The sequence below is a fragment of the Ananas comosus genome, linkage group 21, assembly GCF_001540865.1.
Source record: "Ananas comosus cultivar F153 linkage group 21, ASM154086v1, whole genome shotgun sequence".
Classification (NCBI taxonomy): domain Eukaryota; kingdom Viridiplantae; phylum Streptophyta; class Magnoliopsida; order Poales; family Bromeliaceae; genus Ananas; species Ananas comosus.
The window spans coordinates 8,701,318-8,773,406 of NC_033641.1; the positions used below are offsets into that span (position 1 = coordinate 8,701,318).

General features: G+C 34.4%; 4 protein-coding genes and 2 long non-coding RNA genes across 7 annotated transcripts; 4 read left to right on the top strand and 2 right to left on the bottom strand.

Annotated features, from left to right (window-relative positions):
- LOC109726687 lies at positions 13,338-15,077 on the top strand. The gene is made up of 5 exons (XR_002220583.1): positions 13,338-13,536; positions 13,640-13,743; positions 13,816-13,947; positions 14,040-14,121; positions 15,042-15,077. It is a non-coding gene; the product is annotated as an uncharacterized LOC109726687 (long non-coding RNA).
- On the top strand, positions 21,148-24,935 carry LOC109726551. The gene is made up of 6 exons (XM_020256193.1): positions 21,148-21,490; positions 22,661-22,855; positions 23,499-23,615; positions 23,710-23,859; positions 24,257-24,315; positions 24,501-24,935. Exons 1-6 carry the CDS (start codon positions 21,272-21,274, stop codon positions 24,634-24,636), a joined length of 876 nt encoding a protein of 291 aa, XP_020111782.1. The 5' UTR covers positions 21,148-21,271; the 3' UTR covers positions 24,637-24,935.
- LOC109726550 (endoglucanase 12-like) lies at positions 25,146-29,305 on the bottom strand. Its single transcript, XM_020256191.1, has 5 exons — positions 28,933-29,305; positions 27,918-28,225; positions 26,156-26,753; positions 25,897-26,069; positions 25,146-25,796 (listed from the first exon to the last, which is right to left on the bottom strand). The coding sequence occupies exons 1-5, from the start codon at positions 29,303-29,305 to the stop codon at positions 25,395-25,397; spliced, it is 1,854 nt and encodes a 617-aa protein (XP_020111780.1). The 3' UTR covers positions 25,146-25,394.
- On the top strand, positions 41,317-47,058 carry LOC109726121 (6,7-dimethyl-8-ribityllumazine synthase, chloroplastic). Its single transcript, XM_020255558.1, has 8 exons — positions 41,317-41,477; positions 41,571-41,728; positions 43,449-43,544; positions 44,046-44,141; positions 44,892-44,970; positions 45,326-45,372; positions 46,556-46,615; positions 46,708-47,058. Exons 1-8 carry the CDS (start codon positions 41,351-41,353, stop codon positions 46,744-46,746), a joined length of 702 nt encoding a protein of 233 aa, XP_020111147.1. The 5' UTR covers positions 41,317-41,350; the 3' UTR covers positions 46,747-47,058.
- LOC109726253 lies at positions 49,398-57,932 on the top strand. The gene is made up of 3 exons (XR_002220468.1): positions 49,398-49,427; positions 57,053-57,330; positions 57,771-57,932. It is a non-coding gene; the product is annotated as an uncharacterized LOC109726253 (long non-coding RNA).
- LOC109726408 (ankyrin repeat protein SKIP35-like) lies at positions 60,279-64,425 on the bottom strand. 2 transcript variants are annotated; one of them, XM_020255981.1, is made up of 4 exons: positions 64,362-64,425; positions 63,166-64,113; positions 62,399-62,837; positions 60,279-61,412 (listed from the first exon to the last, which is right to left on the bottom strand). In XM_020255981.1, the coding sequence occupies exons 2-4, from the start codon at positions 63,837-63,839 to the stop codon at positions 60,606-60,608; spliced, it is 1,920 nt and encodes a 639-aa protein (XP_020111570.1). In that variant the 5' UTR covers positions 63,840-64,113; positions 64,362-64,425; the 3' UTR covers positions 60,279-60,605. The 2 variants fall into 2 exon arrangements, with proteins under 2 accessions (XP_020111570.1, XP_020111571.1); XM_020255982.1 differs by lacking the exon at positions 64,362-64,425 and adding an exon at positions 64,221-64,239.

A 72,089-nucleotide genomic window follows, 5' to 3' on the forward strand; every position in this document is an offset into this window, starting at 1 on the left:
GTCGAATATTATTGATAATTTAGCTTCTATAGATCTAACAATTGTGATATTATATCTTCGTCCTTCCTTCCAAGTTCCGATTGGCAATCGGATTATGTCTATCTCATCAAAATAATTTAAAAACTATGAGATGTTTCATACTTTCGAAAGATATAAATTAGTTCCTGTCTGTCCTATATATATATATATAGATGAGGGAGAGAGAGAAGTCATCTACAATGGTAAAATGTAAATTTCAACTATTATTTCATTTTTTATACACATAGAACTGTTATAAGAAATGGCTAAAGAGTAGTTGTTATATAATATTTGTATTTTAGCCCTTTTTTTTTATTAATATAAATAGTTTTTTTTTTTTTTTTTTTTTTTTTCTTAAACAGCTTTTACCGTTATATTATTTTCGTGGAGATCCGGAGACACTAACTAATGGCTTCAAAAGCCTCCTTCACTTTTTCATCACCGCTCCGGCATATGTTTCTGGTCCCGTCAAGTCGCATTAGAATTGTCTACAGGTTCTACCTTTCAATTATCCAAAGAAATCAGATGCGCGACTTCTGATGGGACGCAGCGCGACGTCAAGATTCCGCAAAATTCACTTATCTTCTCACTCTTCGACTTTTCACATTCCCAACATTTCTAAATACTTTTTGGGCCAAATGGTTTTCTGATCTCAAAAGCATGAATTCCTGAACCTCAAATATTGCTTGTCCTTCATAGTTCTATATATAAAAGATACTTCTTAATATTACGATGTTTCAGGAACACATTGTATTTATTATTATCATTTGCTTCATCTTACCTTTTTCATCTCTGTTCGTTTAATCTACTTTAGATACTTTTACTACTTTTTCCTTCAGCAATATCAATCCTAAAATTATTAGTTAATATAATGGCTATTGGTTCCTCAATATATTGTTACAGAGTTGTGGAAACCAAAATTTGAACCTAAACTTGTTAATTAGCTTAAAATGGGATTGTACAGTATACGCTATATAATATATAATATATATATATATATATATATATATATATATATATATATATATTACGACCTAATGCCACCTATAGAGAGAGATAAAGTGAAAAACAAGCGAGAAGTTAAGAGAGAAATAGGAAAGAGATAATATATATTAATTTTTAAAAATAAGCATAAATATTAAAATATTACGCTAAAGAAACGATTAATTTCAGACAGCTCCCTACAAATATAGTGAATGACAAATATATTTCTACAAAGTTCAACTTTCATATATTGTCCCTATAAATTTAAGTCGTGATGTTTTTAAATATATTCCTACCATTAGAATCCATTAAAAAAATTTAGTTAATCATAGGTTAAATAGTTAACTCTGATTAGTTTTTGATATTTTTACCCCTCTTATATTATACTATTATGATTTTTTAAGGGATATATTTGTGATGGCAAAATTGAAAATATAAACAGTTTTCTAATGGTTCTCTAACAGTTCTCTGACCATGACAAATCAGAGGGATATATTTGAAAATATTAAAACTTTTACAGGGACAACATATATATATAAAATTTAAACTTTATAGAAATAAATTTGTCATTTACTATATTTGCAGGGATCTGTATGAAATTAACCCTATAATTAAATATGCATAGTTGCACTTACATATCTCACTTGCATTGCGTTTTGTGGTTGAGAAATATGCAATTCCAAATTTTTATTTGGCTGAGTGCAGTTGGAAGTTGTATTTGCATATTTTATTATTTCACATCTGAGATGGTGAGATTATTTTCAAAGATTTTCTTTTTTTTTAGTACTAAAGAGGGGAGATGGTTGGTAAAATTACTCTTCTGCTGTATTTTGAACTACGTCCAATTTAATGGTGCTTTTACTTACAGAGTCAACTACAGCATGAAGATGCAACTACAGCAGGTAAAATAAAACTTTTGAGCTCATCAGAAGCCACACTTGCAATGAAGATTTAAATGCAAGACAACCCCTAATACTAAGAACGTTTGAAATCTCTTCATAATTATTGAAGTATATACGTGAAGAACTCAAAGCACTGTAGTATTAATTTATAGGGTTAATTTCATATAGGTCCCTATAAATATAGTAAATGACAAATATAATTCTATAAAGTTCAACTTTTATATGTTGTCCCTATAAAAGTCTTGATATTTACAAATATGTTCATTTGGTTTGTTACCGTTAGAGAACTATTAGAGAACTGTTTATATTTTCAATTTTGCCATCACAAATATATCACCCCAAAAATTATAACAATATAATATAAGAGGGGTAAAAATATCAAAAACTAATCATAGTTAAGTATTTAACGTATGGTTAACTAAATTTTGCTAACAGATTCTAACGGCAGAATATATATATTTGAAAATATTAGAACTTTTGTAGGAACAACATATGAAAATTAAACTTTGTAGGGATATATTTGTCATTCAGTATATTTGCAGAAATATGTATGAAATTAATCCTAATTTATAACATTTTGAATAGTTTAGATAACATTTTTGATTGAGAATAATTTCATGTCATCAATCGTTTCTAGTGTAAGTCGTAAAGAGCATAGTTACTTCACATTACTGGCTGATGAGTTTATTATTATTTTTTTTTGAGAGATATGTCGTCCGCTGCCCATTTCGTTTATTTTATTTAGAAATAAATTTAGCTGGAAATGTAAATAAACTAGGATTCGAACTTGGGACCTCGGGTACCAACTACTGATGAGTTTATTTCTAAAAGAAATGAACGAAGAGGATGGTATGCAATTTTAGATTTTTGGAATGCTTTGCTTCAAACAAAAAAAGAAGGAAAAAAAAAGAAAGAAAAGAAAAAAGAACTCCTTTCAAACAACCAATCTAATCCATCAAAATAATGCATGCATGTTTTTCCAACCCTAATAAATGAACTAATTTTGAACCACTTTGGGCCCAGCCCAAAGCAATCAAACCAAACCCAACCCAACCCAACCCAACCCAAGTAATGTAATAATTCATCAGCATTCCTTTTTGAGAGAGATTGCACTTGTGAGGGAGTTGTCCGACCGTTGGTACTGCTAACTATTAATCTCAAAAATTTGAACTGTCAGAATAATCAATTTATTTAAAGTGTACAAATATAACACCTATGGATCTTGATTATAACTTGCCTCAATCCGACGATCTGTCACAAGACAAGATGCTGACTCCTTTAAGCCAGCAGCTTCGTTGTAGCTCTAGAGTTAATCCCATAGCCACCATGAGTTCTTGTAAGGTTTGTAAGACTTGCAACCGAAATCGGTGAGTGCGAGAATTGCAGAGTACTACATCGATGGTATGTCGGATGAAAATAAGCCAACTGTCGATGGTTTTGTAATGACCCAACCCGCTAGTAATAATAATTCGTCGGGTCTAAATCACCAATCCAAAATACTTAAGCCTAGTTATTAATAGTAGAGTGCGTGGTCTCTTATATTTTCAATCAAAATTTCTTTTCTCATCCGATGTAGAACTTCAAACCTAATCATATGTATAGATTATAATTATCAGGCAATCCAATCACACGTATAGATCAGAATTATTAAACAATGTAAGATTCTAGAGGTAGCTCTTGGGGGTTTAAGAGATGACTGTCATCAAACCCGTAATGTAGCGCTTTGCCCTATATATATAGCACTTAGGTGTTATGGTTCTAACTGGTATTCGTCTCTAATACCAAATCTAACGATCCGATCTGCTATCAATAATAGCTCGTTGGGTCCAAAACATCGGTCCTGTTAGAACAAAATACCATACAAAAATCTGATTGTGACTAATTTTAAATAAAGACAATATCATACTTACAAATAATCACTAAATTCCAAATAAAGATTTTGATTGATCCGAAAGCGTGCTAGGTTCTGCACTAAGGCGTATTCCCGTCCTTACGTGCGGGATTAATCGGGAATAACACCCCAAGGTACGACCGGAATTTCTCCTCCTGCGAGCACGATCGTGAAGAAGGTTGACGGTGACTCTTTTAACACCCGGTGATAAGTAGATCAAGAGAAATAGAATAGAATTGAAATTAAAAATGAAATACAATGCTTTTCTTCTACCGTGTTCTACCACGGATGAACAGTGCAATTTATATAAAGAGAGAGGAGGATGGAACGTGGGCAAAGTCTACAGCGGAACGTCCGCGACCGTAAGACGCGCGCACTACAACAAAAACGGTCTATAGCGATACTTTTAAATGTAGGTACATGTCAAAAAAATACTGCTAACTAAAATTACCGACACTTTTAAAAAGTGTTGCTATATGGGGGGTCGCTAGGTATATAGTGACAGTTAAAGAGTGTCGCTATAACCTAAAAGAGTGCTGCTAATTTACCAACACTTATTTAAGCATTTAGCAACCGCCGAAACTCTATCTCATTGGCTGCGGTGGCAGAGGAGGACGACAGGAAAGAATCTTCGTCTAGAATTTCAGTGGATTGAGTGAAGAGAGAAGAAAAGATGGTAATTGATTTTTCTTTTTTTTTCCTTTTCTATTTGTAATCGGGCCAAATGGACTGGGTGTGGTGGGTTGAGTAGAGTAATCTTTTATTTTTGGTTGGATTGGGCTTTATATTTAGGCATTAGTAGATATTTTTTTAAGTTTTAGCATAAATAGGACACTTACTCAAAAGTGTTCCAAACATGTGTCCCTATAACATAATTCTGTTGTAGTGGCGTGCGCGTGCAACGCGGAGCCAGCGCGGAGAGAGCACGCGAGCCGTAACGTCCTTATAATAATAAATATAAAAATAAAAATAAAATAATTAATAAATTAAAATAATAAAATAATAATTATTAGGAAATTTTGGATTTTCACCAACAGGTCCCAAGTGTTTTATCCGAGATACTATTAATAGGGTGTGCAATCTCTTATATTTTAATAGTGTTAGTTTTTGTAGGAGTGAGGTTACTATGCTTCTGAAAGCACGGAACCTTTCGTGCTTCCAGGTCACTTTTGATGTTGCGACTTTCGAATCGTCGATCGGCTCTGTTAAACTTGATTTAGAGTATTTGAAGTACCTAGAAAATAAATTTTGCAATTTTTCGATATCATTTGCCTAGTGAACTAAGGGGCTCATAATTAACGGCTGAAAATAAAAATCTTACAAAACGTGATAATATGATATTAAAATTTTAGATCAAAGATATTGATCTTGTTTTATATAGTATAAAGAATTTTCTATCAAAATTTCACGTGATTTGGATATTTCTACACCGTTAAACTTGCAAACGGCTCACAACGGCCATTAAAATTATTGATTTTGAGTCCCTTCGATCACTAGGTAAATGATATCGAAAAATTATAAAATTTATTTTCTAAGTACTTCAAATATTCTAGATCAAGTTTAACGGAGCCGATCGACGATTCAAAAGTCGCAATATCAAAAACGACATGAAAGCACGAAAGGCTCCGTACTTTTAGAAGCATAGTAGCCTCACTCGTTTTTGTAGTTACCTAAAACAATAGATTCATGGCATAGTAACGACACTCAGGATAAAATGCGTATCTAGTACTGTTACGCGGAGCTAGTGATTAATTTGGGTGCGAGAATGATTGCATTAGGAGTTATTTTTATAAACATGCATCTAATGCACCACTTTCAATATTTGATGAATAATTTTTTTTTAATTAAAGACAAAGTTTACAGAATTAATTAAACTCTGATTTTGATGCACTTGCATTTAAATTTGTAGTGTTCCAGAGGTTTGGATAGGATTGGCTACTGTATTAGTGACTGGTCGACACATTTGGAAAGTGTCGGACTGAGTCGGAATTGTTTCTGCACGAAATGGATGCAGAAATGGACTCGACGCACTCGAATAAGCAAAACTGAAGTTTTGCCAGATTCTGGCGCTCAGAACAGGATTTGGGTCGCCCAGAATTTGAGTGCAGAATTGAGCAAAACTGGAAACCAATTCGGATCCTAATTTCGGGTGCCCAGAAGTGGGTCCGAAAATTCACCTCGTGAATATCGTTTGAGCTGACACGTGTTTGTGGTAGATGAGATCCACCGGACTAGATTTAGGGCACAGCACACCGCAGGCGGAGGAGTCGAAGTGGGAGCTTTATATGGCCTGGAGGTTTCGGACGCCCAAAATGTTGTTTCGGGCGTCCGAAAGTGCTCGTTTCTGTAGGTGTAGCAGGTTTGTAGTGTTTGTTCATGGGGCTTACTTTATCCTTCCAGCACACTATAAATAGCTGGAGTTCGTCCCCAGTGAACTATTTTCATCCTCTCTTCACAGTGAAGACCAAATTAGCATTTCAACCCCTCAAATTACTCCAAATTTTTCAATTTCCACCATTTCCTCCTTGAAGACTGCAGTTCCAGTAGAATTCCAACAGCGACCTTCAGCGTTTTGACTCGTGTGCGACGTAGGAAGGTCGGATTGCTGTGAAACTTGGTTTGGTGGATTCTAGACTTCAAGAGAAATTCGTGGAGCCCATTTTGATAGAATTTGATTCAGGTTAGTATAGTCAAATTGCTATTCTTCTGGACTGCTGCAGTATTGAAGCTGAATTTTGAGTTTTGTGGGTTTTCTTGATGCAATTTTTGGAGGAAGCTAAGTTTTGGACCAGAGGGTGATGCTCCATCTCAGTTCACAGGATTTGGGACCTTTTCTCACCTGATTTGAAAATTGGAAGGTAAAGTTGACATTGTGAATGAGGTGAATTAAGCTTAGATGCTGAATTTTGAAGTATTGATGGAATTGGTGGTGTTTCATGTTCAGATCTTTGGAGAGGAGTGTGCTGATTGTGACCGAGCTTAGCAGGGTTTTCCGGCGACCTCTCGCTGCCGTAGACTGAGTGCTAGAGGTGGGTTAATCATCGGATTCTCCTCCTAAGGGCCCGTTTGGTTCGAGTTATGTAATATTACAAAGTATCTCGACATATCCAGGTATCTTGGATTTCGGCGTAAGATTACTACTGATGCCGCATTAGCGCGTTTGGTTTAATGCAGTAATGTAATACTAGATTACACTGTTTATAGCATTAATACGTTTGGTTCAGTTTTTAAAATTTAGTAATCTTGACATAAAAGTATAGTTTTTTTCAAAATTGTCCTTGTTGTGGTCATTTGAATATTATTTTTTGCGGAAATGACAAATGGAGGGAAGGAGATCATGATGATTACCTGGGAGGACGACGCAATAGAAGATGATAGGTGTTCGTACGCGTGCGCGAGAGAGAGAGAGAGAGAGAGATAGAGAGAAAGAGAGAGCGAGAGACGTTGAGAGAGAGAGAGAGCGAGAGACGTTGAGAGAGAGAGAGCGAGAGAAAGCGGCGTGCGAGAGAGAGGGGGGAAGGCGAGAGAGAGAGATGAAAATAATACTGTTAATTAGATTTGGGGTTGTTGGAGGGTAAAATTGTCATTTTACATAATATGTAGTATTAACGGGTTTTAGTAATGCAAGATACACGACCCCCCTCCCGTTAATATTTTCGATGTAATCCTGCTCGATTTGTAATGCTACATTAACGACTAGATTACATAGCGGATTAACCAAACACAGTTATCCTGGCAGGATTGCCTGTAATCCTGCCAGGATAACTCGAACCAAACGCACCCTAAGTGTATGAATAGTCAACATGTATATTTTCAACCTTTGTATATCATATTTTTAGCTCGAATTCATCGATTAGCATGTTAAACAAAATATGAATTTGGAGCATGCTGTAGTGAGTTAGATAAATTATAAATATTGGACTTTGAATTGACTTAGCAGAAAACCGGCGATTCTATACTGTCATATGTTAAAACTACTAGATCTAGCTCCAGAAGCCGTAGTTTTTTTGTATCGCCGCAGTTGGTGGGCAGTTGATACCCAGAATAGTATAGAATGTTTTTACGCTCGTACCGAGATGCCGAGCTTATATTTACAGCAGTGTTTTAGGCTGTGTCGGATTGTCGGATGCCGTTGTGGTTGACGGTGGACCCAGATAACGGTTTTTGTATCAGATTGTGCCGAGGGCACGTGAGTTGGATTCTTAGACCCTATTACTTGACTATAGCTTGTGAGAGCCTGATTGAGTTCGACAGAGATACGCTTGCATACTCGGTTGGGTAGCGCCTACGAGTACCACTCCGGAGTCGGGCTTTGTGCGTTTGCGTTGGTGTCGTTGTGTCCTAGTTGGACTTGCTCTTCACAGACGGCTTAGCATGGAGGTAGCTGTATAGCTTCGACAGGCGGGACGGGTGTCTTCACAGTCCCTAGTGAAATTGGGTCAGAGATTGCATTATTCTACAGATAGTTAGTTTTGGATCATGATAGTAGAATGGCATATAGCTGTAGATTGTTTCCAGTTTCTTTACTATTATTTGTGCATACTTTCTGTAGACTTGGTGGATGAACCGATGAGTTTGAGGGTGGTACCCACTGAGGATTACTTCTTTTACAGTAGTTCTCACGCCCAGTTGTTGCCCCTCTGTTTGCAGAGCCTTCTTCTTCGGCTGCTGCTATTGCGGATATCGATCGTGGAAAGGGAGTCGCAAGCTAGATCCCTTCCCGTTTTGCTGCTGATTTAGAGATATATCGGTTACAGGTAGTTGTAGTTTTTTGTTCTTGTACATACTGCTGTTAGATCCTCGCTGGAGCGAGTATTTTTGTACTAGGATGCGATGTATGTATAGTGAACCAGTTTTACTTATATATTATTTTTTTTAGCAGCCCTATACTACTAGTTGTAGTGTTGTATGATTACAGTTATAGGTACAGCGATCGCTTCGTATATGGAAAAAAATTTTATGTATACGGCGAGTCCGTTGGCGTGCCCGGGGAAACGAGTAATCCGGGGCGTGACAATATTAGAAGGTTTTAGCGGTTCATGTGGTGGTGCGCAACAGGTGCACACAAATTTAGATATTTTAGATTATACCTACTTAATTAGAATTTAATTTTAAGATATAAATTGTTATGTGCAAAAGGTGTCGTTATAAACATAGGGACTAAGTGCATAATGCACAAAATTATTACAATTTTTTTTAAAAAAAATATTCTTACATTGTATTTTTTTGTATAGTAATTTATACATAATTAATATATTTTTTTATGAATATTAAAAAATAATTATATTATTCCTCAAGTTGTTTAAACTATAAAACATTATGGTTCTTGACATTATTTCTATCTTGACTTAACTATTTAATTTCCTACCAATTGGAAAGGAAGATGCACAAAACTTTGAGATAAATTAAAGTCACAGTGAAAATTGGAATATAAAAATTTAAGTAAATATTGTAGTAGCTTAAATTATTGATAGAATAATCATTCTTATACATGAAATGTCTAAGATGCTTCACAAAAAAAATTAAGTGTGCTAAAAGATTAGCAAGCATATTTGAGACTTCATACATAAACCCAACCAAAAGCCTTGTTATTATATATATATACTTCAAAGTATAGAAATAGACAAATATAGCATATATAAATTAGATATATAGCATTTTGAAGGATCTATAACACGAGGGAATCATTTGCTTGAATGTAATTGTAGTGCAGTTGAAGATGCATACAATTAAAAATGCAGCAGTTATACTTACATGCATCTTATCTTTAATTAGATGTTGTACGTAAAAAGCGCTACAGCTATAAATAATTTATTTGATTGTATGAGGTTGAGAAGTAGCTACATTTGTAAAATTTTATCACTTTATGTATAAGATAGTGATTTTACTATTTAATCAACAAATGTAATAAATTTAAAACATAAAGAATCACATACTTCAGAGTAAAATCACGTGTAAAAACTTAGATCATGCTACCGACCGTCTCTAAAGCAAGTGGCAAAGGGCTTGGTGGTTAGTACCCGAGACCCAAGTTCGAATACTAGTTGATTCACATTTCCAGCTAAGTTTATTTCTAAATGAAATAAACAAAACGGGTAGCGTGCTACCTATCTCTCAAAAAAAAAAAAAAAAAAAAAAACTTAGATCATGCTATTTCATAGCATTTTAGGGTTTAGAGTTTAGGATTGTAGGGTTAGAGTTCTGGTTTTTAGGGTTTTAAGTTTTTAGAATTATATATTTAGGATCCTATTTGCCTCTATTTCATAGCATCCTTCAACTTTTTTTTATTTATACCCATTTAACTTTCAAATTTTTTTATTTCAATTTTTCTGGTTATTTAGCTTTTTTTTAGAAAAATCACTCACTGCAATAGCTATTAGTTGTTCATAGCTCTAACTCTATTTTCTAAAATATGCTTAAAATATTATATTCAACAAAACCACTAATAAATTTGATAAAATTTTAAAATTTACTTGATAAAAATGACTCCAGTACCCGTACAAAAAATATTAATTAAAAGTTGAAGGATGTGCGAATTAAAACAAAAAAAAAAGGAGTAAATTAAGTTGAGATAGGTGAGTATCTAAATAACATGCATATATAGTTAAGATCAAATTTGTCATTCTATAATTTAACTTATATTAAACTAGCCTCGAACCAGGGTTAATTATCGCCAAATATCGTCAAACACTACAACAAAAACGGTCTGTAGCGACACTTTTAAATATAGGTACATGTCAAAAAAGTGCTGCTAGCTAAAATTACCGACACTTTTAAAAAGTGTTGCTATATGTGGAGTTGCTAGGTATATAGTGACAGTTAAAGAGTGTCGCTATAACCTAAAAGAGTGTTGCTAATTTACCAACACTTATTTAAGCATTTAGCAACCGCCGAAACTCTATCTCGTTGACTGCGGTGGCGGAGGAGGACGACAGGAAAGGCTCTTCGTCTAGAATTTCAGTGGATTGAGTGAAGAGAGAAGAAAAGATGGTAATTGATTTTTTTTTTTTTTCTGATTGTAATCGGGTCAAATGGACTGGGTGTGGTAGGTTGAGTATAGTAACATCATATTTTTTGTTGGATTCGGCTTTATATTTAGGCATTAGTAGATGTATTTTAAAATTTTGACATAAATGGGACACTTAGACAAAAGTGTCCCAAACATGTGTCCCTATAATCTAATTCTGTTGTAGTGTTGGTGTACATTGTGCATGGATGCATACTTGGATTTATAGAAAACGAGAGAAGGGTGGGAGAAATTTAGAAAGAGAGCTCGGGTTAAAGCAACTCTGTATAGAAAAGAAGTCATATGTAATTCTTCTTTTGATTAATGAATCTTATTTCATCCGCTTTTTCTATTTATTTTTTTTCTCTTTTGTGACTGCAATTTAGGGTAAAAATTCGATTTGACGTTTTCGTTGCAGAATCTCAACAATCGGTACTGGATCGAGTATCGGGTCAACAGCAATAGTTATCAAGGCGAGTTGTGGATTCTCAAATTTCAGTATTAGGGCGAGCATCAAATTTCCAACATTTATATGCAAAAAATTAAAAAATTAGAAACTGTCATGCAAAAATACGTGCAATTAAGGTTAACAAATAATGTTATCTATTAGATAGCTGAGCACTAAAGAGAAAATCTTCAGTCCCCATTTCTCAGTTGAACTTTCCCATATACAGTAATTCTAACACCGAACATTATAAAAAGGGAAAATTTCATCACTACCCTTCCAAATAAGTTTAATATCATGAATGCCCCTATAAAAATTGAAATATCATAAATAACCTATTAAAAGAGAGAAACTTTCAAAATAACCTTTATACTAATTTATTATCAATTTTGAATAAACAACAAACAAAATTCCAAATTTGCCCTTATTGTCATTACCATCTTAAAATATTTAATTGACTATAAAATCATTTATACTTTTATAAACACTCTTTTAAATTTATAAATAACCTATATTTAGAGATAAGTTTTTTATCAATTAAAAAAATATATATAATCCTGACAAGTTAAGCTAAAAAATAAAAAAATCAATTGAAAAAAATTTAGCAAAAAATTGTTTAAAGTATTAATTGACTCCTTAAATTAAGGTTAAACAATTTATTCAAAATATAACTTAAATATATATGCATGATGTGAATTAAGTTATTTGAACTAGCACAAATTTCTGTGCTTTGGCATCTCGAATTTTAAAATAAATGATATAAAGTATTTTATTTTATAAACCACACAACAGTAAAATAATATATTTTACTGTTTATTTTAATATATTAAAATAAATATATAATGCTAAAATACTTTTGTAAAAAATTTTAGAAGTTAAGGGCAAAATGGACATTTTGACCATATTTATGATAATCTAAATATTTTATCATTCTATAAAGAGATGAATAGTAAGGGTAAGGGTATATTTGAAACATAATAAGTATTTATAGGGGTAATTGTGATAGAATCAAATTTATCGGCGCATCTATGATATTTTTGAAGTTTAGAGGGGCACAAATGAAATTGACCCTAAATAAATATACCCAAAACACTTCTGTTACTTATCTCAACCTAACATAAATCCCAATAATATGGCCACCATATGACTTAATACACATAACATAATACACATATTGGACAAATCATATAGATTCGAACATCCTTGCATGTGAAATCCATTTATACTGAAGCTACAAAAGGCTAAAATAAGAGCAACTAAACATGACAACTCTAGTTTTTTTTTTTTTTTTTTTTTCCCTGTCACCTGGTCTAAAAAGCTGTTTATTATTATTATTATTATTATTATTATTATTATTATTATTATTATTATTATCTGTATCTCAGATGATCATCTGTTAATGCATAGGATTGACCATTATTTATTACTTAAATTACAAATGCACTCTTTGTACAGCAGCAAAAAAAAAAAAAACAAAAAAAGAACTTGGGAAAAATGTACATCGACTCTCTAAAATTTAGATCTTTTGTAAACATGCATATAATTTTCAACAGGCTCCTCTTCTCAATCAAAGTTACTAATTTTATAGCCGTTTTGATGACATAGCATGAACTTAATCTCATAAAATTTCAAAATAAAGAAATATATTTTCTCTTCTAATTTTGATAATCAATTAAGTATGAGGATTAAAGAAGAGTGAATATATAAGATTTCTATTATTTTTGTGAGATCCTTGGTGTTTGACTGTGTAGGCTTGTCGACAGCTCTGGAGAGTGTCGGGACAAGTCTGAGTCGCGTTGACGTCAAATAGACGTAAAACGGACTCCGTGCGACGTGAGGGCAGCTTATCGCGAAGAATTCTGCAAACAGCAGTTTTTTTTCTGCTTACTGTACCGGTACAAGCTTGGTGGCTGTACCGGTACAACCAGCGCGAAACAGCTCAACTGCTCTCGGGTTGGCTCTTGTACCGGTACAGGATCCCGTGTACCGGTACAAGGGAGTTGGTGGAGGGCTAAATTAGTAAAATTCCACCTCGTTCATGTCACCCACTTTCCCTCTCTCTATTTACCTGTGGATTGAGCTGAGAGAGAGAGAGTTTAGGCTTGTTTTCACCATCTCCTTCCTCTCTCTCTCACTCTAGGCCGGTTGGGTGTACGGTTTGGGGGATTTCGTCGCCGACGTCGCGCCGCGAGCCGTTCGAGCGCGCTTGTTGCCGGAGCTTTGCGAAGAGGACGGGCGAGGGAGCGTCTTCACTGTTCTTGACGTCGCGCCGAGGTTCGACGCTGTCGAGGTGGGTGATTCAGCCTTTTTCTGGATTTTTGCGCTAGTGTTACTACTTCTACTCGGATTGTGATTGCTTTGCTGAAATCCACCGTCGACTGTTTGTATTTCAGCTCGTTCTCTGTGTAGGAGTGTCGAAACGCGACGAAATTTGGCGTGCTAGATTCGCGACTTCGAGACGAAGATTCTGAGCCCAAGATCGCGATTTTTGGAGCAGGTTTGCCCTGTCGAACCCTAGTTTTACTAGGCTGCTGTTTGCCGAGCAGATTTCTGAGATGCTGTTCCGCAGGTTCCAGCGTCGACGTTTCGTATTCTGGCCCGTTCTCTGCGTAGGAGCGTCGGAATTCAGCGAAACCTGGACCATTGGATTCGTGACTCTGAGACGAAGCTTCGGAACCCTTGTTTGCTGAATTTGGATAAGGTTAGCTTGGTCGGATTAAACACTTTCTTCGCTGCTGTTTCTGGGCAGATTTCGTGATTTTAAGTGTAAATGGGTTTACTTCTTCGCGGCAGGAGAACCGGGGACTTCGACGGACCAGCGAGGGATCATTTTGGATCCGGGCCACTTTCTTCGCTGCCAGGAGTTGCTTGAGAGGTGGGTTACATCGGTTTTGACTCCTAAGTTCATAATCGTCGACATGTATAGAACTCAATTTTTGGTATTCTATTCTAGCTCGAATTCATGGATTAATTGATTGATTGCAAATCTGAATTTGGAGCATGTGGTAATAAATTTAGTAGATTATACATGTTGGACTTGGAAAGTGAATTAGGAGAAAACCTGCGATTTGGACCTGTCACCAGATTTAACTACCTGATTTAGCTCTAGGGGCCGTTAGAAAATTGTACTGTCGCAGTTTCTTCGAGACGAGTACTCCAGGTAGTTTAGAATGTATTTACACTCGTGCTGGTTCGCCGAGTGGATTTTTACAGGGTCGTTCAGGTCGTTTCGGACTGTTGGGTGCCGTCAGAGTTGACGGTGGACCCGTATCGCCTTTTTGGCGTCAGATTGTGCCGAGGGCACGTTACATGTTGGTTGATAGACCAGTTTGAGTCAATTATTTGACTTTGGCTAGTTGGAGCCTGATTTGAGCTCGACAGAGATACGCTGCATACTCGGTTGGGTAGCGCCCACGAGTGCCACTCCGGAGTCAGGCTTGTGCTTTTGCGTTGGTGTCGCTCATGCCAGTTGGACTTGCTCTCCACGGACCAGTTAGTGTGGATAGAGCCCGATAGTCGCAACGGGGCAGGGACGGGTGTATTCACAGTCCCGGGGACGGGTATGCTTACAGTCCCGATTGGATTGGGTCAGATTTGACATTTCCTACAGTTGGTTAGTGTAGAGCATGATAGTGTAGTGGATGATAGCGGTAGAGTATGCTTCCTGCTTTCCTTCTATCCTTGCTCCCTTCTGTAGACTTAGTGGGTGACCGATGTTGTTTTGGGCGGTACCCACTGAGGACTACTTGTTTTTACAGTAGTTCTCACGCCCAGTTGTTACCTATATTTTTGCAGAGCCACAGGTTCCGGTTGCTGCACCGTCTGCGGACCAAGATCGAGGTAAGGGCGTCGCGAGCTAGAGCCCTACCCGACGTGCTGAGCTAGAGGTGCCCTACTGCAGGTAGATGTTTTGTTTCGAGTTTATGTACATAGTTGACTTAACTCGCCAGTGCGAGTAGCTCTGTATTTTGGATCTGAACTATGTATATGAAACTCTGTTTTATTTAGCTTCAGTTTTCTCTAGCAGCTCTCTACTACTGTTCGTAGTAGTGTTTGATTTACAGGTACAGCTATCGCTTCGTATACAGGAAAAATTTCTTGTATACGGCGGATTTGTCGGCGTGCCCGGGGAATGTGTAATCCGGGGCGTGACAATTTTTGTATACATTAATTTTTTTTGTTTGTATTTTAAAGCTTTATAAGATTATATATAAGACATAAAATCAAAATTAATGACTGTCTAATTTATAATTCCAGTTGGAAAAAAAGACCCATTCAATGACTTTTTAGGTAAGCATACATAAAACTTACGTCAATTATCGCCCTTTTTGGATTTGCCCAATTTTAAAAATTTTAATTTTACTATCTTATTTTTTAATTTATTTGATATGAGCAAATTGATAACTTTTTAACTTCAAAATTTGAATGCGCTATTTATCTTATACGAATTTTATTAAAATAAGTATAACTAGCTTAACTTTTACATCGGGAGAGCCATCAGATTACTTAAATCCAACAAATTAAAAGATTTGGTACTACAATTAAAATTTTAAAAGGTTTGGTAGCCTAATCAAAAGATTTCTATATTTCTACCTAAAGTTTAAAAAAGGAAAAACTTCAAATATCACCCCTGTGGTTTCACACTTTCTCATTTTAGTACCATGTGGTTTAAAGTGTATTAATTTAGTGTCCTGTGGTTTTATTTTTATCTTTTTATTATTGATTCCACTAATTTTTTCGTTAAATCAATGACAAAATTAAAATTAAAGGGTACTAAAATGAATATTTGATAAACCTAGGTGGGGTATTTGAAGTTTTTTGTATATAATTTAACGAAATATTAACGAAAAAATTGATGAAAAGATAAAAATGAAACCACAGGACACTAACTTGATACACTTTAAATTATAGGGTACTAAAGTGAGAAAGTGCGAAATCACAGGGGTGGTATTTGAAAATTTTTCTTTAAAAAATCTAACTATTAAAATGGGGCGCTTTGGTGGCTGTTTGCAAAACAGCTATAGTTCAGGGAGTCTCTGTACATTTTTCCCTGTATAAAGTGGGGCTGATTTGAAATATATAGTTCCATGTGTGTTGATATGACATGAGATCTGATCACCATTTTGCTTTACTTTTTCCTTTTTAATTTATATTTTTTGCTTAGAAAATTTTTGCATTACACTGTTTAATTCATGGAGTACAAAAATATACTAAAGAGCCGTTTATTTGCATACAGTTATAACTGCACCACAGTTATAATTAGATATAATTTTAAATCTTAAGCTTGTTTGGGCGCAGTTGATTTCAATTTATGCAGTTGGAACTGCATGACGAGAACCAACTACTGCATCGGAGAGGAATTCGCTCACCTCTTTATCTAAAAAATGACAGAATTCATAAATTCACTTATCAACTGTAGGCTAGTAAACATAAAAAATATAACTGCAGCTGTTGCAGTTGCGTAAAACTAATTAATAGACTCGTTGTACTTGTAATTATTGCTGCACTTTCAACTGCATGCATTTTTAACTACATTAGTTTTGTAACTATCCAATCGACAAATCAATAATTGGTAAAGAAAAATAATAGGTTTTTTTGGTCCTTTTTCTGTTCTTTTATTGCTAGGAAAGAATGCATAGAAATATATGAGTTGAGCTAGAATACTCTCAAAAGCACCAAGAGGGTGGTGCTTTTGAGTTTTTACCCTTTGGATGGAGAGATGTAGGGTTGGGATGATGGTGGTAGCTGATGGTAGATGGAATAGTGTTTGATCCAAAGACTATTAGTAATCAAGGGATAGATCCAAGGGTTAGAAACGTAGAAGCACCAATGAGTTGGTGCTTCTAAAAGTATTCTAGCTCAATTACATATATATATATATATATATATATAATAAGAGTGGGCTGATATGTTTATGGAAGCATGGAGCCCTCGTACTTCCAAGTTATTTTCGATGTTCGCTTTCAAATCGACGATCGCTTCGTTAGAGTTGATCTAGAGTATTTGAAGTACCTAGAAAATAAATTTTGTGATTTTTCGATATCATTTGCCTAGTGATCGAAGGTTTCAAAATCGATAAATTTTAATGGCCGTGGTGAGCCGGTTGCAAGTTATACGTGTAGAAATATCCAAATCACAAGAAATTTGATAGAAAATTCTTTATACCATATAAAACAAGATCAATAACTTTGATCTAAAATTTTAATGTCATATCATCATATTTTGTAAGATTTTATTTTCAGGCCGTTGATTTTGAGCCACTTCGATCATAGGCAAATGATATCGAAAATTGCAAAATTTATTTTCTAGATACTTCAAATACTCTAGATCAAGTTTAACGGTGTCGATCGTGATTTCGAAAGTCCGAACATCGAAAACAAAGTGGAAGCACGGAGCCTTCCGTGCTTTCATAAGCATCCTAGCCGCTATAATATATATATATAATATAGAGTAGGGCTACTATACTATTATGAGTATTGAGCCCTTCGTACTCATAAGTTGTTTTCGATGATGGAGCTTCTGAATCGACGATCCACTCCGTTAAATATGATTTAGAGTATTTGAAACTTTTAGGTATCGTTTGGTTCGAGGATAAGCAAAAGTGGCTATTCCAGGGATAGGTATAAATTGAGGTATAAGCGGGATTAGATTAAATTTTACGTTTGGATGAAAATTGGGTTATTTCTGAAAATAAAAAATAGCGTTTGGTTAGGTAAGATGGAATTAGAAGGATAGTGGGTTTTATAAATAAAAAATAATGATATTATCCTCTATTATATTTGAATTTGAATTTTAAAATTTTAAATTTATATTTTTAAATTTAAAATTTTAACTTTGAAATTTTAAAATTTGAAATTTAAAATCTCAAATTTTAAATTCAAAATTTTAAATTTTAAAATTCAAATTTAAATTTAAGATCAAATTTAAATTTGAAAAATAAAAATAAAAATTTTAAATTTCAAAAATTAAAATTATCAAATTTAAAATTTAAAATTTAAATTATAACTTTAATTTTGAGATTATAAATTATAAATTATAAATTTTAAAAATTTAAATTTTTAATTTTTTAAAATTTAAAATACAGATAAGGTGGGAACAATTAATAAAAATAATTTATTATAATAAATTTATAAATTTTTTTAAAATTCTACTTAAACTTAAATTTAATAAAAAGAATTTATTATAATTTTTAAATATAATTTATTAAAAATTTTATTATAATATTTAAATATAAATAATATGTATTAATATAGTACAATTAATAATTTTATAATAAAAATAATGTATTATAATATATGACATATTATATTTATTTAATTTAGTTTTAATTCAATTTATAATTTTAATTAAGTTTGAAATTAAGCATTGGAATAACACTATTCCACCAAAACGGTGGAATAGCAAATTCCTTGCTATTCCGGGATAATCAGGAATAGCAATGTTTGACCGGGATAAAATATTCCGGCTAAATTTCACCCCGTTTGGCGGAATAGCGGGGATAACTTTCGTTATCCCTGCTTATCCCTCGAACCAAACGGGGCCTTAGAAAATAAATTTTGTAATTTTTTGAAATTATAATAAAGCCCATCAAGCAGGCATAAAATGAACGGTCAAAATCGAACGATGTCTTAAAAATAGATGATCGGATCCTTCAATTAAGATTAGAGTTATTGATCTTTATCTAGGTAGTGAATAGAATTATTTATCAAAAATTCAACCTATTCGGATTCTTTTACACCGTTAAACTAGCAAGTATTCCATACCGGCCGTTAAAAATTGTCAATTTTGTGAGCTTTGATCGTAAGGTAAATGATGTCGAGAAATTATAAATTTGATTTCTAGATGTTTCAAATGCTCTAGATAACGTTTAACGATGTGGATCGTCGATTCGGAAGCTCTATCATCGAAAATGACTTATGAGTACGAGGGCGATCGTACTTATAAGAGTATAGTAGCCGAACTTTCTCTCTCTCTCTCTCTCTTTATATATATATATATATATATATATATATATATATATATATATAGGTCTCAAAATTGACAAACTTTAACGGTCGGTATGAAATACTTCCTAATTTAATGGTGTAAAAGAATTAAAATCAATTGAATTTTTGATAGAAAATTCTATTTACAATCTCGATAAAAATCAATAACTCCGATCTCAAATTAAAGGATCCGATTATCCATATTTAGGACGTCGTTCGATTTTGACTGTTCATTTTTATGCCCGCTTGATGGACTTTATTATGATTTCGAAAAATTACTAAATTTATCTTTTAGAAATTTCAAATACTATAGATCATATTTAATAAAATGAATTGTCGATTTGGAAGCTCCATCATCGAAAACGAACTTTATACTCATAAGAGTTTAGTAGCCCTACTCTATATATATGTATATTGGAACAAAAACTTTATGAACAGCTTCTCGTATAGTCATGTTTGGTAAAATCCGTAATATTATTATTATTATTATTTTTTGAGAGATAGGTAGCACGTTATCCGTTTCGTTTATTTCATTTAGAAATAAACTTAGCTGGAAATGTGAATCAACCAGGATTCGAATTTGGATCTCGGGTACCAACCACCAAGCCTTTTGCTACTTGCTCTAGGGACGGTCGGTAATCCGTAATATTGTTGGAACAAAAAATTTATGTGGTCTTTCAAAATATGTTTTCAATATGTTCTTTAAGAGTTAATAAAAGTTTATTTGGATTTTAAAATTGCAGTAATATTTTTTAAAATTTTCTCTTTTCGCATGATCTCCTACTAGAGAACTTAATTGCCATTTATTTCAAACAATACTTTAACCTAAACATCCAATCAATTCAAAAAGAAAATATTATTATTATTATTATTCTTTAATGAGAAAAATAAAATACTATTCATTTCATTTATTTTTTAAAAATAAACTAAATTAAAAATATAAAATAACTAAAATTTGAATTCAAAAAATCAAATACCAACCATTAAAACTTTAACCGATTGCACTCGATACGATCGGTAATTTAAAAAAAATATTAAATAAATTAATTATTTGGTATCATATTATTTATGTTCCTAAACAACCAAATTTATTTCTAAATTCACCCCTCTCATTATATATATATATACACTTTAAAAATTATTATATTTGGTATGATGGGGAAAAGTACTTTTTTGGAATTTTATTTTAAAAAAAGGAATAGGAAGGGTAAGATGATGGGGGAAATACTTTTTTGGAATTTTATTTTACAAAAAAGGAAAAAAAAACAAATAAAAAGTCAAAAACAAAATGCCTTAGTTAGGGGAAAATAAAACAATATGCTTGTGGGATTTGATGAATAAAAGTATTTGGGGATCCCCTTAACTATAATTTTTTTTTTAAAAAAAAATTTATTTTGGCTAGGTATTAGCTGTCACTTATTTTAATTTGAGTTATTTCTAAATCGAATATGAAGTAAAAATTAATCTAAGAGTCAAAAAATTAATAATAAATACAATTATCATATTATTATCAATAGCATTTTAGTTCCACTATATATATATATATATATGAATTATATTTTATTAGAATAATTTTATAGATGATATGATGTTAGTTAGAATTAATAACTCACACCCTATCAAGTCAATTTTTTTAAAAATAATCATAATTAATGGTACTAAAAATTGATAATTTTAACAGTTAAAATTAACTTAATTAGTATTAAATTCAGCAAAATCTCTAATTTATTTTGTGAAAAAAATTTAGCACTAACAAACCAAAATTTGATAAAGTAATAATTGAAATAAAATAGTACAAAAAAAAAACTTGGAAATGGCTAATAATTGGGTAAAAATTATAAAAAAAATAAAAAAACTGCCCCCTTTTTTTTTTTTTAGAGAAAAATTATATTTTGAGGATGAGAGAGAAAATCCCATTCATCACAACTTGTCATATCTCTTCCCCCAACTCTCTCTCTCTCTCTCTTGTTTCTCTCTCTAAAATCCTCTCAAAAAGTGGGGGAGGCAAAGGTTACCCCAAAAAGATCACAAAAGTAGGAAATGGGCTCTTCTTCTTCTCCATTAGGGCTTCTTATGCGGCCCCCAAACCCTACAGTTTCTCTCTCCTCCTCCTCCTCCTCCTCCTCCACCTTGGGGGCCCCGAGCACCTCCCAAAACCCTAGCTTTTCGTGCTCTTCCCCCAATTCCCCCTCTAATGGGAGATGGGTCGGAGCCAAAATCGCACCTTGGGGCCAAACCGCCCTCAATTCTAATCATTGGGTATATCCTCTTTCTCTCTCTAGCTTGGTAAAATAAGACTTTTTTTTTTTTTTTCTTTTTCATTGTTTTTAACTGTGATTTTAAATGATGCTGTGATGTATGTGTTATTCTTCGTTCATGCTCTCTTGCAATTATATGTCATAAATTGATTTTAGGAATTTTTTCGTGGGTTTGATCATGAAGCTATCTTGTGTGTTGGGTTCTCTTAGTGAATTGGCTAAAACTCAAAATCAACTTTATGTATGTACTTATTCGTATTCGGTTTGTAAATATGATGAAAAAGATGCGAGAAGTATGATTTAAAGCTTTTAGCTTGAATAATAATGTACTAGGTTTTGTGCTTCTGAGAGGATTTATCAGGATTAATCTGAAAAGATTTCAAACATTGGTAAGAACTTCTCGACGAATTTTGTATGAGTGTTTTGCTTTACATGGATTCAGTATGCTAATGCTCATGCATTTGCTTAGTGCGAATATTTTCTGAAAATCATTAACTTAACAGAGTTAAATATACAGCGTAATCCCTGCTATTCGGATTCCTGAACACTTTTTGATAGTAGTAGATTTGCTTGAGAAAAGAACTGTTCGTGAGCATGTTGTTGAATCTTTAGATGTTCTCGTGGAAATATATCTTAGTGATTAGTATCGATTAACAGAAAAGTAGTCTTTTCAATTAATGGCAATCACATGGCTTGGCTCAACCATTTTAGTCGTCATCGAATTATCATCTGTCACATGATTTTTTTTCCCCAAATGCTGTCATAAATAGTTAGTACTTGCTACTCGGGAGAAACTGCGCAGATGCTTATATCCCTCTGTCCCTCTGTGCTGTATCAGCATCAGACTAGAAAATTCTACTTACGCTCATACGATGAATTTCATAGTTTCTGTAATGAAAAGTTATAGCACTTCAGTATATCAATGAATACTAAATATACGGCCCTTCTATTTCCAATTCCGCTTGATATTGCCCCTGGCCTGGTGATTTAGGCTAAGAAGATTAATTTATCAATTATGGAATTCATTGTTGTTCGTTTATATGGTCCTTATAATCTGAATTTGTTTACTCGTTTAGAAATTATACCTGCTAACCCATACGAGTTTTGTGATATATTTGGTTTTCACTAATGATTTACTACCAGGGGCTGTTTTTTTTATGTGCTCGTATAGTGGCTTCGTGGATGTATGAGAAGAGGCAGGGCTGAAATTATTGCGAGGAATCAAAGTGCAGGTGGTGCATTTATGTTCGGACCTGACGAGGAGAATGGCACGCAAGTTCCTACTCAGGCTCAGTCGGTTGTCGAAGGTTCAGGCGCCGTCCTTGTATCAGAGTACAAACCAATTCCTGATATAGATTATCTTCAGGTATTTGTTCATTGAAAATCTATTAAAAACTGTTGTCCATGTCGTTTAATTGTAGGGTCTCTTGCATATGTATCGTTGCATCATCTATTTACGTATATACCAGAGTAAAAATCTGAGTTTCATATACGCAGCTTGGAAGGGCAATATCTTATAGAGTTTTCCTTAGGTTTCAAAAGTTGATGTTGCATTAGGAAAGTAAAGAAGCACAATTTTCTTTTTTTTTGCCCCCTCTTCAAGTACAGGGGATTTTTATATAATAAATTAAGTATTCAATGGGCATTTTGAAGACTTAGATATTTGCAGGTATTTACATGGAAAAATATATTTTTTCAGGTGTATGTACAGTTGTATTTCCTGTCCATAAACAATTGATACTCGCCGAGCAAGGATGTTATTATAGTCTTGTAGAATATAAAAATCCCTCATTGTTGTGAAATTTTCTCCATTATTTAGGAGCTGATTTTTCGGAGTCCCCCATTATTGTAATTATTAACAATTCATATTTGTTTCAGGGATAAAAGAGAGAGAGCATGATTTGATAATTTTATTCCTACACAATAACTTTTCTGTTTAATGTTTAGCGACTGTTTAGTACTGATGCTTTTAGCTATTGGCGTAGTCTAATGTTCTAGTGCCATGCTAGGAATTACTGGCCATTCAGCAACAAGGACCTCGAGCAATTGGCTTTTTTGGGACGAGAAATATGGGATTCATGCATCAGCAACTTATTGAGATTCTGAGCTACGCTATGGTCATAACGGTACTGAAGCATTTCCCTTTTCCTTTTTTTTCCCTTTTATTCTCTTTCATTAACTTTTACTGTTCTGATCTCCTACTCCTTGCTGTTACTGCAGAAGAATCATATATTCACATCAGGAGCATCAGGTACTAATGCAGCCGTTATCAGAGGCGCTTTAAGAGCGGAGAAGCCGGAGCTGCTTACTGTAATATTGCCGCAAAGCTTGAAAAAGCAGTCTCCCGAAAGCCAGGAATTGCTGTCTAAAGTAAGCCTTCCATGACTTACGTTCCATGACTTAACATGAACCACCTCTTTGTTACTGGCAAAAGTTATGTCGATTGGCTGTATTGTTAGGGTGTTTCGATCGTAATGGCACTATCGATACATTCGTTTTGGTGTTTTCTTTCGATACGTCCGTTACATTTCTTCTTTGTTCTTGTGTAACTTATTTTCTTAAGTTTAACCCCATAATAGTTCAAATAATCAGTCAGCGACTTCATAGATAGACTCATTTGGGGTGAGACATCCCATAGCATTCACTTAATGTTTCGCTCATCCTCTCATATCCGGTTATATTGTGACGGAGTGATTGTTCATGTTCTTTTGATGAGACGGTGACGACCCATTTTCTTTTTTTTTATGGTCTCAACTATATTTTGCAGGTTAAAAATCTAATCGAGAAACCCCAATATGATCATTTGCCGTTAATTGAGGCTAGCAGGTTCGATTCTTTGTTTTTTTAGCGCACAAATTTCGTTCCTTTCCATTTTCTTTGTTAGTTATAAAACAACAATGAAGAATAAGGCTAATGGCGGTATATATGATGAATCAAGATATTCCCATTTTATGTTTAAGAAAGGGTCACTCTAAAATGTTTTTGCATCTTTCTTGTTGCTGAAACAACAGGTTGTGCAACATGGACATAATCTCGAAGGTGCAGCAGGTCATATGCTTTGCGTTTCACGATAGCAAATTGCTCATGGAAACATGCCAGGAAGCGAAGAATCTTCGCAAGATCGTTACTCTTTTTTACTTGGATTAGCCTTCGAAAACACTCGGGTTTCCATTCATTTTTGTTCATAGCCAAGCAAATCAGGCTCTTTTACTTCTCTTGCTTCCCCATTTTGGCCCCAATTAGAAAAGCCTTCTTGAGCAGATTAGAGACCGATTTTATGCCGCAGAAAAAAGGTGTCGCGATCTCTCATTATTCTGATTCTTGAAACAACACATGTCGGATCCAATGTTGTTAATAGCAAATTGGTTTCTCATTATTCTGATTCTTGAAACAACACATGTCGGATCCAATGTTGTTAATAGCAAATTGGTTTTGGTGCAAAATTTTATTCGCCGTTGTGGCTTGCGATGTTGTGTTCGCCTTTTGTTCGCCGGTCTTTTCGAACGAACCTCTTTGGTGCCGTTGGATTTCACTCTGCGGTGCTCTAAGATCCGTGCGGATTAGGATTGAAAAGTGTCTCCTGAGATTGTACTGTAGATAACATTTTGACCTGCAGTGTGTATAAAAGAGGAGGCTTTGAAAGAAGATATTTGAGATTTACTAAATTCATAGTGTTTTTTTTCTTTTTCTTTGAGTAAAATTACATTTACACCTAATCTCATTGTTCTTCAGTGTTATTTAAAGCATACTCCAAGCTTAAATAGCATCCACTGTTAACTCACAGCCCACAAACACAATGCCTTAAATACTGATCTTGTACAGTAAAGAATTTTAGGCCAAAATTCTGGAAAAAAAATATAGATTTTTTTTAAAAAAAAAAAAAAATCCCTTCATTGCTGGATTTTTCACGGTTTCCAAGGCGGCGGAGGCGGCGGCGCCGCCGGATAGAGCGGTGGCACCGCCGAGAAAATGGTGTTCTTATCGATTCCGCCGCCGCCGCTGCTGGTGAGCGAGACCAGGGCCGCCACCAGGCCTGCGTTGCCCGCGAGGGTCGGCTCGGTGCACTGGTAGTTAGTTCGGACGTCGGAGAAGCCATCGGACTTGTCCGGGCCGGCAACCATCGCCCCGGTGATCAAGTTAGGGTTCGCGTTCTTGGAGTTGAGCCACTTCCACCCGCCGGTGCACGAGTACCTGATCCCGTCATGGGGGATCGACGCGCCGCGGTGGTGCACGTGCTTCGGGTAGTTCGACCCGTACCCGACCAGGTAGCTCATCTTCCGCGGGTTGTTTCCTAGGACGTAGTCGACCTGTCGGGAAAGCGAAATGATTAGACCGTCTCACCATAGAGATATATAGTATATATATTACTTTCTGAACTGAAAGAACTGAAGGAATTCGTAAAAAAACCTGAGACTGCGCGAAACTACGGAGGCTGTCGGCGGAGAAGTAGTTGGGGCCGCAGTACCATCCAGGTACGTTCGTGGCGTCCATGTAGTCGGCGTAGAGAGACGCCAGGAACGCCATGTTCATGGCATACTGCAGCGGCTGCGGTCGACCGTGGTTTAGTTCGATTAGTCCGCCTGCAACGTAATCAGGTAGTCAAAATCGCGAAATTGGGTTCCTAGTGCGAACGGAACAGATCATCGATTCAAATATGCCATCGTACCTTGGGTCCAGTTGAACACATGGAATTGCTTGAACACCATGCACATGGTGATCCCAGTAGAGTTGTGATAGCCACTGAGTGTTTCCTCATAAGGATACCCAGGATTCAGGAACATTCTCAGCCTGGTGAGCAGCAGTTCTGCACCTGGGAGCTTGTTGTCCCAGCTGAAGACAGAGAAGTCCAGAATCTGCATGAAGGCCTTGGCGTTCTTCGCGAGGGCCGGATCGGTCGCCAACGAGATGTAGCTCGTGTTTCCGGTGGCGTAGTACATCCACGCGGCGCTCCACATGTACTCGTCCCAGTACCCGGTTGAATTGTAGTAGGGCTCGATGTAGGGGTTCCCCCGCGAGTAGGTCTGGCGGTGCCCCAAGTCGCGCGCAAACTTGTAGGCGGTGGCGGCGCCGTGGACGAGCTTCTTCGAGTAGGCGGCGTCGTCGCTGAAGACGATGGAGGCGGACGCCAGCGCGGCGGCCACCTCGCCAGCGAGGTCGGGCGCGGAGGAGGCTGTCTGGACGGGCCGCGGGTAGTCCATGTCCTCGGGCCGCTCCCAGCAGTAGTGGTCGTCTGGGGTTGTCGAGTTGATCAGCGCGCCGCCGACCTGCGGAGGATTGCGTCATGTTAAAACTATTTCTGAAGCGTTTCCTATCACATCAAATATTTTGAGTAATAAATGGCACGAGTTTTAATGCCATTTGAATTTCAATGATTAGGGATGTGATTGGAATCTTGGCCTTTCTTTTCAAGTTGATTTGATTTCAATTTTGCCAATTAGTTGCAATTATGGTAAACTAAAATTAGTTATTATGTAACAGTTATTAAGCTTTTGTTTTTAAGGTGTCATTTGGAAAGTACACTATCAGTAGTAATATAAGACTTTTAAACTTGCAACAAGAATACCGATCAATCTGACTATTATTTGTAAATGTTCACAAATAGCTAAAAGTGCAAAATATTTTCGAAACTCATATTCCTGTTTACAGGACAAATACTACCTATACATTCAAAAAAAAAAAAAAAAAATACTACTCTTTATAATATTGAATGATCAATATTAGATTTATAAGTCGCATTAAAAAAGCTCGGGTCCAGCTCAAAAGTTTAAACTTTTAGATATACGAAATTGTTTTTCATAACAATCTATTGTTTTTTTTGAGAGATGGATAGCACGCTACCCGCTTCGTTTATTTCATTTAGAAATAAATTTAGCTGGAAATGTGAATCAACTGGGATTCGAACTTAGGATCTCGAGTACCAACTACTAAGCTCTTTGCCACTTACTCTAGGAACGGTCGGTTAAGCACCAGCAATACAACTAGCATGTGGCATAATTAATTCTTAACATGCTAGGCGCGACAGCTGGCACGCGGTTCATTGGATCAGACACTAATTAACTAAGAGGTGTGAACTCTACTGTAATTTAGCTTTTAGGTGGAGATATCAAGTGCATTATTTAAAGTCACGATTCCACTTTGTATCCAACATGAGACTATTTTTCTTAATAATTTGTAACACACAAATCCCTGAAACATGCTCTGATATTAGGTAAAGACGTACAAAACTTATCTATATTATAGGTAATTTTGAAACAGCTATCAAACGCTACTCTGACTTATCTTCTCAGGATTAGTTAGTATGCTTTTAAAATTTGAAGTTTAGAGTACGGTCGACTGATTCAAATCAGACAAATTGAGAGATCGAACAGTAAAGCTTAAAATTTTGAAAGGTCAGGTAAGTTGTGTACATTTTTTTACGCTGATTTTACCTGGCTATAGATGTGGTTGATGGTGGAAGCAGATGAATTGAAGGTGAGGAGCAGGTAATCAGTGCCCCACTTGATCAGGTCCCTTACATGGTCATACTCCCCAATTGCCTTGTACTTCTGGCTATACTCTACAACTGACCAGCTGAGCAGTGTCATTGAGAAGGCCATGGGGAAGTGGAACTTGATGTTGTCGCCGGCATCGTAGTACCCGCCGACGAGCCCGCCCTTCACGTCGGTCAGGTCGGACCCGTCCTTCAGGCCTGAGTCCCCCCGCCAGGGGATCCCGTTGTTTTTCGGGAGCTTCCCGGCTGAGGGAAGCAGATAGAAGAGAAGTACAGGACAGAAGAATCAGACACAAGTCATAAGAATCTTTCCGAGCGAAAAAAGTATTTTGATTTTTTGAATTTTAGTGGCCAAATTGACGTGTCGTAAATGATTACAAAAGGCCTTAGGACTTAGTTTGTTTCAAATTATAAGCTAAATTTTGAGATTTTATATTCAAACTTAAACCCAAAATTAGGAATTTCAAATGTACTTTATATATATTTGGTAAAACTGTATAAAACTTATCTGCAGGAGTGTTGGTCCTTTTTTTTGATTCAACTACTTAACCATTTTAAAATTTCGATTTTAGTCCAAAACTTTTGGATTTATTTGATCCAAGCCATTTGCTCATTACTTACTTTTACTAAATTAGTCTTACAAATTACGTGGCATGTGCTAATTTAATCTGCAAAAATTAATATCGCATTCAAATTGTGAAATGCTAGAGTCATTTAATGGTAAATCAAAAGATTAAATAGAAAAATCAAAACTATTAAAGATTAGATAGTTGAATCATAATAGATCTTAATTTATATAAATTCATACATTTATTGCTTTTATAATTTTTTATTCAAAATGGTATGAAATAAAGTAATTTTTAAAATATTACAAACCGCGGAAAAAACCAAAGAGGAAGAAGAAGAAGACGAAGAAGTGCAAGGAAAAGCGCATTGAGGTGATTGTTGCTTACACTTCTGCGCGTTGAAGAAGAGCAGCGCTTTGTGGAGCGCGTTCGTGTACTGGTCGGGCGGCGGCGGGGCCACCTTCTTCTTCGGGATCGACTTCACGACGATGATCGGGACCCCGACGACGATGAAGGCGACGAGCAGGGCCCAGAAGGCCCACCAGATCAGCTTCCGCTTCACGACGACGCAGCCCAGGTCGACGTACTTGTCCTTCTTCTTGCTCTCCTGCGGGCCCAGGAGCCAGCTCTGCTGCGTCTCGTCGAGCTGCCGCGACAGCGCCGCGCGGTCCATGTCCATGTTGCGGCTGTGATCGTCATCGGCGTCGCCGCCATTGTTGTTGATCTCGAAGGACCCTCCCCAGTGGTTTGCGGAGAACATGTTGTTGTTGTTGTTGTTGTTGTTGTTGTAATGTGTATATGCTCAGTGCATGAGCATATATTGGATGTGTGTGGGGAGGGCCACTTTGTTTCTTTTTATTTTTTATTTTTTGGCTTGATGAAGAGACAAAGGGGAGGTGATGATGGGGTTTGTGATTGGTGATGTGATTTTTGGGTACTAAAATGGAGGAGGCTCTTCTCTCTTGGGGGTTGTTTCCTTGTCATTTTCCTACCATTCTTTGGTTGGGGGAGGGGGGAAGGAAAGGAGGGAATGGTTGACTTGGATGCTGAGGAAGGAGGAATTTTTCGGTGAACCCGGTGCGCCATCTTTTTTTTTTTATTTGAGAGATAGGTAGCACGCTATTCGTTTTGTTTATTTCATTTAGGAATAAACTTAGCTGAAAATATGAATCAATTAGGATTCGAACTTGGGATCTCGGGTACCAAGTATCAACCACTAAGATCTTTACAACTTGCTTTAGGGAATATTGCTATTTGTACTTCAGAATACTGTCTTTATAGGTTGTTGATGGATTGACGTATGATGGTTGATTTACGCATACAGTAATTCTGAGATATCATAAAGGAAAAAAACTTTAACTTAGGAACTATTTGGTAATTTAGAGTTTTAATCGTTTGGTTATACTATCATTTACTCATCTGATTTTCTATCATAGTTACTTGAGCAATTGTTTAATTCAACAGATCGCATATTTTGGTACCGTCTTGTTTATATTCTCTTCGTTCTATCCCATATGTTTAATTTGATTGTTTAACTTGTCGGCAAGAGAACTGCGGCAAGTCCTTCAAAATATTACTTGCTCTCCTTATAGATTGACCTTGATTAATTCATACATGCAGTTTGAAATGCCGTAAAAAAAAAACTATAATTTATAGCTTGTCTTGCAAATTAGGGCTCCAGTCATTTGACCCTATTATTATTTTTAATCGTCTGATTTTCTGTCAGTACATAGTTACTAGAGCAATTGATTAACATCAAATGATGGAATTCAACAGATCTTATATTCAAGCATGCACAAAATCCTACACTTTACGAAATTACCATTATTTGAACCTATGATATCCGTAGACGGCACAAAACTCGACCAGATCGAGCTCTGCCTGATCAGCAAAATAGATGAGATTGACTAGAGAACAGATGGATGATTAGTGTAAAAATACACAGATGCGGTGGGTGCACGCAATAATTTGAAGTGAAAGAGTAAGGAAAGGGGGGAAGGGTGTGGTTGGGTTTTTCCACATAGATGGTGTTGATCTTTCCCTTTCACTTTGCTTTCTTTTAATTTCTTCTCTTATTTTTTATTATTATTATTATTATTATTATTATTATTATTTTATTGCTTTGAGATTGATGAGAAGATGCGACGTTGGGGGAAAGAGCAGGTGGGGGAGGATTGACTTTGGGAAAATTTTAAGATCATACATGCTAGACATGTGTATGTGGTGGAGGGATTTTTATATTTATAGAAGAGAGGTGTGACATTTCCATTTCATATGGTGGAGGCATCATGTGATTGATGTAATAGGCATTAGAATAAGTCTTTTGGGATGTTGCACTAGTATAGAAGCTTCCATTTTTGTTTATTACTATTGTTATCCTTATTTTTCAAATCAAAATTACAGAAAGATTGGATTATACATTGCGAAAAGCTGTGGCAAAAAAAATATCTTATTTATTTTCATAAGTAATAAAATATTGCGTGGATCGCACTGGCTTAAATGTGATATAACTTTTATAATTTCGCAAAAAATTGCAATCGTATACTGAATATATTCCTGTTTTAATTTTTTTTTAGCCTAATAATCTTAAATAGCTTTTCTAGCCAGACAATTTTTTTTTTTTTTTTTTGGGTGTTCATTGTGGTGACAACCTTGTATATACATTAGGGGCACCAATTTGGATGTGCCTATATGGGTAGGAATAGGGATACAGATGGATCTGGGTTGGAATCTCAATTTGGATGTGCCTATATGGGTAAGAATAGGGATACAGATGGATCTGGGTTGTTGGAGATTCCGTTTCGATTTACTTTGATGAAAAGATAAGATTAAACAAAAAATGTAATTCATCGTAAATTCGCCCTGACACGCTAAGAAATGGAGCAAAAGTGGTGGACCATTTTTCTCTTTTAATCTATCTTGATTTATGAAAATTTTGTTTTCACACCGACTCATCCGGAATGGAGCAGTGAGTGGATGCAAAATATTGGATACAATGCAACCTCCTCCGGATCCTCCCTCTTTAGCATCCCTAGATAGAAAAGAGCCTAATTAAAAGGGTGTTTTTTTTTTTGTCTAAAATAATTCTAAAAGATTTTTTTTTTTTAAAAAAAAAAAACTACTTGAAATATAATGGATGGGAGATAGGTTACAAAGTCTTCTCCCAAGGGGCCAAATAAAAATAAAAGACATCATTTTAGAAAGAGATTCACAAGAAGGTTTTTTACCGAGTTGAGTTCAATGTCTCCTTCTCGTTCCGCTATTTCGCTACTCGATCAGGACTTCTCTCTTCTTTAATTCTGTTATGTATTTCAGACTTCATCAATATAGGATGTCTGTTTTTGTCTGTCGTCATCTCTATATTTTATTTTCTGTCATTAGCTTTAATATTTATGAGCTTGATTTATTTGTCGGTTGATGGTTGATGTTTAGATTTGGAGACCGCCATTATTTTTTTACTTTACTCTTTTATCTAATTTTAGAAATACCCATATTTTTCTTCTTTCTTTACATGAAAATGCCCTTATTTATTCTTCAAAACTATATAATGTTATAATCAGGCTCTACTTCTTTAATAAATAAAATGTCTACATGTTTTAACCTTAAAAAAATAAAAATGTAGCCCAGTGGCCACGCACTAGTCGCGTGTGGCATGTTGAGTTATTTGTGATGCATACAAATTAATCATACGTATATAGTTTTGTTCTATTAATTGCATTGGATTCGTACTAAGTACTATTAATTAGCTAGCATCTAACACACGTCAAAAAAAAAGTTTTAAGAATAATAATAATCTAATATTCGGTTTAAAATAAAATCTTTCATCTGCATATTTATTGCATTAATAAATATTTTTACCCGTTAGTTTAAGCTTTCAAATCAGTTGAAACTCTTAATATTTTGGGGCAATTATTTATATACTCATAAAAAGTTTCTAATTTATCATTCTTAAAAGGCTAATATTAAAAATATCTTTTTTTACGTTCCAATCTATTTCAAATATATTCCTAAAATTAAAATATATTTATAAACTGTTAGCAATAATTGGAATTTCTATAAAATTACTATTTTACCCTTTCAAATATACTCTTCTACCATCACCGACTTTTCATATTTGCCTTGAAGTTAGGGGCACAAAAAGTATTTTATTTTTTGGTCTTTTCAAATATGCTTTTTTACCAACACTAACATTTCTTATTTGCCCTTAAATTAAGCACAAAAGAGGCATTTTGATTTTTCTAACTGTGATTGATACTTAACTTACGTTTAATCTAAGTTAACTTAACGAGTGATATCTGTAGGATATTAATAACGGAGGAACATATGAGGAATATATTAAAAAGAAAAAAAGTATAAATAAATAAGATATTTTTTTTATTTTTTTTTTTTTTTTTTTTTTTTTTTAACATTACTCTGTCGATATATATTTTATAATCCTTATTAACTGAGGCTTTTTTTTTTTTTTTTTTTTTTTTTTTTTTTTTTTTTTTGGCTTGCTAATTTTATCTTAATATAAAAACTGTCAATAAGTGGCATCAATTATCATATAATTAGACTAATATATAAATGGATAACATCAATAGTCAAGCACAAGTAGTATGTATTTATAATTGTATATATATATATATATATATATATATATAATATATATATATATATAAATATATATATATATAAAATATATCTTTAAACACTATTTATAATAAATCAAGTTCTAATTTTAATACCAATCAAATTTCAAAATTCTAAGAGTTTTTCTAATTCAAATAAACCTAATTCTACTTAAAAACTTCTAAATTTGTATATCTAATTTTTAGACATTTATTTACTTTATATGCAAATTCTGAAAATATAAAAAAAACTTCTAAATAAATTAACAAAATAATAGTTTTAAAAATTTTAAAAAATAAAATTTTAAATCCTAACTAATATATTTTTTTTAACCGGAACACCATTTAACGACCCGTTTAATTTTAGACCTAATTTTTTTAATACAATACGGATAGAAATATACAAAAAATTATGTAATTATGTTATAATTAATATGTACACATATTTTAGTTATATAAACTAAGATTTAATAGTTCTTAGGCTTTTCTTCGGATTGTATTTATAAATTATCGGGACTCCTTAAAATATTCTGAATCTCATATAAAGATTAGGATTAGAATATCTATTAAGCTATAATAGATATTCACAAAGAGGTACGTTTCTTAACTTTTATTACCCTCAATATCATTAATTTTTTCCAACTAGCTTATCACCCCGTGTGAGGTTAGTTATGATATTTTTTGGAAGCCATTTGACTACATTCAAAAGTAGATTTGAATGTTAAACATAATTTTTAAAAAATTAACAGGATTGAAAAATTATCTCCAAAACAAGAAGATCGAAAATTTTCCTAAACTCGTAATCATCTCTCAGTATCGGTTCAAAATATTACAATCTTATTAATTTTTCTATTAATTTTGAAAGTTATCCAAAAATTAAAACTTATCCGTTTTAAAAAAACACATCCCTTTTTTTAAAAAATATATATATATTGAGAATGGATCTATATAATATTATCACACAGATTAAAAAATAAGTACTTATACTAAAATTTAATTTGAAAAATATCGACGCTGCACAAAATACGTTTCTTCACATGGTCTTAATTATTATATTAATTTTGTAGAATAAAACCTACAACATCACTATGAAGATGTACATTTGAAAATAAATGTTCTACGGAAATGCCGAACAAAGTAAAACCTGTTTTTCAAAATTAAATTTTATTGAAAAATACCGAAAAAAAGTATTTATGTGCCTAAAATAATATCATACAATCATGCAATCACAATATACTGTACAAGCATTAATGTTTCCATCCACATAGAATAAATGAAACAAACAACACACACAATGTACACAAGTATAAAAAAAATGCATGCACAGGAACATAATTTTTTTTTTTTGTGTTGTTGTATCCCCCAATATGTATATAGAATTGGGCTTGAATATTATTAATAATATTTGGCTTTTTTTGTTATCAAGTTTTTAATCTTTAGATAAAAAATTATAGAGTTAGGATGATAGTGGTTCCCCAGGATTTAATGGTGGTCCCCCTAGAGTTGAGTGGGTGGTTGATTGAATTGTAGGATCTAAAGAGTGGAATTGATTAAAGTGTAATTCTAACGGCTGAAAAATTGATAGCAAAAGAGCCAAAATACTATTAATAGTATTCTAGCTCATCTCTCTTTCTCTCTCTCCCTCTCTATATATAGTAGAGTTACTATGCTATTAGAAGTAGAGAGGATCTAGTGCTTCCGACATTTTGGCCCTTAGATCAGCCCTTTAATCATTTTTTATCTTTAGATTAATACTATTACCTTGTGGGGACCACTCAATCCTAGGGGGGATCGCAATTATCTCAACTGTACAATTCTTAATCCAAGGAGGGTTAAAAAGTCGGAAGTATCAAATTCTTTATACTTTCGATAGTATAATAGCTGAGCCTCACGACAGCTGCGGTCGAGCCCACGTGCCAGCTACGGGGCGGCCGAGCGGGCCGAGCTCCACCACCCGATGCGGGAGAGCCGGGCCCGATACGGGCCGGGCCGGGCCAATAGTTCCGCTGCAGAGCTGGGGCGGTTCTTGGCCAATTTCAGTCGCAATTTTTATTGAAGTATTACTTAAATAGAGCTATTCAAAATCCTAAAATTTGCAATCTTTTTATAGCTACATCGGAAGCCAAAACAAAATTTGTAAATTGAAACTTCTACTTCTTTAGAGTCACCTCGGAATAGCAACAAGGAATAAAAATAAAAAATAAAAGAAAAATCTTCTGCTTCTGCGGCAATGAGGATTTTATAATTTATTTCTCATTTCCCACCAATAAAAATGCAAGAAACTACAAATGAAATAGCCACAATTTTTGATAATTATTGTGCAAAGGGAAAAAAGAACATAAATACTCATAAAGAAATTAAGAAATTATGAACTTTAGAAAGGGATATAAAGAACCAAAAATAAATATTAGGTATATTCACAATAAAAAATGATATCATGTGCTGCTATATTCAATTACTTGGGGAATTAATGCTCACATGTGCTGCTTTGTCTTGATGATGAGGGAGAATCAACAAATTAATTTCATGTACAAAATAACAAAAAAAAAAGTGTATAATGATAGACATTAAATTAAAAAAAATAAAAAGAAAGGATTTCGATCAGAAACAAGTGAAATAACAAGAATCAACAAACTTATTTCATGCACAAAATAACAAAAAAAGTATATAATGAGTAGACATTAAATAAAAATACTAAAAAGTAAGGATTTTGATCAGAAACAAGTGAAATACCATTGTCCTGAAATCACTATTTACGTAGGATTATTGATACCAGGGTATGATTGGTTCACCTATTTTAGACTATGGAATCGGAATGAAATTCATTGATTCCGATAGTTGTCGTTTGTTTTATAGAAATCGGATTCCGATTTTCATTCCACTCCGGAATGAGAATGGCCAAATCTATTAATGATCCAATCCGGCTTTGAATTCCGGATTGGCTCATTTCGAAGTAAACTATTCAAAATCCTCTTTCATCAACACCTATCTTCTCTCCGTTCATCACTTTCCTTTCACTTAATCAAAACCCTCTTTCAAAAATTTTAAATTTTCATTCCGATTTCCATTCCAATAATGAACCAAACATTTTTGAATGATTTGTCATTTCATTTTTCATTCCAAAGCAATCCAATTTCATTTTCCATTCCTATTTTAATCATGAACCAAACATGCCCTCAGTGAAACTAACGATACAATGAATTGACTATCACTCCATGCACCAGTATCCTACCCTGTGGCGAGAGGTCGGATTGGGACGAATCATGTTCGAAATGGTGGGAGGTCGAGTTGAACCGAGTTATGTTCGAAGCAGCAAGGGGCCGGTTGGGCTGAGTCACAATCGAGACCTGTGAACGTTGTATCTGTACACTTTATGAACTGGTTGTATCTTTCTAATATCTTTCCAAGATGTAATAACGCAAATAACAGTAATAATATATTAATAATAATAGTACTAACTTTAAGGCAAATTTGTTCGATTAGGGCTAATAATAAAAGGCTTCAATAGTTTTAAAGAATTAACCCTATTCCTGAGAGAAACAATTAATGGACTAAATTAAAATATAAGATTAGAGAGAGTAACATGAGATTTAGGGCTCTAATGCATCTCATGCAAAAAGAGAGTGATAAAAAAAATCCCAATAATGATCCAACTTTGAATAAAGAGAGAGAGAGAGAGAGATTTGAATGGGGGCTTATCCACTGAAAAAAAACCCTAATATACTGTAGACTTATCCACTAACCCTATACTACTACACCCCATTTTATATCCCCAAAAAGAGAAAACAAGAAAAAAAGGGTAGTTATAGAATGTAACCAGTACAACTTATCTTTTATAACTTTCTCTACTTCTATATTCTAATGTCAATGTGGTAAAATTAATTTTCTCATAGTAGTTCTTATATAATACAAGAAAAAAACAAAACAAAACTTGTAAAAGCAAAATTTAAGAGGTTCTTTAATTAAATTGTTATTAACATCCTCCAAAGAAGATGTAGTAACATCTCAATAATGAATGTGTACTTCTTATATATATGTAGGGAAAGGAAAAAGTTAAATCCTCAAAACAAACTTTTCAATGAAGATGAGGTTAAATAGAGGGGGAAAAAAAAAATAGCAACACAGGGGAAACAACAGCATATGCATGCACTATATGCATTTTGTAGTACCATGCATATGGAAGTATCTTGGCTAAATATACAAAAGAATGGCACTTTATGAACACTAATAATAAAAAAAGGAGGACACTACTTACCAAAAGGACATGGTATTATAAAGTAACCTAAAGTGCATTCAAAAAATGAAACTACTAACCCTTAATATATCTATACTACATATACAATGGTGACAAAAGCAAGGGCACCAAGAAGAAGAATAATAAGATGATGAGCATATCTTATGAACATGTTTGTTGATGGTCATCTAACCAATAACCTATGCATCTCCTCAACCTGCAAAAATAAAGAAATTAATATACTCAAGCAAGGGGATATACATGCATGGTTAGATGACTATCAACAAAACACATGCAAAAGCTGCTTTGTTCTTCTTTTTTTTTTCTTTTTTTTTCTTTTTTTTCTTTGGGAGAGAGCAAAGGGGGAGTATATATTAGTTGGATATAGATCTAAAGAAGATAGAGATGATCAATAATAGGAACAGTGTGGTATATTCTTGGAATGATTCCATTTAGAAGTATATTCTATGAGAATAAACCCTTTATATTGATTGGTGTGGGACTGTTAAAAGTCTCAGACAAGGACATTAATTAGTAGATGGATAAAAACTTATGTTTCTTGACAATGAAGGGTGTTTGGTGTCTTCCAACACATGTGATGAATCACTGATTAGGCAATGTGTAGTTTTCACATAAATCCTATATATATATATATATATATATATATATATAGAGTCCGGCTACTATACTCTTATTAGTACGATCGCTCTCGTACTCATAAGTTGTTTTTGTTAATAGAGCTTTCGAATCGACGATCCACACTGTTAAACGTTATCTAGAGCATTTAAAACGTCTAGAAATCAAATTTTATAAGTTTTCGACATCATTTACCTTACGATCAAAATGTCACAAAATTGACAATTTTTAATGGCTGGTATGAGATATTTGCTAGTTTAACGGTGTAAAAGAATCAAAATCTGCTGAATTTTTGATAGAAAATTCTATTCACTACATAGATAAAAATCAATAACTCTGATCTTAAATTGAAGGATCCGATCATCCATTTTTAAGACGTCGTTCGATTTTGACCATTCATTTTATATCTACTTGATGAACTTTATTATGATTTTAAAAAATTACGAAATTTATTTTCTAGAAGTTTCAAATACTCTAGATCATATTTAACGAAGTGGATTGTCGATTCGGGAGCTCCATCATTGAAAACAACTTATGAGTACGAAGTGTTCTATACTCATAAGAGTATAGTAGCCGTAGCATATATATATATATATATATATATATATATATATATATATATACTATATTATGATAATATATATATATATAATTTATATTAGGCTAACTATCTAACTCCTATAAGTACGGACTCCCGTACTATAGTGTGTTTTCGATCTTAGGGCGTTCAACATCAACGATCCACATCGTTAAATTATGATCTAGGTATATGAAGTCCTTAGGAATAAAATTTTAGTTCTTTCGATACTCGTTTACTTAGTAAATAAATTATGTCAAAATGGACGGTGGAAATTGAATACTCTTTAAATTTGAGTATAGGAACTTTTAAATTCAAGATCAAGAAATGTTAACCTTAATCTATATAGTTTAAAAAATTTTCTATCAAAATTTGAAGAAATTTAGATTCTTCCTACACCCGTTAAACTCCAAACTCGTCAATAATACCATTGAAATTTGACAATTTTGAAATGTTTTGATCATAAAGTAAACTATGTCGAAAAAATATTAAAATTTTATTTCCTAAAACTTAAATACACCCTACGATCAGTTTTAACGTGTGGATCGTTGATTTGAACGCCCGAAAGATCGAAACAAACACTATAGTACGGGAGCTCCCGTACTATAGATAGTATAGTACCGGACTCTATATATAATATATATATATATATATATATAATATTTATATCCTATAGTAAGAAATTATGCTACTATACTATCAATAGTACCAAGCTTTTGGTACTATTGAGTTTTCGGCCGTTGGATGAAAGGATGTGCGGTTAGGATGATAGTGGTCCCCTAGGGTTGAGTGGGTGGTTGGTTTAATAGTATAATCTAACGAGTGAAAATGATCAAAGGGTAGATCTAACGGTAGAAAACTCAATAGTACCAAGGGCTTGGTACTATCGATAGTATAGTAGCCCGACTCTATATATATATATATATATATATATATAGGATAGTAGCACTTGTCCTATCAAATTGTTCTTGACGATAGAAATTCCAAATCGATGATCGGAGCCGTTGAAGTTGATCCAGACTATTTGAAATATCTAGAAACTAAATTTCATAAATTTTAAAAATTATTTACATGGTGATCAAAGTGTCGTAAAATCGATAATTTTTTACGGTCTATATGAGCCGTTTGCTTGTTTAACGGTATAGAGTAATCCAAATTGCTTGAATTTTTGATAGAAAATTTTTTATACTATTTAGATAATGTTTGATAACTCTGATTATGAATTGAGAAAGTCTAACTTCTATTTTAAGAAGGTTATTCATTTATGACCGTTCATTTTTCAACTCTTAAAATGAACCTGCTAATGATTTTTAAATATTGTAAAATTTGGTTTCTAAGCATTTCTAATTGTGCAGATCAATTTCAACGGTGCCGATTATCAATTTGAAGTTTCGATCATTCAAATTGACTTGATAGGACAATGTCCTCAATCCTATTAATAGGATAGTAGATATATATATATATATATATATAGTATATATATATATATATATATATATATATATAGTTAGACTGGGCTACTATTAGTAGTAAAATTTCATTATTGCTATCAATTTTTTAGCCTTTGGATTAACTCTTTTCATTATTTCTAACTATTGGATTAAATACTATAACCCAGTAGGGACCACTCAACCCTAGGAGGACCACTCAAGATGGTATTGGATATAAGTTGTTGTCATAACATATTAATTAAGAACCTACCTCAAGGATGATGTTTACTCAAAATTTCAACGAGCAAATGTTTTTCAAAGTTCGCATATGTAATACTACGTCTATAGAGCAATAATTAAACACTAAGTTAATAAAGCGCGTGATGTGCTCCAAACACGATAAGAGAACGATCACGAATCAAAATTCGTGATTAGAGCATCGTATCAGGAGAAGAGAATAGCAGAGGTCGACAAAAAGAAGATGAAAGATGCTCATTGAAATTAATGATTAAAAATTATATTGCTATATAGATTTAGAAAATTCCCTTAGAATTTCAAAATTACTCTCCAAATTTCATGGCGAAAATGTGTGAAAATTAATATATAGACAACAGTAGGGATGCGCACAATTAAACTAAGTTGTGATTTTTCGCGTCCTAGAATTGCTTTGGAGAGTAAAAGTTATGTGCACTTGAACATAAAATTTTAGTTGGAGAATCAAAACAAGTTGTAGAACTAAGTTGTGATTTTTCGCGCCCTAGAATCAAAACAAGAGTTTAAATATTTGTTTTTATATATATATATATATATATATAAATAATGCACGACTGCTATTCGTGAAAAAATTATACGCATGTAGCAAATGTTGCAAACAAAATTGTCTTTTCATAAATAGCAACTTTGGAGAACCAAAGTAATCAAAATAGTTTTACAAGAAATCGATCGATGTGGAAATTTTTACTATATAGTAAAATTCTATTAGTTTAGTAAAAAATAAATAAATAAATATTGAAAAATCAAAATTAAAAAACGGACACCTTTTTTTATTAGTTTTTTTTTTGTCAAATATAATTAAAGCTATTTTAAAAAATAAAAAAACATACAATTTAAAAATTGAAAAAAAGGAAAAAAAAAGAAAAATAGCCTGTTGCCCGATATGACCCGGTCCGGTCCGGTCCGGTCCGGTCCGATCTAGACTCGAGAAAAAAATAAACCGGACCAGGTCGGTCCACCTTAAACCCTCATCGTGCTTTACCCAAATCCCAATACTCTCTCTCTCTCTCTCTCTCGCTCTCGTGCGCGTACAAAAGTGTACACGATGGCTCCTTTTGCGGCGGCGACGGCGACGGCGACGGGGCTACGCTCCACTCTCTCCCTATCTCCTCGGAACCCTAGATTCGACGCCGCACCCAAAACCCTACTCTCCTTCTCCTCTTCGATCGCAGGTACGCCTCAGCGCGCTCCCCCTCTCCTTCCCCTTCTTCGACCTTCGATGGCTCCAATTTGACCCCCTTTCGTGTTGATTTCGTGTTGCGTAGTCTCTTCTTCTTCTTCTTCTTCGACCGCTTTGGTGGCGGCGAGGAACGGGCGATCGATCTCCGCGGTCGCCGCCGCCGCCGCCACTGGTGGCGCGGGCGGGGGTGCGCGGCGGTTGATGGGGTCGCTCACCAACACCAGTGGATTGAGGTTTGCGGTGGTGAGGTGTTTGTAATGTGGGAGTTTATGCTCGTTTGTTTGTTTGATTCGATATTTGTTTGTTTGTTCGAAGTTTCACACTGGAACATGGTTAAAAATGGTTGCTTTATTCGGTTTATTCAATTTTTGGCAAGTGTGGGAGATGTGGCTTACCTGTTTGATTATTTGCCACTGAGGGATTTGGTGATTTTTAGAAGTAAAAAAAAGGGTCTTTTGTTGGGAGGGGATCTTGATGCGATACTAGTTCGAATACACTTTTTCTAGTTATGAAGCTGGTCGAATGAGAAAATGGATCCAGGCACACTTAGTCATATTAATCAGCGTACAGAGAGCAGGAGTTTCGTCGCAGTAATTTGTCCGTCATAGCGCGTTAACGATTTGAAAAATGCAATCTTGCTCCTGTTTATTTATTTGAGTTTGTGTTTGGTTGTCAGAGTTGCTAATTGAGGCAATTTCAACTATCTGTTATCAATTTCTCTGAGACCCCAGGAATTAGAATAGTTATATATTTGAGATATAATAGAGCTAAACTTTTTACACTGGTTATAGCATGTTGGGCTGTAACTAGGCCCAAGAGGTTAAGAGAATTAAGCGTGCTAAGAATGGAATAGTCTTAGGATAGGTGACCCCCTGAGAAGTGGGGCGTCATAGTTTCGCTGTCAGAAGTTTTGGATCTGAATGTTGCGCGTGGAACTAGTTATTCACTTTAATGTAATTTCAAAATGTAAACAGTCCTTGTAACAATCTAGGACCTCACCCAAATTACCTCATTTGGGAAGTCTGTCCTAAATCTTTGTTTTCGTCAGTCCTTTCAAGAAGGGAAAAAACTATATAAGTAAATATAAGTATCTAGGTCTTTCCTGTGCTCTTCCAGTGTAGCATAAGATGCATACCAAACATATTCCTTCACATATGCAGAATCCAATTGTAGATCACCCAAGTTTTCAGAATGGAGTTTACTGAACATGCACATACTCAAATTCCTTCACTTTTTAGTACTGTATATCCATTGCTAATCTCCTTAATTTCTCTTGATGGACATACTATTATGCATCCTAGTTCCTCGTGATGCTTATCCAATAAAGGCTTTAGCATTTGTCTTTGCAACAAACCACTACCACAATCCATTGTGCCCTAACCTGCCACAACTTATGACACCTGTGTTCGATACTTTGGTGCTGCAAAATAATAATTTCAATTCTTAAGAATATCTCTGATGTGATCTATAACACCACTTCTTTATCCATCAGAAGGTAGGTTTGCTGAGTAGTTGAATGTGAAGTTAAATATGCTTAAAGATAACACCCCTTGTCAGTTATGCAATTTCTGGACTCCGCACTTTACACAATTGAACTCATGAGTTTTATGAATGCAGCTTCTCTGGTTCACACTCAATTAACAACTTACTTGCTCTCGTTCCTTCCCTTTGTTGTAACTGTCAGTCTATAATTCATTACTTCACTTGTATCTCTAGTCTTTCTTTTTTCCTCAGCTCCTTATTGGAAAACCCTTTTTTTGTCTTTGGGTAGAAGATTGAACCGTTTATAGGCTATGCAATTTCCCATGTCTGAGAATGTCTGCTGGTGCTCAACATGTTTCTTTAAACTTTTATAAGCTTATCTATACTCTCAACATGTCTTTTCATTTCTCCTCAACATGTTTCTCTAAGTTTAATTGCCTTATATAATGACTTAACTTTTCGTTTTCTTTTCACCCTGCAGGTCATAGCACGGTTCAATGAGATAGTAACAAACAGACTCTTAGAGGGAGCTTTAGAGACCTTTAGGCGATACTCTGTTAGAGAAGAAGATATTACAGTACGAAGTTCCTAAAACCTCATTGTTTCTTTTCTGCAAACATAGCTTTAGTGGTAATTAAATTTAATATAACGTTGTTAACTATCATGTTGATATAAAAACATTTTGAGCCATGCGAAAAGAATGGCCGAGTCTCTCTTAGTGACCGCCCTTGGTCTTGATTCTCTTGCTTTGGAGTCGTTCTTATGGAAATATTCACATTTTTTGGTTTAATATTTCTTATCTCTTGGCTGAGATCTGATAACATTTTCTAATGATGTATTTTGAACTGCTTCAAAATTTCAAGAGAATTTTATGTTAGTACTTTATATAAGGGAACAAGTGATGAAAACCTATTTAATTTACTCTTAATACATCTAATCTAAAGAATGTCTGTATAAGCCTTCATCCAAGTTGATTGATTAGGAAGCATTATTACTTCCCATTTTATATTTTAAGTTTGTAGTAATTTGCTCCTCTGGTTCTTGGAATCGCAATGAACAATTTAATTTTGTTATGTAGGTGGTCAGTGTTCCTGGTAGCTTTGAAATTCCTGTCGTTGCTCAGCAGCTGGGAAAGTCAGGAGATTATCATGCAATCTTGTGCATTGGAGCTGTGGTAAGCCCTCGACCGCCTGTATTTACCTATCGCAATCATGTACTTGATTTTACTCTGTCTGCTTCCCATTTTGAGGGACAATGAATCATTTTTCTAGTTAATTTGAATTCAAAATTTACGGTTTTCATAAAATGCTCTCATGTACATCAGTTGTGTCAATTTCTACTTTGCAAGACAATTAGTCATGAATACAGAAATTGTTAAGAGTGATGATTGATGATTAGTTCAAACTTTAGCGAGTACCCATTCCCTCCTCCCTCCCCCCCGCCCTACCCCCCCCGCCTCCTCTTCCTCCTCCTCCTCCTCTAATATTCATTTTTGTGTAATTTGTTGATGCTTTGGCAAAAATCATCTAGCCTTCTAAATTCTACCTTTTCAGCTGCTGCCATCAATAAATGAGATTTTCACATTAAACAATTTTCTTCCTCCCTTACTGATGTTTCTCCTTGATCTTCCAGATGATCTCCATCTTTTTGAAACTTAAGCCTTTTCTCGTGCAGCTTGAGCGATCCATTCTATATGGATCTCAATTCATTGGGATAAGAGCTATTTTTATGGTTATATCTAGAGTTATTTTTGTATTTCCTCGATTAATTGGTGATGGTTCTATAGGCCATGCCTTATCTAGTGCATGTTTCTTGCTAAACAAGATTTTTTTCAGCTGGGTCTGTCATATGTAGATATCATCTTAATTCATAAATTCCTTATTACACTATGATGCTAATTAGGTATTTGTATTTTGGTCTGCAGATTAGAGGCGATACAACTCACTATGATGCTGTTGCGAATTCAGCAGCATCTGGAGTACTCTCTGCTGGATTAGCTTCAGGTTTGCTGCTACTGACTTTCAAACCATTTCACCATACATGTTAAAATGGTATTATTGGGATATAAGATTGCTTGTAAACTCCTTATGGAAGGAATGTATAGTAAACACTATCTTTTCTTCTTCAGAATGAAGTTGTCGAAGTTTAATACTAGTAAATTTCGCCATATTTTTAGCTTCTGTGGTTATGAAATTATTGTGTTTAAAACCTGCCAAATGCATACGATGATCTCACACTTACACTGGTTCAAGCTCTTGTTCCTTCTCTACCAATGCTTAAAATTTTTGGTTTTTGCTGTGAAATTTTCATCAGCAAGGAAAAATTTAAAATTAGAATGACACATTGATTTTCTTGCAGGAGTCCCATGCATCTTTGGTGTTCTGACCTGCGATGACATGGAACAGGTAATTCAACTCATTATCATACATTTGATCCTTCACCATATATATGACGTTGCAATTGAAAGCTGAGCATTGCTTCTTTTCTTTTGTCACATCATAGCAATTTCCTTTATTTTTATGTTGTGGAAGTTGAAGATTGTAGATGTGAATACATCACGAAGCTGGACATTCACCAAATAATTCTAAACACTATATAATAACTTCTGCTAACTATTAAAAAGCTGTGCACAGTTCTAAGTGTTCCGACCAAGCCTTTGGAATCTTATGAGAAGTCAACCTTGCAAAAGTCCATAATTAAAATACTGTGCACCATTCTGATCTCCTTTAGAATCTTAGAGTGCCAAATTACGCGAAGTCAACTATTAAAAAACTGGGCACTGTACAAACCTACGAGTAGTTTTAGATTGCATAGCTATTAGACTCTCTGCTCCATAATAAATGTGCAAAGCTGTGGCTTCAAGCAGTAGTGAATGGCACAAAACACTAAACAATTGAGTATTAAGCTTTTACATATGATAACAACAACATGTCTTGTTCTTGATTATTTGGGGCTCAGTTTAAAAGCTTATCTTTTCTCTTTATTTAGCTGTCGCCGGCAAGATTCTTTGTATCAAAGTCAACTTTTTTATCTTCCTCCTCTTCATGGCAGCTTGACCTTAAGGAGATTACTCTTTTTTTCTCCCCCATTTTCTGTATGCTGTAGTTTTGACTTATGAAACCATCTCGCAGCATGTTGAAATCTCTTTCTTTTCCTACTCTTTTGTTGATAAATCGTTACAATGTCAATTGCCATTATATTTTGTTATGACAACTTGCTGTAATCCACTGTAATGCATGGGACGGTGACTTGACCTCAAGAATTCAAATATAAAAATATAGAATAATGAAATGATTAAGAGGAGGCCCTATATAAACCTCTCTGATTAGTTGTATTATCAGAAACATATTGTTTGTGATGGGATGGTAGCAAATTGTAGAAATCTTGTTATGGATGTGTAAATATAATAGCACGAAAGCAGTTTAAGAAGATTTCTTTAATCCGATGTATTTGAATTGTTGGTCTCAAGTACCAAATAACCAAAGACATTTAAATGTAATCTCATAGAGGGTTCTAGCACAAAACCAATACAGTTCTCCAGTTTAATATGTATCTTGGTTTAATTGCTGTAATGATGAACTTGTACAGGCTTTAAACCGAGCTGGCGGTAAATCCGGAAATAAGGGTGCAGAGACTGCTCTAACTGCAGTAAGTGCCCTTTCTTTGAACTGACGATCTCTTTTAGAATCACATCTATTAACTGATGCAGTGATGCTTTTTGTTTCCTTTTCTGAATGTAGATCGAGATGGCTTCGCTATTTAAACACCATTTGAGCTGATAATAGGCGTGATGCCCGAAAATTCTCGCCGTCGCTGTTTACTTGTCTTCGTCATTAATTTTGACTAGTAGAGTTCATTTGTATCCTCGGGCTTATGCTCTTTCTTTATCTTTTCTCATCCTTCACTGAAACTATTTGTAGAAAATTTTTCAAAACTACTTTAGCTCATATTTATGTTGTAAAATCCTTTGGTGAGGTGAAGATTTTCTTTTTTTCAATAATGGCTGCTAATAACTGCTGAGCAGACACTCTTATAATGAATTGTTATTTTTGCGAAAGATTTTCGATTTGATAATGATGCTTGAAGCTTGACCCTGGAGTTTCTGGTAGTTTTAATTGCAATTATTTGAGGCCTATTTGGTCCCGCTTCTGTTTCTGCTTTTAGCTACAGCAACATCTTTTAAGCATTTAGAAAGAGAATATACCAAACTTTTGTTGCGTTAGAATGCAAAAATGAGATCTTGGCTCTCGAGAACAGAAGTTCTAATTCGGTGCTAGGAAGAAGCAATTATGGGTAAATTATATTGCTTCTCCTAATAGGACTATTCGAACAAGCATTATAAAACAACATTATATTCTCTTTAAATTTTAATAAATTGAATTCAAATTTGAAGAGTAAAATTTATATTGCCAATGCACACAGGATGCAATTTTAAAGGAGTAAATTGTTAATTACGACTAAAACTATGAGGTTGAAATTGAGGTTAAATCAAAATTTAGGGCTCAATTTGTAATTAACCAACTTCCTAATTGCATGATGAGTGTTTGCAGGAATGGGTATAAATAAATAAATAAATAAGGCTTAATGTAGGGATAGGTCACGTAGCTCCTTTGGGGGAGTAACTCGCAAAATTAAAATATTTTTATTCATAAGAGATTGAGAGGTGGTTTAATAGAATATACAGAATAGGTGTACGGAATAGCCGACATTTGAGAATAAATGAGAGTTACTTTATTGGCCAACTTGTTATTCAAAAGAAAAAAATATGAAAAAAATGAAAATTGACTTAGACCACAACCAAGACCACTTTTTTCTTTTTTCTCTTTTTTTTGCTCACCAAAATTTGGACTTTAATGATGAGATGCTAATATTAGATGGTAATAAAAAAAATATCCATATCTTATACAATATCTTTTATATATATATATATATATATATATATATATATATATATTAAGAGTAGGTAAAAGTGTATCAAATTAATCTGAATTTTGAACAGTACTTTAGTGCTTAATCCAACATTGCGATTTAATTTCTGAAAAACTATAATTTATTAGTGGTGGAGATTGAACCGTACCATAGGATGAGAAGGAGGGTACATGCAATAATATCTTAAAGTCATTAAATAATTACAATCAAATAACTAAAATACTAGTATTAAAATCTAAATATTCAAAGAGTTGATTAATTCTGTGAAATTTAGGGTGCGTTTGATTCGCGCTATCTTTTTAAAATTTCTAGTAATCTAATAGGAATAAAAAAATATGACGGTATTTGGCTAAACGTACTAAATAATCTAGTTGGTAATATTAGATTTATTTGAAAATGAGATTCATCCCAAAGTACTAATCTCATTCCTTTGAGAGAGGATGGATATCCTCATATTAATTGATTAGGGTAATTATAATATATATAATCTCTTTCTTAATTTCTCCATACCCGCCTGCTAGTAGGTATTATTTTTTTTTACACTCTAACCTACTATTTCTCTCTAAATTTATCTTTTTCTTTCTAAACTAAGCTCTCTTTCTCCCTCTTTTCTAAAATCTCAACTCTCCTGCTCCCTCTAATATCGACTCTATTTCTCTTCCTATTTATTTAAGTATGTACTTTCTCTCTAACCTATGTTCTCTTTTCCTTTTTTCTAAAAAGATGTTGAAATTTTTTATAGTATTATCTAAAATTAATTAAAGAAATAAATTAATTAATTATATATTTTTTGTAATTTTAAATAATATAACTAATTAATATGACCGTACGAACCAAATACGGAAATACCACATTCTTAGTAATAAGATGAATAAAAATAAAATTCTCGGACATCTTTTTATTCTTAATAATTTTTCATAGTGCGAACCAAATGCGCCCTTAGAGTAAGATGTTAACCTTATAATAAAGTGTCATGGAAGAGTTGATTAATTTAATTACAATTAATATTTAATTTAATTAGGACTTAATATTAAATAACTAATATTAAAAAACTTTTTGTATGACTTGATATGTAATTATATGCCCTCAAATATATACTATATAATTTGCTATAATCCCACTCACTTAAGACTACATAGATGTTTGGCTAGCTTTCGAAAAGTGATTTTGCCATTTTGGGCTCAAAAGTGATTTTCGGCTCAGTAGAATATTCAGCAATCTCGTTTTTAAATCTGATTTTGATTTTCGAAACTCAAAAATAGAAGTAGCTGAAACCTACTGCTTGAAATCTGATTCTGATTTTAGGCTCAAACTTTATAAAAATCCTTAATAATTGGTTTTGTGGCCCACTAATATCCTATATTATTAAACATAATCTCATTTGTTTTTAGGTGTTACTATTTGTGGCCCTTAATGAGTTGTCTCAATGTGCAGAACATGATGATGGTTTGGCCTAAAGAGCCATTTGTGCATCAATTATATATATATATATATATATATAGAGAGAGAGAGAGAGAGAGAGAGAGAGAGAGTTGAGCTAGAATACTAACGGTAGCAAACGGGCTCCGTTGCCACCCATTTGTTTTCAATGATGGAGCCTCTAAATCGATGATCGGCACCGTTGAATATGATCTATATTACTTGAAGTATCTAGAAACCAAATTTCAAATCTTTTCGAGATTATTAACCTAATGATCAAAGTGTTTCAAAATTTATAATTTTAATGGTCGATATGAGGTATTTTCTCGTTTAACGGTGTAAAGATATTCAAATCAATTGAATTTTGGTTAGAAAATTTTTTAAACTATTTAGAACAAGATCTATACTCCCGATCTTGATTATAAGATTTCTATTATCACTTTTTAAAGAATATTCATTTTCAGCCGTTCATTTTGTGTCCACTTGATGGACAAGAGAATAATATCGAAAAAGTATGAAATTTGATTTCTAGATGCTTCAAATGGTATAGATTATGTTCAACGATGCCGATCGTTGATTTGGAAGCTCCATCATTGAAAACAAATGGTTGGCAACGAAGCCCGTTTGTTATCGATAGCATTCTAGCTCAACTATATATATATATATATATATATATATATATATATATATATATATATATATATATATAGTGTTTAATTAGACTTGTGCTTAAAGGTTCATTTAAGTGTCAAATTATGAACCTCTCATCTTTTGTACCTTCAAGATATCTAAAAATATAGAATCTAAAAAAAGAAAGAGTTGGAAGGTTGTGACTTGGTGATTTGATTACAAAAAAAAGTTTCTTAGGCTATTAATTAATATGTTCGTAAATTTATGTAGCATCTTTGAATTAATGCATGTATGTCTAAATCAATCATAATCTTTTACGGCTGAAAATGCGTAATGGGCATTTTAGATGTGATTTAAATGATTGACACTCAACTAATTCTATTGAGTTATGTTAGATGGTGAAAAATATACTCTGGAATAATAGGATAATTTCATGTTAAAATTAAGAATTAATATATCAATAGTTTATGGGAATTCCAGATGCCGGGTACAATGACAGTGAATCTTTTGTCATTTTTGTTAGGATAAATTTTAATTTGCCTACCTGTGGTTTAGCTCTTTTTACTTTACTATTTTATGGTTTAAATGTTGTATTTAACTTCTATTTGATTTAATTTTTTTATTTTATTATTCTGTGTGATTTAAAAAGTTATACTTAACTAGCATATAGTTATCAAAATATTTCACTTTGCTACCATATTTAATAGTAGATTTTTCATACATAAATAAAAATAAAATCAAGGAGAAGTTAAACGTAACTTTTTGAATCACTGCATAGTAAAATAAAAATAAGCTAAACTGAAGTTTACTCACTTAGAATATTAGAAAATGAAATTAATTACTAGTTAAGACTCTAGGTCTAGCTCACCATTAATTGTGTGTGTGTGTATATATAGAGTCCGACTACTATACTCTTATGAGTACGATCGTCCTCGTATTCATAAGTTGTTTTTGATGATAGAGCTTCCGGATCGACGATCCACACCGTTAAATGTTATGTAGAACACTTAAACGTTTAGAAATCAAATTTTATAATTTTTCGGCATCATTTACCTTGCAATCAAAAGGTCACAAAATTGACAATTTTTAACGGCCGGTATGGAATATTTGCTAGTTTAACATTGTAAAAGAATCGGAATCGGTTGAATTTTTAATAGAAAATGTTATTCACTACCTAGATAAAGATCAATCACTCCGATCTTAAATTGAAAAATCCGATCATCCATTTGTAGCACACTGGACCTTTGCAAATTGCGAGGTTCGAGTGTTCGATTTGTATTCCGAATTTTTCCACACTTGGTGGAGGGCCGTTGATGGTATACCAGCCTAAAAGTTCGATCTCGAGGATTTTGGGCAGAGTCCTGAGAGTTTTACTCTCAGGGACCGGTCCCTGATAGGAGAGACCGGTCCCCCAGTGAATAGTGCTGCGTAGCCGGCGAGGCAACCGGTCCCTGGCAGTCGAGACCGGTCCCCGAGCGCGTCTGCGCGGGGAGAGACCGGTCCCGCGCAGGGAGAGACCGGTTCCCGAACGTTGGATTTTCGGGGGCAGGCTGAGAGACCGGTCCCAGGTCGGGGAGACCGGTCCCTCTGGGCGAAAACTGCCCAGACCGGGCTGATGTAAATTTGAGTTTTTGAGGGGCCTATGTGGATTTTGTTACTTTAGAGGCTATAAGCAGCCTCTCCTCCCCTCTCACTCTCATTTTCTCTCCCTCACACTCTTCCTACACTTCTAGAGAGAGAAAGGGAAGGAGAAGAAGGAGAAGGAGAGGAGAAGAGCTTGCTTGGAGGCCTTGGAGCACCATCTTCTTCCTCATTTCTCACCTTTGGTGGCTTTGAACTTGCGGTTGGAGCTTTGTGGAGGATCAAACTTCAACCCTACTTGGTTTTGAGCTTGGATTGGAGCTTCTCTTGAGGTTGGTAGCTTGTAATCCCCATTTGATACATGTTTTCCTAGGTTTTACTAGATGAAACCCTAGATTTTGGGATTTAGGGTTTATTTTGGGGGTTTTTGAATTTGGGGGCTTTGGAACCAAATTGATGGGTTTAGAACCTTTGTTTAGGTTAGATTGGAAGGACTCTAACTCCCATTTGGAGATCGTGAGAGCCTTCTTCGCAATCGGTAAGTTTTCTCCAACCCTAGCTTGAGGAGCTTAATGATTGAGCTATTTGCTCTTCGTTTCGTTTGGGTGACCCTATTTTTGATGTTTCTAGGGTACTAGGAAGCTTGTGGATACCTTCGTTCGGCGAAACGAAGAAGTCGATTTTGGTGGGTTTGACTTCATGAAAATGGGGCAAAATGGCCCCTATGCCTTCTAAACTTTTTGTAAAGTATTTTTGAATGCAAATTCATGCTAAACATGATTTATATGAATTTTAGAACACTTAACATGCATGCCTCATGTATCGTAAAATTTGTACTCCATATAGTAGAGCTATATGTGTAGATTGCATGCATTGTGGATAGTGCTTGGTTTTGCAAGTTGAGAACATGTCTCCATGCTAGAGTTGAGTGAATTATGCATCATGAACATATTAATGCCATGCTTGGAACTCGTTGAACAAAAGTGTCATCAAGGGGCACTTGAAACTAGTAAACTATTAAACTGCAACATAGAGACATGTTGATAGGCCACTACATATCTGCTACATTCCATGTTAGAGACATGATGACATAGAGATAGGCCATTGAGATACTTGATATATTCCATGTTGTTAGACATGAGGACTTGGTTCTTGAGACGGATCATTGCTTGCTTGCCATTGTGCTCATTCGCACATGCTTGTGAGGGTCGCTCCCTACAAGCCGGCACTCCGGAGATAGCCATCGCGACATATGCTCGCCCGTGCGGGATTGGGCGCCGAAGTGGATTGCCGTGGGGGAGGCTCATCCCTAGAGTGGGGATGTTGACTACCACGGGGCCATTAGGCACGGCGCAGGCTAGACAGCCTTCGGGTGGGTCTTATATGATTGGGACTTAGTGACAGAACGTGCTATGTGAACTTTAAAACTATTAAAGTAGACTTGGACTAGAATAGTAAACAATGACACCTTTGCTATTTCTGCATTGAGGACATCGGATTAGTTGCATTTCTATGCTTATCCATGTCATACACATCCTTGTACATTCATGATATCGTTGCTTCATTACTTGTGCAAATCATGCTAAGTAGAAATTCTATGTTATAGTGAGTTACATTTTATTTACCTTTCGCTTTACTACATTGTTAGTCACTGACCTCTTTTTGTAGTTTTGGGCCTTGTGGTGCATTCACTGAAGTCAGTAATTGCCCACTGGGAACTATTTTTAATAGTTCTTACGCCCTCTTTCTCGTGGTTTCTTTCAGAGCCTTCTGCACCGGCGGAGGCACGGGATCGCGGCAAGGGGATCGCATAGCTAGCTAGCGAGGAGCGGTTCTTTGCCTAGGTGGTTTGCTCTTTCTTTTTGTAGTTGGGAGAGTGAGAGATTTTGTATCCATGTATAGAGACCACCTATGTACCTACTTTTAGCACTTGTATTTGGGATTTCCTATTGTATTTACTTTATGTCTTATTTAGTGGATTTACAGTTTTACTCTTATCCTTTGTTGTAGCATTTAGATATTTATTATGCTCTGATACTCCTAGATGTCTTTCATGATTGCTTTTATTATTGTTGTTTTTAGACGCCTTATACGTTTTAGACGTATGGCGGGTCTGGACATGTGCCAGGCGGGCTTCCGCTGGGTCCCGGGGCGTGACACCATTTTTAGGACGTTGTTCGATTTTAACCATTCATTTTATGCACACATGATGGATTTTATAATGATTTCGAAAAATTACGAAATTTATTTTCTATATAGAAGTTTCAAATACTCTAAATCATATTTAACGGAGTGGATCATCGATTCGAAAGCTTGATCATCAAAAACAACTTATGAGTACGAAGGACTCGATACTCATAAGAGTATAGTAGCCCTACTCTATATGAGTCCGACTACTATACTCTTATGAGTACCATCGCCCTCGTACTCATAAATTGTTTTTGATGATAGAGCTTCCGGATCGACGATCCACACCGTTAAACATTATCTAGAACATTTAAAATGTCTAGAAATCAAATTTTATAATTTTTCGACATCATTTACCTTACGATCAAAAGGTCACAAAATTGACAACTTATGAGTCTGACTACTCTACTCTTACGAGTATAGAGCCGTTCGTACTCATAAGTTGTTTTCGATGTTGGGCTTTTCAAATTGACGATCCACACCGTTAAACATAATCTACAGTATTTGAAACTTCTAGAAAATAAATTTCATAATTTTTCGAAATCATTATAAAGTCCATCAAGTGGGTATATAAAATGAACTTTTAAAATCGAACGACATTCTAAAATAGATGATCGGATCCTTCAATTTAAGATTGGAGTTATAAATCTTTATTTACGTAGTGAATATAATTTTCTATCAAAAATTCAAGCTATTTCGAATCTTTTTCACCATTAAACTAGCAAATATCTCATACCGGCCGTTAAAAATTGTCAATTTTGTGAGCCCTTGATCGTAAGGTAATTGATATCGAAAAATTATAAAATTTGATTTCTAGAAGTTTTAAATGCTTTAGATAATGTTTAACGGTATAGATCGTCGATTCGGAAGCTCTATCATCAAAAACAACTTATGAGTATGAAGGCGATCGTACTCGTAAGAGTATAGTAGCCGGACTCTCTCTCTCTCTCTCTCTCTATATATATATATGGCCACTTTAGTTGCCCTTCTCCCATATTATAATCTAGAAGTGGCCAACAATTAATATTTTTTTAACCGAAAGAGGCCAATTGGTGAAAAACTATTACAGTGTTTATGGCGCGGATTAGAATAACAAGCTTTAGATGATTCTGATAATTATTGGTGATTGAGAGAAGAATATAAATATTTTTTATCGTTCAGAAATAATAATCGCTCCGTATTAAATTTCTAATGGCTCAGTCAATCTATAAATGGTTGATTGCATTGTTAGTTCTCGTAAGTGGAGCAACTATTTTTCCTATTAAATCGCTCTTCCTCGCATCTGAATTCGAAACATTGTGATAGACAATAAGTGAATTTGAATTAAATAAAAAAAGCAATAATGCTAGGAATCTAGTGGAACTTGAATTCAGAACTTCCTATTCTGATATCATGTTAAATTAATTATATTATACATGCCATTATATTCCAAAAGTTTAAGCTATTAGAAATATTATTTTTAATATTTATATTCATTATTTGTTAAAAAATATCTTCAAAAAAATATTATATTGTATATTGTGTGTATGTAGTTTAATTAATACACTATTACTCAAATATAGTAATGCACTATCATGTAGCTTTTCTCATATATATAGTATCTGTAAAAACCTATATTTAGAAATGATAATACTATACTTTTCTAAACAATAAAGAGAGTACTAAGTTGTAAATGCAGCACTATAATACAAAAGCTTTTCTTCTTTTTGTTTTGTTTTTTTTTTTTTTTCACTAGGGTAAGTTTCACCACTGATGTGGTAGACATGCATGGTCCAATTAATAGTATTTAGTGCTTTGACTGCTAATCAGAAGGGGTTAGGAACTTAGGATGGAGTCAAGAAAGAAGAGAGAGAAAGATAATAGAAGGTGACTAGGGGGGAGGAACCTTAAACATCATACATGTTTCTCTTTCCAAAAGAAAGAGAGAGAAAAAAAAATATATATTCCCCACCACCATCCCCACTTGCATGTAGGTTTACAACTATGGACAGTGATGCAGAGTACCCACACCAATACCTCTTTCTATCCTTTTTCTCTCATCCTAGAAGTAGTACATTTTTGCTTGCACTTGGTGTATCAGTACAACTTGTATAGCGCACCTTACTGTTCATCCATTTCAGTTAAACTATATAAGTTTGATGCACCGTTCGATTTGATTTGATTTTGATGCTTCATTTCTCAGTCTAATTCAAGTATGTATGACGATTATATGTTCAAATTGAACAAAATAGTTAAATGATTTAATTGAACCGAGCAGAACTAAATCTGATTCTGCTCGGTTAGGCTTAGCCAATTTAATTTAAAGATTATTCTCTTTACGTTTGATTCTAGTCATTTGGATTTGATGGCTGTAATTTACCATTACATATTCGATCAAATCATTAAAAAAATTATTTAATTAACTTGAAGATATGAAAGAAAATCATTTATAAGTGAGTGGCTAGATACTTGTTTTCAATTTGGTTTGGTTCAATTTTCTCAACCAAAGCAAAACAGAAAGCAACATACAGAACTTGTTTAAATTAGAAAGCATAACAAAATATTAATAAACAGATCAAACGGATTATCTTATTTTGCATTACTTGGTTTGATTTATGCCTTATGGAGTCATCATATATACAATCTTGCTGATGATTAATTTAAGTATGGAATATAATGAATGGCTAGCAAATGAAGTATATATATAGAGAGAGAGAGAGAGAGAGAGCGCTAGGCTGTTATACTATCGGTAGCACGGAAGCCTCCGTGCTACCAAATTGTTTTCAATGATCGGCTCCGTTAGACTTGATTTACACTATTAAAAGTATTTGAAAACTAAATTTCATAAATTTTTGGCATCATTTACCTATTAAACGAGTAGTCTAAACATGAACAGCTAAAAATAAAAATCTCCTAAAATATGATGATAAAAGACTTGAATTTAAGATCAGAGATAATGATCTTACTCTAAATAGTGAAAAAAAAAATTTATAAAAATTTCATNATTTTGAGACCTTTTGATCACTAGCTAAATGATGTCGAAAAATTATGAAATTTATTTTTCAAATATTTTTAATAGTGTAGATCAAGTCTAACGGAGCCGGTCATCGATTTGGAAGCCGCATCATTGAAAATAATTTGGTAGCACGGAGGTCCGATAGTATACCAGCCTAGCTCTATATATATATATATATATATATATATATGGTGCATGTTTGCATGGGTGCACCAGGTTGAGGCAATAGTTTCTAACCATTGATGCATTAACACCCATTAATAAAACAGCTCCTGGTACAAATCATCACACTCACACACACACAAGCACCCACACCCACACCCAACCCAGAGAGAGAGAGAGAGAGAGAGAGAGAGAGAGAGGCATAATAATTAAATAACCAGTTACTCCTTTTTGAGCTATATATCATCACACTTCCACATCAAACACAATCTCTCCCACAGCCCACCACCCTTAATTCTCTCCTTCATTCCTTCTCCAAGAGAGAGAGAGAGAGAGAGCACATGCATGCTTTTGATCTTATGTGTCACTGGGTTTTGAAGGGAAACACTCCTCACCCCAAGAAGTTTTTAAACCCCATTTTGTTGAAGTCCAAATAGTGATGAGATAAAGAGGAGAATAGGTAATTATTGTTCATGTTACTACTTCCTCTTCATATATTGTTTCTTTTTTTCTCTCTTTTCCCCCTTCTTTTGAATGAACTAGTTCATGCATACCTTCATATAATCTATATTTATATGTTCTTTCTCTTTTATCCTGACATTTTATGGCCATAGTACCAAATAATGGGATTACTTAATTTCTCTATGTTTTCTTAATTTCTTGCATCTCTTGTAGTTTTTTTTATAATGAAATACACAAAAATTAGGCATTTTTTAATCTAATGTGTGACCTAGCTAGCTAGCTATACACATATATATATATATAGCTGCTTATTAATCTATTTATCTATTAATTTTTAACTGCTGAAGATTAATTACTATACTCTTCAATGGAATCACTCATTAGATATTTTTTTAGGTCAATATTACTAATCATTTTGTTTTCTTTGGATCTTAGCAGGTCAAAGTTGACCTGATCTTATCTACTGCTTCAAAACAGTATAAAGTTTGGATCCAGTACTCCATGTGATTCTACTGTTTGAACTTTATGAACCTGGCCATGGTTATTTCTGATCATACGAGTACTTGAATTATATATACATCTACATATACATATATATATATATATATATATATATTTTTGAGATGCTCAACTCAGATTCAAAATCTCAAAAAGATGAAACTCATGATCACACAAAGCGCCACCAAGTTGGTGGATTGAAGAGCAAATCATCAAGAGAAAATGTTCCTACACCAAGTGGATCAACCACTACTGTAGCAGTTGCAAAAGAACAACAACAACAACAACAACAACAACAACAACAACAACAGCAGCAACAGGAACAACAACATGGCACAGAGAAAAGATCAAACTACTACAGTGTAGAGTCATTCCTTGTGCTTGTTTTGCTCACTGTTTCATTGCTTGTGCTTCCGCTTGTTCTGCCGCCGCTGCCGCCTCCGCCGTCGCTGCTGCTGCTGCTTCCGATCGGCATACTCGTCGTGCTCATGCTCTTGGCCTTCATGCATTCCGATATTCGGAACATCGGCGCCTTTTACATGTAGATTTAAACCTACCTACCTAGCTAGCTAGCTATAGAGTCCTTTTTTGTGGGGAAAGATTGAGAAAAGTAAGTAAAGAAGATAAGTTTTTTTTTTTCCCTTTTTTGTGTGTCAATTATTTGTTTTTATGCTTACAAAGTGTTATATTGATATCACTTGAAATAGCTTCTTGATGATAGTGATCTTTGAATATATATATATATATATATATATATATATTGCTATAAATTCGTTTGCGTGAGATGCATCCCCTCCGAGCTTTGGAGATACAGTATTCCATCCAAATCCGAAAGCTCCATCGACAAAAACTGATAGTACAGCAAGTAAGCAGTGTCTCTTACACAGATGTGTCTGATAAAATTTTGTTTTTATAGGTATACACACACACACTCAAAATTGAGCTGAAATACTATCAGAAATAAATGGGCTTCGTTGTCATCCATTTATTTTCGATAATTGAGCCTCCAAATCGACGATCGGTATTATTGAATATGATCTATACCACTTGAAGCATCTAGAAATCAAATTTTATATTTTTTCGATATTGTTCTCCTGTCCATCAAGTAGACACAGAAATAAACGGCTGAAAATGAATATCTTTTAAAAAGTGAGGATAAGAGTCTTATAATCAATATTAAGAGTATAAATCTTGTTCTAAATAGTTTAAAAACTTTTCTAATCAAATTTCAATTGATTTGGATATTTTTACGCCATTAAATTAGAAAACGTCCTATATCGATCATTAAAATTACAAATTTTAAAACTCTTTAATCATTAGGCCAATAATGTCGAAAATATTTAAAATTTGGTTTCTAAATACTTTAAGTGGTATAGATCATATTCAACGATACCGATGATCGATTTAAAGGTTCCATCATCAAAAACAAAGAGGTTTTTTAGCTCAACACTCTCTCTCTCTCTCTCTCTCTCTCTCTCTATATATATATATATATATATATATATATAACTAGACCAGAACACTACAACAGAATTAGGTTATAGGGACACATGTTTGGGACACTTTTGTGTAAGTGTCATATTTATGCCAAAACTTTAAAAAAAAACTACTAATGCCTAAATATAAAGTCCAATCCAACTAAAATAAAAGGATACTCTACTCAACCCACCCCACCCAGTCCATTCGGCCCGATTATAAACAGAAAAGAAAAAGAAAAGAAAAAGAAAAGAAAAATCAATTATTATTTCCCCTTCTCCCCTCACTCAATTGACTGAAATCCTAGACATAAATCCCTTCCTCTCGTCCTTCTTTGCCACCGCAGCCAACGAGGTAGAGTTCCAGCGGTTGCTAAATGCTTAAATAAATATTGATAAATTAGCAGCACTCTTTTAGATTATAGCGACACTCTTTAACTATCACTATATACCTAGCGACCCCATATATAGCAACACTTTTTAAAAGTGTTGGTAATTTAGCCAGTAGCACTTTTTTTGACTTATACCGACATTTAAAAGTTTCTCAATCCAAGAGCTAAAAAAACTGATAGTATCAATAGCTTGGTGTAATATAGTATTCCACTACAACAAAAACGTCTATAGCGATTGGGATACTATCGATAGCACGAAATATTTGGTGCTATCAAGTTTTCTGCCGTTAGATTTACCTCTTTTATCATTTTCATCCATTCGATTATACTATTCAACCAACCACCCACTCAACCCTAGGGAGGCCACATCATCCTAACCGCACATCTTTTAATCCAAAGGCGAAAAATTTAATAGCACCAAATCATTATTACTATTAATAGTATTCCAGCCTAGTTCAACAATTACATATAGATGAGTAATATAACATTATAGAGTTTGTTGATACTTTTATTCTTTTTCTTTATATTTTTGGCACAACACTACTAGAATTATAACAAGAACACCACCAATAGCAGATTCCTTGCAGGAGACAAGTGCTCTCAGATTTAGCTTAATAATTACAAAACAAAAAAGCTGCCCATTTAACGTTTCTGCGATATAATTCGGAAAATATAACACAGCCCAAAATTATAATCTCATAACTACTTCCCACAAAAGGAAGTTACCAAGGGGGCATAAAAAGTAAAAAGAAAAAAGAAAAAAGGAAAAGCCAAGTAACTAACAAAGATCATTCAAAGATCACATACACCTCTCAACTTAAAACTAGCCCTGCTACTTTCAGAGCCAAAGGCTCATTGAGATGCTGTTGATATTTCACATTCCATTATCCTTACTATAAAAGCCGCGATCAGATCAAGAAGCGCGGCAGATGACGCCTCAACACGGCCAGAACATCCTCCGTCGGGGCATCCCGCGCGACCAACCCCCGACCGCCGCCGCCGCCGCCGAGCCTCCTCGCCGCCTCCACGAGCTGCCCTCTCAGCCTCTGCGGCAGCAGCCGCCCCCCATGCGCGACACACTCCCTGTAGAGCGGCAGGTACGCCATTGCGATCACCAGCGGCAGCGGCAGGTCCCTCAACCGGATTGGGGACTCCTCGCTTCTCTTAAGGATCCTCGTGAAGTTCACGAAGTGGTCCTCGCCATATGAAATCCCCTCGTCGAATGCGGCCTCCGACCAATGGTCTCGTAAAAAGGCCTTGAGCTCTGGGGCCACCGCCTCGCCCTCCGACCGCGCGATGCAGTCGGCCGCGGCGTAAGTGGCGGCGGGATCGCCGAGAAAGTCGGATTGGAGAAGAAAGGCGATGCCGCGGACGGACCCACCGCTCCGGTCGCCGGCGGCCTTGAGGATTTCGACACCAAGGGCGGAGAGGATGTGGCTGGGGATGTGCAAGAGCACGTAAGCGGCGACATCAGTTCGGCCGGCGGAGGTGGCGGCGGTGAGGGCGAGGCAGAGCTCCATGTCGCGGCACCCGTGGCCCACAAACCACTGCACGACCGGCAGACAACCGTGCTCAGCAGCCCGCATCAGCGGGCCCAAGAAGGTGGCCGCATTCCCCTCATCGACCAGGCACTCCATGGTCTGGATCTTGCAGTAGTGGGACGCGAAGCCAAGGGCAAGGTCCACGTCGATGTCCAAGCTGTTCCTCTGAGCAATCTGAGTAGAAAGGCGCGCAAGAAAAGGTATGAGATTGATTGTGCAGCAATTTTTTAAGTGCATCATTGTGACCTTCATAGAATCAAGTTATTCCCAATCATGTGAATATTAGTCCTTCAAAATCAAATGGTTAATAAGAATTTAGAATTTGGATTCTTTATTCCAGTTATATTACCATAGCTACTAGAATCGCCAATGCCAGATCCCAGAGCCTACCAAAAACATAAGTTCATCGACTTCAAAAGGCCTATTGTCATGTTCAGAAGCAAAAGGAGAAGATTGCAAGCATGTCAACTGAATCAGAAACCAAAGCAAAGATAGTTTTTGATGAATGTAGAGTCCCAATTAGGAGAAACAGGTACAAATCATGAGTCTACGTTAAGTTTCTAAATTACAGGAGGGAAATGCTCATTCTTGTAAGATCAAAGCCCAATCCAAAATCAAAGTTTTAACAGGGCAGCTAGAAAGATCCTAACGAAAAGCTGGATTAGCAAGAGCTCCTTGGAATGCAAATATACAGCTATTCAGCCAAACAATATCTTCGAAGGAGAAATACTAGCGGCCTCTTTTTCGGTCGCTAAAACTACTATCATTGAAATCGAGCAACCTTGCTAGATGACTCTGATCAGGGACGAGTGCAAAGCTTTCGTGAATATTAACCACTCAGGAATAGCGTAAAGAATTTCAAAAGCTTCAACGATGACTTTGACTTACAGAAGAACATTTCAGTACTCTTTCCAGATATCTGAACCTAGCATCACCAATATTTCATTAACAGTAGCAAAAAAAGACTACATCTACAAAGACAACAAAAGTAGCGCTGTCATATGAGGAAACAAGAGAAGCTTAAAGTGAGCAGCGTTGAACAATGAAACATGCAAGGGTATTGTAATAACAATCTGAAAAACTGAACAGTTGCTGTATTTCAGAAAGGTCACATCTATAGTTACTGAATGCATCTCAGTTGTAAGAACGAACACGATTACCTGCAGCAAGATGCGCACGAGCTCGGTACTCCCAAAGCGCGAAGCTTCAAGGAAACACTGATTAACATTGTCTGCGCCCCACTCGACCAGCATCCCCAAAAGCCCTTGAATTGCGAAAGCCGAGACCCCAGACGACCAGTCCGGTTCAAACAAGCTTGAGAAGAGAGTAAGAGGGAAGCACACCGCGTCAAAAGCCTCAGTAAAATCCTTTCCCGTGAGATTATTTCCCACGAGATCCAGAAAACTCTTGAATGCTGACAGTTGGAACTGAACCTCGAGGATAGAGACGGAACTGCCTTTTTCACCGTTGTTTTTCTCTTGCGAATTGGAATAGTACATGATGCACTTAAACGCCCATTCGGTGAATCTCTGGACCTTGGCCCCGGCTTCTACGTTTAATATCTCATCCCCGTGATATTCTTGGAGACGTTCATAAAACCTAATAAACGATCCAAAAGTGAAAAAAAAAAAAAAATCATATTGCTAGGATGCTAGAATAGTTCATCCATCATACCTCCTCGTGTTTACTCAAGAATTATTTGTTAGTTCACTATCGAGAGGTACGAAAAGTTGTTTAGTAATCCCAATTTCGACAAAGGTCAAGTTACGACATATTGTAATTACTTGAGCAAACCCCCATTCTACACAAGTTATCAAAATATAACTATTTCCGTGTGAATCTCATTAACAAGGACACATTTTGCATCATGATAAACATATATAAGAGCTCTTGATGGGCACTAAGCAAAAGGAATCATTGGTTATACCTCTGCGCCATGACATTCACGCGATCCGCTAAACTCGTCGTCCGGCTCTGGCAGGCGGAGACGCACGAAGCGAGGAACGACGTCCGCAGCACCGCCCTGACGAAGTCGCCCGCGCCGTTCGCGACGATCGTCTTGATAAGGCCCGTTAGCCCTTGGAGCTCCTCGCGAGTGGTCAAGAACCAAATGGCATCCAAACCTAGACAGAGCAGATCATTGAGAGCTTGCGCATCGGCCAGCGGCGTGAGGCTCTCCGCGAGGCCCCAATCGCGAGAGCTCACCGCCCCGCGGAACAACTGGCCCAACCGGATTCTCTCATGCCTGGAGAGCCTCTTATCCTGCCGATTCTGATCCGAAACTTTTCTCGAGGGATCGCACTCGTGAATCGAGCTAAAGGCCATTGATTTGGGCTTCTTGGTGTTGCAATTGGGGGCTTTTGCGCTTCGGCGATCTTTCGCAACGAGGGGAGATTCTCTTGAGAACACCACATTACTCCCTTCCCCTTTCTCAATAGAGAGAGCATAGGTGCTATGATCTCTAGTGTTTTTGCTATTACTATTAACACTATCCTCAATCTCTTCCATTTCCACCTCTAATGGAGAATTATTATTATCATCTAATTGCATCTCCTTCACCATCCTCTCTTCAATCACAAAGTTTTCGCTCTTCCCGTCCATTTTTTCGCATAAAAAATATATATATATTTTTTTCAAATCATCAAACCCTTCCAAACAAGCCGATGATTCCCATAAAAAATCCACCTCCTCAAAACCCTAATCCAACTCCAGTTTCATCTTTCGATTCCGCGCATCTCCACCAACCGAACAAAAACACCATAAATCCGTTGCTTCATCGATCAATACCACGGCGGAATCGGAGCCACACAAAGATGGAAACCCTAAATAGTAAATACCCATTTAGAGATCCACCCAGCTACCCCATGCCCAACCCCTGAATCCAAAAAAAACAAAAAAAAATTCCAATTTAGCTCAACCACTAAACATGTGAAAAACGGAGTGGAGGTGGGATTTAACTGATACAAAACGCCATGATTGTACCAGAAAACAAGAGAAAATAGAATAAAAAACCGATTTTTATTCTCACGGGAGAGCGAGAGAGAGAGAGAGAGAGAGAGAGAGAGAGAGAGACAAGGGTGAGAAAATGAAAAGGGGGAGGAGAGTGGGACAAAGGATACACACCTTGAGATAGAGAGAGAGAGAGAGAGAGAGATAGAGAGAGAAATTGAGGAGAGAGAGAGAGAGAGGAGGAGGGAGAAGGGAGAATCCTCTTGGGTGGAGAATCTAATAAGGGATCATTTTCTCTCTCTCTCTCTCTCTCTCTCTAGGGTAAAATTACACCACTAGTCCACGAACCTTCCACAAAGTTCTATTTAGTCCTTAAAACTGTCTTTAAAAAATAATAAATAATATATGAGTTCAGTTGAAATACTATTAATAATAGATACATAAATAATATTTAGAAAAAAATTCAAATATTATTTCTATAATTTCACGCTTTCTCACTTTAATGTAATGTGGTTTAAGATATAACACTTTTCGTTATACTCTTTATTAATTTTATTGTTAAATTAGTAATAAAGTTAAAGTCATAGGGTACTAAAGTGAAAATTTGTTAAACCACAGGATACTAATGTGAATATTTGATAAATCATAGGTCATAGGTGCAGTATTTAAATTTTTTTGTATATAATTTAACGAAGAGTTAACGGTGACGCTGACGAAAAGAAAAAAAATAAAATCGCCCAGTACTAAAATAAGAATGATCAAAATTAAAATCAAGTTGAAATCTTTTCTAGTTGAAATCTATCGCTCTGAAATTCCTATTTTTTTCAAAAATATATTTCAATTAAAATATATATTTAAATTAAAATTATATTTATTAAAAATAGTCGTTAATTCTATAAAAAGACTTTTTTGCTCTTTTCAATATGCACCTTACAAAGGTAAGGAATAAATTTTATCCCTCTAAAGTTTTATATTTTTCCTCTTCTAATTTTGATAATTAAGCATAAAGATTAAAAAATAAAAAAATATATTTTTTTTGTGTTTTGAAGTTTTATGAGATTATATGCAAAACATACAATCAAAATATATAATTAGCACTTTAATTGAAGCAAGAGGTCTATTGAGTTATTTAATAAAGTTTAGGAGGTCTACTTGTCAAAAATAAAAATTTAGGCATTGTTTGCAAAAGAGCTATAGTTCAAGGGGTCTCTGTACATTTTGTAAATTTTAAAAAGAGTTTTACATTAACCCTTGTGTATCTATATGTACTTTCGTGTATCCAATATTTATTCGATATTTTATCTTATCTTATTTTAATTTTACTTTATTTAGAACTTAGATCGTCGGATTGAAATCATGAAAAAACAAACGAATGATGAATTCACAATGTACAGATAAATCAGATACAAGTAATAATTTTTACTCTAAGATAACCATTAAAATAAAATATTGCTAAAAGTTTAGGGACTCCAATAAAAAAAAAATTTGTGTTAAAGTTTAGGGACTAATAGTACACCTTATCCTTTTCTCTTTTGTTACCTAAATTAAAATTGTTATTTCCAAGGGTGGGTGTGGGCAAAGAGGAAACTAAATATAGGTAATTTCAAGGACTAGTTTGCATTATTGGGAAACATGTGGTCATCTTTTATTGGGTGGTCTACTGATGATATGGTACACCAGATTCCTTTTCTAGAAGTCAAATGCTTTTGATTTTTTTTTTTTTTGAGAGAAAGACATATTTCATTTTTTTGTTTGTTTTTAGAAATAAATTTAGTCTGAAATATAAAAATAATTAGATTTCGAATTTAGAATCTCAGATAACTAACTATCAGACCATTATGTAACTGCGTTAGGTACAATCCATTGCTTTTGATTCATTTATAAACAATTTTCACCTCATGAAGTGCAATACATAAATTAATCAAATTAATACATAAATAGATGAGAATGGTAAGTTAAATGGAGAAAAAGAGAGCTAGTAAATAAGTACATTTGTTTATTGCTGTGCGCTTATTTAATACCTGTGAGTGCGTACTAGCTACAATCTCGAGCACAGAATGGTGATGATTTATTTCTCACCAGCGACGAAATGCATTTGTACTAGTAACTTTTTTTAGAATTATCAAGTTGCATTTAATTTGATTTTTTTTGACATTTTCTTTTAATGAATAGCATCATTTTCTCTTGTTGTTATCGTGGGAGTCCACATGATTCCACCAAAACACATTTTATTTTCATACACCAAAACACATTTTCACATGGCCCACCTCAAATAATTCCAACAACTCTCTCTCTCTCTCTCTCTCTCTCTCTCCCTCTACTCATTAGCTTATGGGTATAAATGGATCCAAATTAGACTTAGACAATTCGATCCACAATTTAGCCCAAATTATGTAACTCAACTTCTATGAGTCTGTTTGGTTCCACTTCTATTTATACTTTAAATTGCAACAATACGGGGCTTTTGTTGTAGAGGAAAGTAGAAATAAGATTCTAAAACTTAGTAAAAAACTCTGATTTGATGCTTCAGTAATCATGATAGAAAGATGAATGTTGAGAACATATAATGTAATACTTTTTCTGACAGAAAATTGAGTCCCTACGCTTTTAAAAGTACCAAGTCATTAATGTTTGTAAGTTTTCGGTTCTTGAATTAAAGAATGTGCGGTTAGGATGATATGGGCTTCCTAGGATTGAGTGGGTGGTTAGTTGAATAGTATAATCTAACGGATAAAAATGATCAAAAGCAGAGATCTAACGATAAAAAATTTACAAGCACTAAGTGCTCGATACTTTTACAAGCACCGTAGCCGGACTCTTTCTGATAGTACTAATAAAAAGAATACATGATACCCTTGGACAAGAGATTTCAATTCAAATAGCTACTGTATGATTGTCTGTCGGTTCAGGTTTTCAAAATATATTTGGCTCTACTTCTGCTCACAGTAGTATCGCGGTTACAAAAACTAGGTGGGACAAGGTGGGCATGTTCCCCACCTTTGATTGGCTCAAATTAAGAAGGCTTTAATGCCTACATATTGGGACTATTTGGTTGCATGCAATGCAACTGCATTGCAGTTGTAACTACAGACATGTTCAAATTCGATATTTGGTTTGATACAGTTAAATTCAACTGATGCAGTTGGAATTGCACGAAGCCTAATTGCAGCAGTTAGAACTCGCCCAAATTAGCTGCAGTTTCAATTACACCAGGGTAAACTTATCTGTTTAATTTCTTTTTTAAAAATATATATCTTTCTATTCTATATTGGGGACAATAATCGAACTGTTGTATATATAAACTAAAAAAATTTGAAAAATACAGTATAGTGCTCTCTACTACATCCAATCAAACAATATGCATATAGATTTAACTATTTTATTTTCAACTATACTGTATTTCTAATTATATTAAATTAGACAACTCCGCGGTGCACCCAAATAATATTGACTTTTCTATTTTAGAACTATCATTTTATAAAGTTTATAAATATAGCAAGCTCTTATTTAATCATTCTAATATAGTACTTTGCCATTATTTACACAAATGCATTATAAAAAAAAAAATATTATACCTTACAATATATATAATACCAAACAGGACCTAAATCCACATTAATCCAAATTAGCATGCATTACCATTAACCCGCTAATCATGTCCCTATAATTTAAGTCCCCACCAAACTCTTCTGATTAATTTGGCGGTGTGAAAAGATAAAAATAAAATAAAATAAAATAAAAACTGAGTTTTTGGGAAAGCAAATCAGGTGATAATGATGATGTAAACACGCAATTACAATTTTTTTAAAAAAAGGCTTAGTAACATCAGCTGTTGGAAAAGTAATTAAATTGAGTCACATCACCAAAGTTGAGTAATCATTTATTTAGTAGGTTTTCAAAAGAATTTCACTTCAGGGGAAATAGTTTTATATATAAAGTTTGCTAAGGCTCGATCTTTTAATCGGACTATAGCATTTTAAATAATGATTAGATCTAAGAAGTTTTAAAAATTGAGTAAGTTTAGGACTAGAGTAATTCTAAGATGAGTAAGACCTCTGAAAAGCAAAGTATCATAATTGGTATCAGAGTCGATAACTAATCGAAAGTGTGGGAGGGTTTGGGCTAAGCCAGCATCATACAGTAGGCAAGAACGCAGCTAGATAGCTAATGACTGTTGTGGGTGAAGCACAACTCTCCATAGAAGGTCTGTTAAGATTAGCGAAGCAAGTCTCACATCATTTGATATTAATTTGTGAGTGTCAGTGCAACTCCTCGACTTACGACTGTCGTAGGTGGAGCGTGGCTTCCACAAGCTCGGTTAAAACTAGCAAGATAAGTCTCGAATCGTCTGATGCTTGTGAATGTGTTTGAGTCCGACGAAAACATAAGAATGCTATCGGAAGTATAGAGAATTCGATGCTTTCGATTTTTTAACTCTTGGATCAAGAATTGTACGGTTGAGATAATTGCCGTCCCTTCTAGGATTGAGTAGTACTTTAGGGTTGATTGGTCCGCACAGGATAATAATATTAATTCAAAGATTAGAAATGATTAAAGGGGTTAATCTAAGGGTCAAAAAGTCGGAAGCACCAGATTCTCTATACTTTCGATAGCATAGTAGCTCTGACACCCGATATAAAATTTTGGAAGGAGCTAGACCTAAATTTTAAGAGGCATGAGCAAGTTTAGGGTGTGTTCGGTTCGAAGTCGGAATCAGTATCGAAATCAGAATGAGAATAAGTTAGAAACGGAATCGAAATGATTCATTATCTCATTCTGTTTGGTTCGCCACATGAATCGAAATTAAAATGAACAATTTTCATTATTGGTGTTTGGTTCAAATAAATATAAAAAATGTAATCAAATTAATATGTCAAATTTATCTAACATATTAGTTTAAATTCAAAATAAACACTATATATTAAAAATTTATGTCAAAATTTTAAAATAATGTCAAATTTTTGCATATATTTTTTTAAAAAATTAAAAATTTGAAATTGAACGGAAAATTTAAATATAAAACTAAATTTCGATTTATTCAAATTCAAACTTGAAATTATAATTTCAATTTCAATTTGAATATAAATTTTAATTTAAATTTTAAATAAAATTTGAATAAAATTTTGGATTGTAAATTAAATTTAAATTTAAATTCAAATTTATAAATTGATTTGAAATGCTTGATTGAATTTTAATTTTTAATTAAAATTAAAATTAAAATTTATAAATATAATTTTTAAACTTAAACTTTTGTTTTAATTAAAAAATAAGTTTAAAAAAGTTAAATTTAATTCACACAAATCTATTCCGTCCGAATTCAATTTTTAATCCGATCTCCTAGACCGGATTAAAAAAAAAAGGTAATTGGGGAGATTACCATTTATCCGAAAATCAGAATTGAAATGAAAATCCCGCATACCAAATACGGACAAACAGATTCGTCCCTTCCGATTCCGATTCAGGGCGATTCCGATTCAGGGTGAGAAAAGGGCGAATCAACACCACCACCACCCCCCAAAAAAAAAAAAAATAATAACAACATTTTTTTTTTCTTGGGTCAAAATAAAAGAAAATTAACAGAACAAGAAAAATAAAATAAAACTTTTGCTTCTACGTTAAGTTGCCAGTATATTTCATAAGCATTTTTTTTTATTTAATTTGAAAAGTCTAAGACGAGTTTAAAAATAGATATAGGATCCTCATTTCCCACGTTATTGTAGTATTTATCATAAGCTAATAATTAGCATTAACAAAACCATCCGTCTAATTAAGAATTTATATATCGCTAATATATTTATTAAACGGTCATTGTTGCTTTGTACAAACATAATGCTTCAATAAGCATAATTGAAATAGATAATTAAGCATGATATTTTAATTTAATCTATCATGCACACACGTGATTCATTGTATTTTGCACTTTATTTGTGTTTCTATATTTTTGTATTGATGAAGAGAAAAACACATTAATTAATCCTAGGCCACTTAATTTCCTCTTATATGAGATATTTTGTTGTTATTTGAAATCACATATTTTGCATATAATAAAATTACAAAAGAGGATTAATTAAGTGATAACAAAGAATATTGAAGGAAAATATTGAGAGAGAAATCCTTTTTCTTCCTTTTTTTAACAATTAGAGGAATAATTAATTGGATATTGGAAAAGAAAATTGATATTTTTAGGGCTTGTTCCGTTATTTTCGTTGCAAAATAAATCAAATTTGGATTAGACTAGGGGTGTAAACGAGCCTAACACGAGCGAGCTGAGGTCGGCTCGTGTTTGGCTCGTTTATTAAACGAGCCGAACACGAGCTAGCTCGTTAAAATATTGTGCCGAAAAATTCAGCTCGTGTTCGGCACGAGCTGCTCACGAGCTGACAATGAACAATAAATTAAAAAAAATTAGATTAAATATATATAAAAAATAAATTTATAAAATTTTATCCATTAGACTTTGATCTAATAGTTGAAATTTTACATATAAATGAGTCTTTTTATAATTAAGCTCGCATTTATATTTTTATTTTGCTAAAATTTAAATAATAAAAAATATATTATATATAATTATTATTTATATATAAAAATATAAATTAAATAAATTATATAAATATAAAATATATGTATTCGAGCCGTTATCGAGCCGAACACGAGCGAGCTGACCCCAGCTTGTGTTCGGCTCGTTTATTAAACGAGCTAAAAAATCCAGCTCGTGTTCGGCTCGTTTACTAAACGAGCGAGCTCATCTCGAGCTCATTTCGAGCCGAACACGAGCTGGTTCGCGAACAGCGAGCTGGATTGCCACCCCTAGATTAGACTCACCATTTCTAAAAATATTAGTCCTATATATAATACAAATTATATATATATATAGAGAGAGAGAGAGAGAGAGAGAGAGAGTAGGACTGCTATACTCTTTATGAGTATGGAGCCATTCGTACTCCTAAGCGATGGAGTTTCCGAATCGACGATCCACTCCGTTAAATATGATCTAGAGTATTTGAAATTTCTAAAAAATAAATTTTGTAATTTTTTGAAATTATAATATAGTCCATTAAGCAAGTATAAAATGAAAGGTCAAAATCAAAGGATGTCCTAAAAATAGATGATCAGATTCTTTAATTTAAGATCGGAGTTATTGATCTTTATCTAGGCAATGAATAAAATTTTCTATAAAAAATTCAATATATTCTAATTCTTTACATCATTAAACTAATAAGTATCTCATATCGACCGTTAAAAATTATTAATTTTGTGACCTTTTGATTGTAAGGTAAATGATATCGAAAAATTATGAAATTTGATTTCTACAAGTTTTAAATGATCTAGATAATGTTTAACTCTATGGATCATCACTTCAGAAACTCTATTATCGAAAAATAACTTATAAGTACGAGGGCGATCATACTCATAAAAGTATAGTAGCCGAACTATGTATATGTATAGAGCTAGCTACTATGCTATCGAAAGCATAAAGAATTTTATGCTTATGACTTTTTGACTCTTGGATCAAGAATTGTACAGTTGGAATGATTGCGGTCCCTTCTAGGATTGAATAGTACCCCTAAGGTTGAGTGGTCTCCACAGGGTAATAGTATTAATCCAAAGGTTTGAAATAATTAGAGGGGCTGATCTACGGGCCAAAAAGTCGGAAGCACCAGATTCTCTATACTTCTGATAGCATAGTAGTTCTACTCTATATATCTGACCGCTATATATACAATGTGAGGGATATAATTTTAGAAGTTCAAGAGCTTTATTTGTTTGCATGAATATAAGAGGTCGAACTCACGATCCCCAAAAGTCATTGTCGTTTGTGCTTAGTTTGGCAGTGTAGTTACGAGATCGCTTAATCTCGCACTCATAATTGTACAGAAACTAGCCAATCGATTTTTGTTCGAT

Bases quoted from the DNA above. Each gene is read 5' to 3' on its own strand.
- LOC109726551 (XM_020256193.1), top strand. From the start codon at position 21,272: ATGGGCTCTTCTTCTTCTCCATTAGGGCTTCTTATGCGGCCCCCAAAC. The intron at 23,616-23,709 runs GTACTGAAGCAT...CTGTTACTGCAG, and splicing joins GCTACGCTATGGTCATAACG to AAGAATCATATATTCACATC. The intron at 24,316-24,500 runs GTTCGATTCTTT...CTGAAACAACAG, and splicing joins CCGTTAATTGAGGCTAGCAG to GTTGTGCAACATGGACATAA.
- LOC109726550 (XM_020256191.1), bottom strand. From the start codon at position 29,305: ATGTTCTCCGCAAACCACTGGGGAGGGTCCTTCGAGATCAACAACAAT. The intron at 26,754-27,917 runs GTAAAATCAGCG...AATCCTCCGCAG, and splicing joins TCAACCACATCTATAGCCAG to GTCGGCGGCGCGCTGATCAA. The intron at 26,070-26,155 runs GTACGATGGCAT...ATTACGTTGCAG, and splicing joins TGTGTTCAACTGGACCCAAG to GCGGACTAATCGAACTAAAC.
- LOC109726121 (XM_020255558.1), top strand. From the start codon at position 41,351: ATGGCTCCTTTTGCGGCGGCGACGGCGACGGCGACGGGGCTACGCTCC. The intron at 41,478-41,570 runs GTACGCCTCAGC...CGTGTTGCGTAG, and splicing joins CTTCTCCTCTTCGATCGCAG to TCTCTTCTTCTTCTTCTTCT. The intron at 46,616-46,707 runs GTAAGTGCCCTT...TTCTGAATGTAG, and splicing joins CAGAGACTGCTCTAACTGCA to ATCGAGATGGCTTCGCTATT.
- LOC109726408 (XM_020255981.1), bottom strand. From the start codon at position 63,839: ATGGACGGGAAGAGCGAAAACTTTGTGATTGAAGAGAGGATGGTGAAG. The intron at 62,838-63,165 runs GTATAACCAATG...ATCGTTTATTAG, and splicing joins GTGAATGTCATGGCGCAGAG to GTTTTATGAACGTCTCCAAG. The intron at 61,413-62,398 runs GTAATCGTGTTC...CTTTCTACTCAG, and splicing joins TCGTGCGCATCTTGCTGCAG to ATTGCTCAGAGGAACAGCTT.